The sequence below is a fragment of the Dermacentor variabilis genome, chromosome 1 (genome assembly GCF_050947875.1).
Source record: "Dermacentor variabilis isolate Ectoservices chromosome 1, ASM5094787v1, whole genome shotgun sequence".
Classification (NCBI taxonomy): domain Eukaryota; kingdom Metazoa; phylum Arthropoda; class Arachnida; order Ixodida; family Ixodidae; genus Dermacentor; species Dermacentor variabilis.
Window position 1 is genome coordinate 63,513,725 of NC_134568.1, and position 71,927 is coordinate 63,585,651.

Below are 71,927 nucleotides of genomic sequence, written 5' to 3' on the forward strand. Positions count from 1 at the left end.
AATTTCTTTGCTTATTTGCTAGCGGTGTTCGCCACGGGACGAATCACTAAAACCTGCTAGAGGCCGTCAACAGTTCGAGAGCCAAAATAAGAGATGCCGAGTGGCGAACGTCCGGAAGGAATGCTCTCCTTGAGCGCGTTGGTGACAAGACGAAGAAGCCTGGCCGAACCCGCCAGGAGAGTGGAGCCGAGCCGCCGTCTGGAGGCACTTTCAGGTCGATCGCCGAAAGGCACGGCTTATCTCGTGGGCGCTTGCTTTCACGGCAGCTGTCATCCCCTTTGAGGCCGCATGCCGTCGGCGTCGAGAAAATTGCTGACGTTATACGTCCGTCTGTCTGTCACGTCGTGCGCAGCCATGGAGAAAAAAAAAAGGATACACACAGGAAAAACGCAACACACACACACACACACACACACACACACACACACACACACAGACACACGCACACGCACATACACGCACACACAACACAACATACACACGCACGCACGCACTGCGGCTCTGATAGAGCGTGTCCGAGCGGCAGCCCCCTTTGGCACAGCTCTCGTGTGTCACGGTCGGACGTTGCTCTAATGGGCGACTCTGCCCGCAAGCGAAGGCCCTTTGTTCTACGCCGTAAGCACCCAAGGATCTTCGGCGGGAAGAGCTGCCCCGGTTGGGCCAAGGCCTGCTTCGACGTGCCGCGGGTATGATCGCTGCGACGCGTGCTGCACCCTGCACACTCTCCCGGGCACTGTCCGTTTGCGTCCAGCGGTGCCCCCGGCGATCTGTTCGCGAAAGCGATGACTGTCGGATGCTTCCGTGCCAAAGGCCATCTTTTAGCCGACCCGAAATAGAGATGGAATTGCAGGCCTGCGAGCGCGTTTATCCCGGGAGAACTGCGAGCTGATATGCCTTTGGCAAGCTGCGACGGTTCCTGCGACGGTTCCTTGGTACATAAGTACCAAGCTAGCTTGTGCACTTATGTTGGAATCTGCACGACTATTCCCTTGCTCTCCAGTCAGACGCTCCACTTTATTTCTGTTTACATGTTGTATATTTCGTGCAATACATGTGTCCCATCGAATTTATTAAACACGCTATAATTTACGGTATACCTATACGAGCGGGAGCAATTTCGCATATTTTCCCATACCGCTCACAGTAGGGTTGAAATTTGTTGATACTCTCTCTCTCCCCCTTTATCTCTGTGCGGGTACGTGTGTGTGTGTGTGTGTGTGTGTGTTTGTGTGTGTGTGTGTGTGTGTGTGTGTGTTTGTGTGTGTGTGTGTGTTTGTGTGTGTGTTTGTGTGTGTGTGTGTGTGTGTGTGTGTGTGTGTGTGTGTGTGTGTGTGTGTGTGTGTGTGTGTGTGTGTGTGTGCGTGTGTGCGTGTGTGTGTGTGTGTGTGTGTGTGTGTGTGTGTGTGTGTGTGTGTGTGTGTGTGTGTGTGTGGCGCTGCTTTGCCAAAAGGACTTGCCTAAATGAATACAACAGCAGAAATACTGCCGTTATTTCAAAACAGGCGGAAAAAGAGAAATAGTGGCAGCCTATCTGCCCACACTGTCGCGGCTGGCACGGAGCGGCGCAACTGTCGTAATTCAGACAATCGCCAGGGAACGCTTCCTACAGCCTCTCGATAGTGACTTTACCTGGCGACACTTTGTCCTGGTTTGTCTGTCTATTGAAAGACGGTCTGGGTGCCAGCAGTCTAGCCGGCGTCGGGAGCCGAAGTCTCAGCAGTGCAGTTGGAAAAGTGTTTTGCGCCGACATCGAAGATCCATGTCCTAATTATTTTACGTTAGGCCGATTTTCATTTCACCGCTTAAGAGAGCAAAACAAGAGTGCGTAATATCTCGCTTCTGAGCTCATGTAAAAAGCAAACACCCAATTCCGTTGCAGTTTCGTGCAAGGCACTTGGGCATAGAGTGGCTCATTTTTTCGAGGAAGTTTCAATCTCCCCTCTATTAGTGGCGCGTCGCGTCTGTAGGTTCCACGCATGCACGCAGTGCCTGTGCCTCTAAATCTCGGCCGGTTCGCTACAGTGGCAGTCCTTCGTCCGAAGCGCCCCGCGATGCCAAAACCGTGCTCGCATAACCATACACGGCTGCGCTCATAACAATCCTTTGAAGCAAGCACTCGAGCTCTCAACCACCCCTAGACTTAAGAGATTCGCTGGGCACAACGACGGTTCGTCCTGGGCTAACAGAGTATCCTGTATCTCCGGCACTCGCGAGCACGTCTCTAAAATGCAGGGCAAACTCTTATATCTGGGAAGCGCGCTTAAAGCCACCATTCGCGCGCGCCACCACTCTAGTTGGAGTGGTCCAAGTTCGCACGCGGGCGCCTTTATCGTTCCCCAGAATGTTAATGCGACCGACAGAGCATCTGGATCATTCAAGAAGAGATAAAAAGCTTGCATGGATGCATCGCTGGAGCCGCGAGCAAAGAAAGGGCGCATTCAGGGTGCCGCGCAAGTGCGCCGGAAATGCGCGTTGAAAGCCGGCGCAACGTTGTAAAAGCGCTTTGTCGGCAGAACCAGCGCTTCTACCTGCGTCGCGTTGCCGGCCGGCGTGACCGTTGTTTTCTTTCTCTTGTTTCCGTGATTACCTCTCGCAGTCGCGCGTTAACGTCTCTTGCTCTTGCTCGTGTGTATTCAGTTGCGGCTTTGATCGCTCGCTGCGCCTCCGGTGCAACAAATGGGCCGCTGATGGTGAGGGTCGTGAAGAGCACGCAAAGGCGTGTACGCACATGTCAACAAATGCTCGACTTGTAGCTGACGCACGCACGCACGCGAGAGACGGAAACGTTGTGAAGCGAACTCTTCTGCCTTTATTATGCACGATATTTCTGAGGAAAAGAGGAAAGTAAAAGAGAAAGACAAAAAAAAGAAACAGGCTAAAGCAAGAGAAAAAGAATGCTACGTGTACGCACCGCGCAATTTCGTCTTGGAAATACGAGCACTGATGAAATCACGGTTCACTCGCTGCTGACATGCGGTTCAGTATATACCTTAAAAATTCTCATGTATGACTGTATAAATGGTATATGTACGAAAATATATAGTCACTTGCCTAAGGTATAAAACTGCGTGAGAAGCCAATAAACCATTGTGGTCGCTTTGGTGAAATGATTTTTTCTGCGCGTTCCTTGCCCGCGCAAGCTCTCGCCTGCGTTTTAACTGCGCCTAGGTAAGGCCAAATGAAAACGCGCCAAGCGTCTCAACGCGCGGGTTGGCCCGCGAGGAGTTCGTAACTTGACGGACCGCTCAGCGGCATTCAATTGAACTTGAATGCTTTTTTATTTTATACGCTCGTTTTACACACTCATGACGTGGCGCCCCCTCTTACCCATTGGCTGCGCCTTCACGTGCTCAATGACACACGCCCTAGGCTACGCGTGTAGTCAGCCAAGTGGCTGCGACGCGACAAGCGCATGCAATGATGCTCGCACTATAGGCAGATATTAGCGCTATAGCGTTAAGGGCCCCGTGTCGCAGAAAATCCGGCATTGGCGTCCAGCGTCGGATGTCGCTTCGGTAAAAAGAATTTCGCACTCGATTGCGAACCACGCATACCCAACCACTCTTCTACCACCTATGTTGCTCATACCTTGTCTTTCATTCTTTACAAAGTTATTCCTCGTAATTTTGAGAACAGCAGCCAGCAAACAAATGCACTGAAAAAAAGAAAACCACCGACAGCGAATATCCTTTATTTTACCTCAGACTGAAATATTAAAAATGCGAAACAATAACAGAGATCGAACCACGCATGAGGCGGCGTTTCTACCACAAAGCTCGCCTTCGTGCATAGCGTTTGCCGCCAGCGTTGCCCGGTAAATGTTGCGGTTACATAAGCTGCAATTGCCGAGAAGCATAAAAAGCGGTCAGGGGTCTTTGAATGCTATCGCGTTGCATTCTTAAAGGCGAAGTTTAAGCGTCCTCCAATTTTTTTATTTAACCAGCACCGTGCAGTCACCGTGGCGTGGGAGAAGCGTGCTTATCTCGCATCCCGAAGGCCCTGGTACGATTCCTGCCCAGACCGAAATTTACCTAATAATCTTTTCGTAAGAGTGCGGGGGGGGGGGGGATACACATTTATTATTGAACCAGCACTTTATGATGGCCGGGCCTAAGCCTCCCATGAGGGGACGTCGAGAGCTTGCCTCGCCGCCGCCTCGCGGGCGTGCTGGGTCGCGCAGGTTTGGTCGTCGAGGGCGGAGCTCCGCAGAGCCTCACGCAACCTCGACGAGAGGGTCGTGGTGGTAATGTGTGTGTACTGTGCTGGGCACTCCCAGAGCATATGCGGAAGCATAGCCAGGTGAGTGCCACTGCACCGGCAGTTGGGGGTAGTGTAAACGTCTGGGAATATAAGGTGGGGGCGGGCGGGTCAATGGCACGTGTTTGTTTGTAGCAGACGCAGGTTGGTAGCCTGCGCCCGGCTGAACTTGGGGTGAGGTGGGGGGAAGGTTCGGCGACTGAGGTAATAGGCCTTAACGAGATCATTATAAGTGGTCAGATTGTCCCTTGTGTTCAACTTGTCTCCAGTAACTCCGGCGCGGTTGACTAGGCCTCGCGCGATGGAGTGGGTGATCTCGTTGAGGTTTAGGAGGTGTGGGTGGACAGGGCCCGCATGGACCGGGATCCATGTCAGGGAGGTCATGCTGTATTTAGAGTGTGGTGCCTGGCAGAGTATGCGAAGAGCTTGAGGAGAAATACGGCCTTTGCTGAAGTTAGTGACGGCTGAGCGAGAGTCACAAACGATGGTGTGACAGGTGGGATCTATAGTGGCCAGGGCGATGGCGCCACTTCTTCAGCCGTCTCGGCAGTGGGGGTAGTGACGCTGGATGCGTGGTGTAGGACTCCATCGCGTGTGGCGACGGCCACAAATCGCGTGCCATGGGAATACTGGGCAGCATCAACAAATGTGATGCCAGGTACGTGAGCAAGAATTAATTTACTTTGTTTACAGGAACCTCACTGAGAAATTTGGCGACAAATTGAGTATTTTTATGTGGTTTTACTATTTGCCGTCGGCCATATTTGGGTACCATTATTCGGTCATGCCACCGACTACAAAGCCGAATTTTCGCCTAATGGGGCATGTAATACTTTCGCATTAAAAGTGAAACTGCGGCCAATGGCTAAACAAGCAGGAGGGCGTGCCTGGATGAAGGGCGGCGTGGAATCGTGTAAGACGGTGTCTCAGTGTTGATGATAGGTGCGCGGTGCGCATGCAGTCACGAACATCTGAGAGCTGAAACTCCGCTAGAAAGTGGCACTGAGACTAGAAGCCTGTCCTCGCCCGCGACTGACGTACACCATTGTGGCCCAGCTGCGCCGTAGCTGTACCACCCTAGGTATATATGGCTGGCAAGGCCGCGGGCGGTGCTATTCTCGTCTCCACGTTTGTGTACGTATGTGTGAGAACCGAGCGCGGTCGGTATGCCTATAGACACCGCGTCCTTGCAAGAAAGGAAGGTCGATGCCCACACGTGTGCGCCACTTTATGCCGCCCTGCAGCATGAGTACAACCAGAGGGAGGAATAATGCTGCAAATACCCATTGCAAGTAATTTATATTCTACCTCTGTCGATGAGCCAAGGGCAGTGCGGGCAAAACCAGTATGCAACGCCGGATGACGTCCGATGGCAGCGATAGTGAGTGGTGGCATCGAGCTTCGCGGGCTTAACTGCGTGCGCAGAGACAGAACGGCTTGCAGAGTGCCCCACACAAACACACCGGAGACCTCTACGCGCGGTTTCTCCGCTGTCGCTATCGTCTCGGCAATCGGCTCCAGATCCTGCGCCCGCGAAATGGGACGCCGCACCGAGGGGAGGATCGAGAACGCGTAGTTGTTCTGCGGCGGGCACCGGCGCAGGGGTAGCGATCACACGGTGGCGGTAACAAAAAGGTAGCGGTGGCATTCGACGGCGGTGCCTCTACACGCCGTGCTTTGGGGGTCACGAGCTGTTAGGGCTAATGCGTTCGCGCGCGCGCCATTGACACGGCCGCCTGAGGCTGCGGCAAAGCCGCGACCGCGGCGTGATCGAGTCCGCCGTCGCCTTTCGCGCTATACAGCCTTTCAGAGTGCTTCCTTTCTTTCTTTCGTTGCCCGAGTGGCGCTCGGTTTCCGTGAAAAAAGGAGGAACGAATGAAGCAAATCTGGCTTATATACGAAAAATTCTGGACCTCTGTTCGACGAACTTAAAGGCTTTTCGCGATGACGTCTGCATTAGGTTTTTCCATGTCGATACCGGCCATTGCGCACGTATACGCTCATAGCGCCCAATTCTGTGTCAGAGCTGAGTGAGCGCTCGGTTCCACAATCTGTCGTTTGCCTAGCATTTTTCTTTTTTTTTCTTTATTAAATAGTTCTAGAAGATGTAGGCATTGTGGGTGATGCCAGCTACTCCTCTTCACTTAGCCAAATTATAACAATTATACTGTGGGTTCAACGAACAAGTGAGAATAAATATAAAAACGCAAGTGTCCTTGCAGTTGAGGTTGCGTTCAGTTTGAAAGGCTGTGAGAAACCTGGTGTAGAAATGCTAAGCTAAATCACTGTGCCGTAGCTCCAATGCGAGCTCTTCTCATGTATAGTCCTGAAAGCATCACCTTGGGCGTCCAATTGGATGGGCTGTGGCAAGAAGCCACATTCAGGATGAATGGCAATGCATACTGCATTGCTCCGTTTACATGAGCCGAGAAGAAGCATCATCATTTTTTTAGGAGACAATGTAAAAAAAAAAAAAGACAAGCGGAACACGATCTTTTTTCAGTGGTATTACAAATTTAACTAATTTCGACTGACAAAAAAAAGTTTTTGTCTTGAATAATGATTAATGTTAGCTCTGCAACAAAACACATGCCAAAGAGGCTGAGAGTCAAAAGGCAATTATAGCATTCGCTTACTACTGAAACTTGATAACACGTGTATTCGTACGGAACCTTCGCCCAAGTAGTATACTCTCACAAATAGGACATTCATGTTGTGGCCTAAAGGATTTTCAGAATAAATATGCAATGGGTAAAGAACGTGCATGCCCTGTTAAGTCCGCATGCCACATATGCGACAAGAGTGAAAGCGCAATCACACGAGTCAAATCAGCATTAACCTTCATTCAGTGGGGCTTACCTAACTACATACATGTCAGAACCGTTTTCTTTTGGCGCTTAATATGTGTCACAATTCATGTGTTTCTTACTAAGAAATTCTTTTACGTTATTCAGACCAGGTAGAGCAACGCCAGCATCATTCGCAATTGCAATAGTAAAACGTGCTCTGAACACCTGACTTTTCACCTGGATGTTTATGCATCTCATAAGGTCTCTGTTGTAAGAAAGTTGCGTTGGGCTGAGCTCACTGACATCTATGCAGCGCTAATTATTGTCGCACAAAGCCCGTATCAACAAGTTGCTTTCCGCTGGCTTAATCCGAGCGCAGCTCATCGTGCCTGCTGGCTGGACGAAAGTGCGCAGTAAGCGAGCTTTCTCACGACCCACGAATGCAAAATTATCGCTTCCGGCGCGGAGAGGCGTGTCTGGCCAAAGCCAGCATGTTGCCTAGCGGCACATCTGCGACCGCTATGTAGTACACCTTTTCGGGACGCACCTCGACTGTCAGGACCACTGTTGTCGGTGCGTATAGTGCGCGCGTGTGCGAACGCCGCTGCAATATATCGACGCGCAGCGTTCTCCGCATTCTTCCGCGCAGTGAGGAGGCTCTGCAAGCGGTGCGGCTGGAACGAGGCACCGTGCACACCATCCTTTCGGGCTCTCAGTGTCGAGCTCGCCGTCCGCTCGACGCCCCTTTCCTGTCCTCGGCGGCGTCGCTTTTGCCAGGACCAATTAAAAGTTCCGGTGGTGCGCCCCTTCCCGCTTACCGCCCCGTGCTCGCGCGGGCCTTATATCCGCGCAGCCTGCAGGTGTGCGTTGATTGAATTCAGCGAATGCGAGCCACCGGCCATCGCGCAAGGCGCGGCTGGGCAACTCTCGGGAGCTCTCCCATTCTTTCTGCGGGCCACGCGCGCGAACATATGACCTGCTGCCCGCTTCCATTTGACCAGCGTTCGCTTCTCTCACGGTGAGGCGACCGGTTGCGGGGCTCTCGTGAAAGACTGCGGGCTCGGAAGTGCAGGCCGTAAATGTTGGCGCAAAAGTATAGCACGCTCGGCCTCGGGTCCTGCTCGTATACGCCGGGCGCAGAAGCAGGACCTTGCGGAGAGTTTTGTGCCGTGGTGCGCCTTTGAGGTTTGAGATGGTTCAAATTAGGCGAACTCGAACGACTACTTTCTAGTGCGCCTCATTTGCTCCAGGCCACCGTTCGTCGTCGCCCCCTTCCCACCTATTCGACCGGCGCTTCTTCCCGTTTTCTTCCCCTTGGCACCGGGAAATTTATGACTGTGCAGCCTACTGAAATCTTACACAGGGACTGCGCGAAGTGCCTTAAGCTCCATCGAGTAATGAGAATATTAGAAGAGATGCAAAGTATACTCCAAACAAAACCCAACGCATCTGTGCTTGTTTGAAGCGTATTACCTACATGCATTACTGGCTACAAGAAATGTCTGCCGTTAAGAGGAGATTAAACATGTTAAGATTTGTATTTAGAAATCTTTTTTGCACCGTGTTCTTTGTGCTGCAACGTCTCAAACACATCAGCAATCACACGGGAGGAACTCCCACAGAGATAGCGAGGAGACTTGTTCAAGCAACTATAGTCTCCAGGCTGTTGTACTGCGCAACAAGTAATCGCCTCACCGAACAAAGCTTAAACTATTGCAAATTCTTCATAGCGAGACACTGCATGTGATTACGGGGCTCCGAAGACAAATAATAGTGGATGAGCTCCGTAGAATTGCCAGTCTGCAATCTTTAAAAAACTATCGAGAGATACGATGATGCCTCTACACACAGGTCGGGCGTGGGCGCCTAAAATAAGAGACGGCCGTATAGGGGCACCCGAATAAAATCATCCCCCTTGACGAAACATGACAACAGCTCGTGGTCGCGGCCATGAACTCCCCAGGCGCGCATCAGACCTTGACAGCTTTCACAGAGAAATCACTGGACACGTAACCACCAGACGAAGGATGCCAACACAGGCAACCTTCTTCGCGAACGCAGCACGTCAGGTGGCCAGATCCTACGCTACCTAGCAGGAGTAACGTAGACCCCGCGGAACATACAAACACACACGACGAAACCATAACAAACCCTGCGGCCGCAAGAGTTGTACGCGTTTTTGTAAAGCAACTTGTGGTGTAATGTGTGGAAGAGAGCGACAGGAAGGCGCAGATTCATAGCGACAACCAAGACGTCCAATACATTTCGCTGCACGATGGTCATCCTCTGCACATATTCCACGTGGACTCCGGGCTACTGAACGGGGAACGTGACAAATAAACAGGTCCATGACGTTGCGGACGAATGAAGAATGACCGCCTGAGCGTAGACGGCGGCTTCATTTTCTCTCAGAGTTCAACCTATTCGCAAATGGTAATCAGACACCACCGGAAACTCTCGAAGAACTAACGGAACGCTTGTCGCCTAGGCTCGAGAAGCGATATCTTTGTTCAAAAAAGCACGGTTAAAGCGTGTGTTAAATCATTCCTCGAGCATGTTAAGGATTATTCGCAGAGCCCTGTCCGGCCATTCAGTGACGCAAATATGATCGAGCACCGAATGTCTTGCAAACGACGGTGAGGTGAAGAGACAGCGACCGCGGTCGAAAACACCGAACATCTTGAGAGGCTCACCCATCTTGTTCTGGGTTTAATGAGATAGACGCTGCCATCAACAGACAGCACCTCATTCGGAAGAGGAAGGTACATACAACACTGAGGCACTAGCTGGAATCTGTTGGCGCAGGACAGGGGTATTTGGCGATCGCAGGGAGAGGCCTTAGTCCTGCAGTGTACATAAGCTGCTGCCGCTGCGGCTGGCGCTGCGGCTGCCGCCGCCGCCGACATGCTTTATATAATTTTTTGCCCGCTGTGGTAGCTTAGCGGCTACGGTGTTGCGCAAGCACGGGGTCACGGGATCAAATCCCGGCCACGGAGGCCGCGTTTTCATGGGGGCGAAATGCAAAAAACGCCTGTGTCCCGTGCACTGGGGCACCTTAAGGATCCCCTGGTGGCCAAAATTAATACGGAGTCCCCCACTACGGTGTGCCTCATAAAGAAATGGCACGTAAAACCCCAGAATTCTATTCAAGAGATCTTTTACTTACTTTCTGCAAAAACACCGAATACTCAAGTTTTCACAGAGGCTGAATAAAATATTTATTGGGTAATAAAATAAAATATCATCGAGCTATTTAAATATGTGATACAATTAAATGTTTGCTATCAGGTAAACGAGTATTCTCAGATTGTTCCTTAAAAGCCACAGCAGCGCTGTGTTCGAGACCCTCGGACACCGGCTTTTGCAGAAGCACAACAGTACTTCATGTTCTTAGTTCTGTTCAACTGTGACGTCATTTATCGCACCGCCGCATGCAAAGAAAAGCTGCGCAGCTCCGACTTCACGTAGCACTAAGTTGATGACTTCGTGCTACGTGAAAGAATTTGTACCAAATGGAGAGTTCTGGGAACAGGCTGCGTTCGTTGCTTCGTCCACGACAGGCGTGCAAGCCTTCTCGTGAGGTTATTGCCAGTGTCGTTGACTCAGCGTAGTTCGAAATTGATGTCCTACAGGAACTCGTTCTAAGTGGGCAGTTCTACTAGCAGGTTGCATCCATCGCCCAAGTCATGATTGCACATCTTGTCGTGACCTAGGTACCGTACCGTTGGGGTTGATTTCGCATAGCTAGCAGTTAACGAACCAGAGGAACTCGAACCATGCGGAGAGTTCTGGGACCAGGTTACAGTCAGTCGTCGACCACGTTCGGCACCCACAGCTTAGCATGGCTAAGACTGCACTGGCTCAGGATGCTCCGCAGGTAGAGACCTTTTGGATTGACTTCCCGTAGCTCGTAGCTGATGACACACAGGGACTCGTGCCGTATAGACAATTCCGTGAGCGCAATACAGAAGTAGATGATGTTCGGCGTGCACAGGCTGTCGTGGTTTACCGAACGTTATGTGAGGATGCTCGGCAGTTACGTGGTTGTGCAACGGAATTCACGGATCTCACTGCCGATGAACCACAGGAACTTATACCAAATGGAGAGTCAGCAGGCCGTTACCATGGCCTGCGTTTATCATGGAATTCTTTTCGAGGTTTACCCTGCACTGGCTCAGCATGATCCGCAGGAAGCACACGTTCGAGAACAGCTGGTTTGCCGAGGGAGATGGGCTGAGGCCATTGCCCACCAGGCATGCCAGGTAACGGAACAGGCGTCCATGGAAGCCTCATGGAAGCCTGCGATAGAAGCTCGCGCTAGCAAAAGGTCAATCCTATTTGTTGTGCGAGCCATGTTTTGAGGCAACAACAACAACAGTCTCGATGTAGCACGCCATGACCAGCGAAATCTCTGGAATCGGGCAGTAGCGGATAGGATAGGATAGGACAAGATATCCTTCTACGATGGCGCGTACCCCCTGCAGAGGATTGGCCAAGCTTTAGATGGAATTAGGAGCATTATCTTAATACAAAAATTGGTAGAAGTGTAAGGTGAAAATGGATACAAAATAATATTTGAATAATTTAAGAGAATCGCCTTGAAACAATTATGAATTTCTCCACGGCTGAGCGAACATCCCCGCGGAAGTTTCTAAGGCAGGAGGCTCCTAGAGAAAGAATATTTAGAATGGAAAAACTTAAACCAAGTTGCCTGAACGTTGGTTATAAAATGTTTTTTCTTAAAGAAGAAAAACGGCCGCAGAACAAGAAAAAAATGATCTATGGCCTCATCTTCTGCACAGCCTGGGCACAAAGGGGAGGGTGCTAGACCAACCCGGTGACGATATAATTTTAATACTGGTATCCGACAGCGTAATCGGGCAAAAATTGCTTCAGTTTTTTTGGTGTGAATGGAATTTTGATTCCAAGGGAATAGGAGCTGTCCATATTCTGAAAAATTTGCTATCGCTGTCTTCATAAAGTCTTGAGCAATTGCATATCTCTTGAATCTAGCAGAAGTTATGTAAGCTGATGTAGGAAGTAATGATAGTACAAGGCCACTGAGGGCCGCTCTCGCGAGACTGTCAGCCATTTCGCTCATGTATAATCCCTTATGACCTGGCACCCAAAGTAATCTAATCAAATTTACGTGGGCCGGCACTAGAAAAGGAACTGTACGTAAAAGGTTAGTACCAGTATTTGTTATGAGCAATGTACATAAAGAATCCGTTATTATGACTACCGTGAATATTGATGAATTTAGTTTACGTAAGGCTAACGCTACAGCTAGAAATTCAACCAGAAATATGGATAAGTAGTCCGGAATCTTGATTCAGAATGACCAGTCTAGAGCAGTAGCGAAATTGCCAATCACATATTTTTCTCCACATTGTGAGGCATCTGTTGCAATGAGAGTATTTTATAACTAAACTTTTTTAAATTTAGGGGTTTTACGCGCCAAAACCACTTTCTCATTATGAGGCATGCCGTAGTGGGACTCCGGAATTTTTGACCACCTGGGGTTTTTAACGCGCACCTAAATCTAAGTATACGGGTGTTTTCGCACTTCGCCTCCTTTGAAATGCGGCCGCCATGACCAGGATTCGATCTCGCGGCCTCGTGCTCAGCATCCCAACACAATAGCCACTGAGATACCACGGCGGGTACATAACTAAACTGATTAAATGGTCTTGTAACAGTACATTTAAAATACTATGAGAGAGAAGTTTTGTATTGTTTGGGTAGATGTGATCATAGACGATTTGTAGACGCTCTCGCATATCACAAACAGTGGGCACCTCCCATATACGTACACTTAAGGGATTGATCAATGTTTGTAATTAGACTGTACCTGTGGTGTATGAAACCGGAGCCAGTGTATTCCGAAGAATAATACAGGCTGGGAAATGAATGTTTTCCAATCTTGCAATAGGGGTTTCATACATATTTAGGAATCTTGGCACCGTCAGCAAACGAAATCTGCACAATATTGAGGGCAACCCGACTTCTTGATGTAATACGTCATTAGGAACAAATTTCGGTAATCCGCAGCACAATCGCAGGGCTTCCCGTTCCAATACCTGAACGTATCGCGCCTTGGCGCCAGGCGCCTCGACCGCGCCCAAACAAACTTCCCCAGTGTCCATTTGTATAGATGACACTCGTACCTTTCACTGGTAGCCTGGAGAAGTCCCTTTGAGGCACACATTGCCGAAGTGTCCCTTTAAGCCGCAGTTGAAGCACCTCTGTTCCCTCGCTGGACAGGTTGCCCTTGGGTGCGAGTTGCCTACGCAGAAGATGCACGGTCCCTCGGAACGAGCTGATGTCGGCCGGGTTTCCTTGCTACATTGCGGTTTCCTGCGGTGGCCCACTGTGTCAACGTTGACGTCCTCGCATGGCTTGCATGGTGTGTGTGGTCGCGAACTTCATTGGGGTTTCGAAGCTTTTCTTGCTGCTGCTGAACGGCCTCTTTTAGACAGCCCTCGCCAGAGCTATTGCGAGAGACAGCTTGGGATTCATTTGGAGGGACTCGGAAAGTTTTTCATCCCGCAGGCCCACGACGAACCGGTCCCTGATGAAGCACTGCTACAATTCTCTGAAGTTGCATTTGTCCACCGAGATGTGTAGAGCAGTCATAAGCTGGTCAATTGACTCGCCAGGCATCTCGTGCTGTTTGTGCAAGCAAGCGCTCTCGTAGACGACGTTGCTTTCCTTCTTGTTGACCAGCTCAAATTTCGTCGAATCTTCTGCAGAAAGATTGAATGTAGCGAAGATGTCCCTTGCTTGTTGGCCCATGGTGTAAAGCAGAATGAGTACTTGTGCCTCTTCCGAGCGCTCATTCAGGCTCGACGCATAGCGATAGTCATCGAAGTGCAGTATCCACGCCGGCCACTCCGAGGTATCGTCGAAGTCCAGCGGTGGCGGCTGCTGAAGGCCCGGTGGCGATGCAGTGGCCATTGCAGCCTCCTTTTCTTTTGACGACGTCTCGGTCCTCCTTTTCCAATCGCTTTAAAAGTGGGTGGATCCCATCACTTCTTACACCATGTCGTAGCGGCGCCCGCCGCTATCAGTGCGTGATCGGCGAAAGGCCGGAGGCGTCTGTAGGGGTGTGTAGTCCAACCCGTTGGCAGGTAAAAGAGCCCCATCTTTATTTCCAGAGCAGTTTAAGTAGAACCAGCGTGACGTCAGTGACACGTGGTTCCATACATGCGTCAGGCAGAATGAATGGGCGTGTCATGCGGGAGTGTGCTTTCAGCCGCACGGAAATACTTTCCAGCACAGGTGCTGCTGCTGGCCCTATCTTGAAAGCGATCGTCTTATGTGACGGACAGAGGACCGGATGCACGGACGGACGGGCTGCCTCGTTCAGTTGGGCATAGAAATACTTACCTATTTAAGATAGATAGAATAAACTTTATTGCCTAACGGATAAGGTGATCTACCCACCCCCGACACGCAGGTCAGGGGGCGGGTGCCGCCGCATCAGATTCAGGCTCGGAGGTCGTCGGTAAAAATGCTTTGTCTTCTCTTTCAAGAAAACAGTGCACCCCACAGGAGCATATCCACATCGGTACAGGCGAAGAGAACGAAGAACTCATAAAGGAAACCAACTAACCATCCAACTTTCGGCAACTCGATTACGCGGCAGAAGTCCCTATCACCTTTTCCCTTGACAGACTTATTCTTTAGAATTTGCACTGTTTTATCACTTCATTTTTTTTCTGCCGTCGTGAGCTCTTGAGATAACAACGTTTAAGTGCGATTACCTTTCCTATGAACTCGAGTAGACTGAAAGCTGGTAGTGAATGCTGGAGCGCGGACCTGACATATAGGCCGGCGCCTGCACAGTGCCGCATGCCGCTCATCACAGAGAGAGAGTCTTTTTCTCGCTCCTTATTCAAAACGGCGCAACCCACCCAAGGGGATCGGCCATGAATTGAGCGGTGAAAAAACCGCTATCAATTTTTTGTAGAAAAATAAGGTGAAATGAAATAAGTATCTTGTAAATGCGAATTAAAATGTCTACTGTTACATATAGTAATGATAAAATATTTAACTATTACAGTAAAAATTACGTGACCATAAGTAAACAGAACAATTTTAGCATGCGATTCTTTTTGTCCCTTGCAGATAGATGCAGAGGGCTTCACAAACATTCCTGTGGCTGTAACCCAATACGGTAACTCCAAAGGAAAGAATTACCGGAAGAGCCAAATTCAAGCCAAGGTTTTGTATGGGTTCTTCTAAAAAAAAATTTCCTTTGAATGATGAACCGTCGACATGTCATAAAGAAGGGTTGCAGAGATTCAGTCTCTTTGTATAAAGGACGCAAAGCTGATATAGTCAGACAAGGCCTGTGGAGGTAAAAGTTCAATGAGGGGACTCGGCAGCGCAGTCTCGTAATCGTTACTTGAATTTTTCTAGTAACGATCAGTTCCACCAGTTTTTCTACGAGAACAACTTGAGGGCAATTTGAGCGATACCGTTGATTGCTCTAAATTTATTAAGAAACTTTTCGTGTGCATATGCCTTCCAACCATTCGGATCGACCATCGCGGACAAGATCAGCCTCTTTCCACGTAAGTAAGAGGCGCTAGACAGGAGCTATGGCGCTTCAATGTAACCTGGGGACGGACCAACCGACCGAGCTATCTCTCCAGGTAACATCCAAGGGTTACGAGTTCAAATCCCCTGTTCTCTTCCTTCTTTTCTTTTGTTTTGCTTCTTTTTTTTCTTCCCCCCTTTTTAATATTACTTTTCTTTTAGTTTATCACTGTACGGGGACCCTAAAAAAATCCTCTATTTTGTATGGCCACACATGTGCAGGTCATAAATACCAGGTATCTCCAGTTGACTGCCATCTGTGCGGTTTAACCGCGCGCAGATTGGTCCACCTTGACTGATCAAAGAAGGCACCACTGTAGGTTAAATGAGGCGTACAACTCCTGCGGTGGCGGTAGAGTATCCGCCTCGCGTGCATGAGGACCGTGGTTCGAATCCCGGGGCCGCGCAATATTCCACCGGAAAAAAAACGTCTGTTAAGAAAATTGCATAAACAGACCTGGAGTGTGGCCTGATGCCGGTGACCAGAACCGGTAACACACTCTCTCACCAGAGCAGGATTGGCCACCTGGTGCAGTACTTGGCCACAACCTCCTATATGAATACAACAATCAAACCCCGGCCCTCAGTCCCCAGCAGCCGTGAAGCAACTGACCATGGCGGCGGTCAGATCTGTGACGCAGCAGAGGGTGCCAAGAATCCCTGGCTCCGGACAGGCCGCCATTGGAATCTGAACCTGGCAACGTTTAACGTTAGAACGTTATCTAGTGAGGCGAGTCTAGCAGTGTTATTGGAGGAATTAGAGGGTAGTAAATGGGATATAATAGGGCTCAGTGAGGTTAGGAGCACAAAATAAGCATATACAGTGCTAAAATGGGGGCACGTACTGTGCTACCGGGGCTTAGCGGAGAGACGAGAACTAGGAGTCGGATTGCTGATTAATAAGGAAATAGCTGGTAACATACAGGAATTCTGTAGCATTAGCGAGAGGGTGGCAGGTCTTGTTGTGAAACTTAATAAGACGTACAAATTGAAGGTACTACAGGTCTACGCCCCTACATCCAGTCATGATGACCAGGAAGTCGAAAGCTTTTATGAAGACGTGGAATCGGTGATGGGTAAACTGAAAACAAAATACACTATACTGATGGGCGACTTCAATGCCAAGGTAGGCAAGAAGCATGCTGGAGACAAGTCAGTGGGGGAATATGGCATAGGCTCTAGGAATAGCAGGGGAGAGTTATTATTACAATTTGCAGAACGGAATAACATGCGGATAATGAATACCTTCTTCCGCAAGCGGGTTAGCCGAAAGTGGACGTGGAGGAGCCCAAATGGCGAGACTAGAAATGAAATAGACTTCATGCTCTGCGCTAACCCAGGCATCATACAAGATGTGGACGTGCCCGGCAAGGCACTCTGCAGTGACCATAGGATGGTAAGAACTCGGATTAGTCTAGACTTGAGGAGCGAACGGAAGAAACTGGTACATAAGAAGCCAATCAATGAGTTAGCGGTAAGAGGGAAACTAGAGGAATTCCGGATCAAGCTACAGAACAGGTATTCGGCTTTAACCCAGGAAGAGGACCTTAGTGTTGAAGCAATGAACGACAATCTTATGGGCATCATTAAGGAGTGTGCAATAGAAGTCCGTGGTAACTCCGTTAGACAGGATACCAGAAAGCTATCGCAGGAGACGAAAGATCTGATCAAGAAACGCCAATGTATAAAAGCATCTAACCCTACAGCTAGAATAGAACTGGCAGAACTTTCTAAGTTAATCAACAAGCGTAAGACAGCTGACATAAGGAACTATAATATGGATAGAATTGAACATGCTCTCAGGAACGGAGGAAGCCTAAAAGCAGTGAAGAAGGAATTAGGAATAGGCGAGAATGAGATGTATGCGTTAAGAGACAAAGCCGGCAGTATCGTTATTAATATGGATGCGATAGTTCAAGTGGCTGAGGAGTTCTATAGAGATGTATACAGCACCAGTAGCACCCACGACGATAACGTGAAAGAGAATAGTCTAGAGCAATTTGAAATCCGACAAGTAATGCCGGAAGAAGTAAAGAAAGCCTTGAGAGCTATGCAAAGGGGGAAGGCAGCTGGGGAGGATCAGGTAACAGCAGATTTGTTGAAGAATGGTGGGAACATTGTTCTAGAAAGACTGGCCACCCTATATACACAATGCCTCATTACCTCGAGCCTGCCGGAATCTTGGAAGAACGCTAACATAATCCTAATCCATAAGAAAGGGGACGCCAAAGACTTGAAAAATTATAGACCGATCAGCTTACTGCCCGTTGCCTACAAAGTATTTAGTAAGGTAATCGCAAATAGAATCAGGAACACCTTAGACTTCTGTCAACCAAAGGACCAGGCAGGATTCCGTAAAGGCTACTCAACAATAGACCATATTCATACTATCAATGAGGTGATAGAGAAATGTGCGGAATATAACCAACCCTAATATATAGCTTTCATTGATTACGAAAAAGCATCTGATTCAGTCGAAACCTCAGGAGTCATGGATGCATTACGGAATCAGGGTGTAGATGAGCCATATGTAAAAATACTGAAATATATCTATAGCGGCTGCACGGCCACCGTAGTCCTCCATAATGAAAGCAACAAAATCCCAATAAAGAAAGGCGTCAGACAGGGAGATACGATCTCTCCAATGCTATTCACAGCGTGTTTACAGGAGGTATTCAGAGACCTGAATTGGGAAGAATTGGGGACAAGAGTTAATGAAGAATACCTTAGTAACTTGCGATCCGCTGATGATATTGCCTTGCTTATTAACTCAGGAGACCAATTGCAATGCATGCTCACTGACCTGGAGAGGCAAAGCAGAAGGGTGGGTCTAAAAATTAATCTGCAGAAAACTGAAGTAATGTTTAACAGTCTCGGAAGAGAACAGCAGTTTACGATAGGTAGCGAGGCACTGGAAGTCCTAAGGGAATACATCTACTTAGGGAAGGTAGTGACGACGGATCGGGATCATGAGACTGAAATAACCAGAAGAATAAGAATGGGTTGGGGTGCGTTTGGCAGGCATTCTCAAATCATGAACAGCAGGTTGCCACTATCCCTCAAGAGAAAAGTGTATAACAGCTGTGTCTCACCAGTACTCACGTATGGGGCAGAAACCTGGAGGCTGACGAAAAGGGTTCTGCTTAAATTGAGGACGACGCAACGAGCTATGGAAAGAAGAATGATGGGTGTAACGTTAAGGGATAAGAAAAGAGCAGATTGGGTGAGGCAACAAACGCGGGTTAATGACATCTTAGTTGAAATCAAGAAAAAGGAATGGGGGCCATGGGCAGGACATGTAATGAGGAGGGAAGATAACCGATGGTCATTAAGGATTACGGACTGGATTCCAAGGGAAGGGAAGCGTAGCAGGGGGCGGCAGAAAGTTAGGTGGGCGGATGATATTAAGAAGTTTGCAGGGACAACATGGCCACAATTAGTACATGACCGGGGTAGTTGGAGAAGTATGGGAGAGGCCTTTGCCCTGCAGTGGGCGTAACCAGGCTGCTGCTGCTGCTGATGACGATTATGATTGATTGATTGCTGATAAATGAGGCCGATTCATTAACGAAAACACATTATGAACTCCTTTGTGGAGATGCATATATCTTTAAGAAAGTTTGTACTGTTGGGATATGAAATCGCATGAGAAGAGAAGGCAGGTGTGCTTCTTGATATAAAATATTAGTGACAAAGTTAGGAAGCCCAAGACATAAACGTAGTGCCTCTCGTTCTAATACAACCAGAGGCCGAATTTTGCATGCAGGTTCGCCAGAAAACAAAACGCAGCCGAACTATATTATCGAACCAACATACATGCAATGATCATAATGTAACATACAAGTAATAATAGATCTTTATCAGGACATGAGCGCAATCCTGACCAATTTCTAGTAAGTCTACGCAGCATTCCTACTGTGCGTGCTCTCTTTGAGGTAATGTGCTCTTTATGTGGACTCCAATTTGAGCTTTTCGGTGCTTATGACACACAAGTATTTAGGTGAATTCAGCTACAGGATACGCTCTTCTCGATAAAGAATCCAAATTTGCACAGGAACGCTTTGAGGAAAAACTAGGATTGCGCTTTTTCTGATATTAACAGAGAGATGAATGCCATCAAGCTGGAATTGAAGGCTACTTATATAGGACTGCAGCGTTTTGTACAATGCATGTATGTCTACCGAAGCAGCGAAAACTGCGATGTCACCGGCATATACGTAAACATGCACATCCGATTGAAAAGCTACAGCACTCATTAAGCATTGACAGCAATGGGGATAGGACTGATCCTTGCTCGTGACTGTTTATACGGTAATGGAGACATTCCACATTGACAGTGGTAAAATTCTCTGATGTTTGTAAATTAATAAACCCACGGGACAAAATAATTTGACAGTCCTGCATTCTGGGGCGCGTTTATTCAGCTTACACGTCGAATCACTGTCATACGCTTTATTAATATCCAAAGTGACTAAAGCAGGATTTTGCGAACGTAGCCCACGTCGTCGTCGTTGTTTTTGTTCATTGCTGCTCAGGTCGAGGGCTCGCGGTTACGATTTTGCCAGTGCATTCACCATGGTCATCGCGGGCGTGCGCTCGCGCCTTCGAGCACGGACCGTGCTGCGCCCGTGGCCCGTGCCAGAGCATTCGTCGACGGGGCCGCGAGTACCTGGACCAGCTGCTGCCGTAGCCTCCGTGAAGAAGGCCGAGTGCGTCGTCCAACGGGGCGTAGCGGCCTACTGCACGCGGCTTGCGCCTGCGGCTACAAATCTTCGAGGTAAGCTGCCGAACACTTCTCATGCCAATACGGCTCAGCCCGCGCCTTCTAGCACAAGGGGCGCCAATCAGCAGATCTCGAGAACTTAACGGCCGAAGAGAATGCGTGTCGAATGGCATCCAGTGTAATAAATGCACCGTGCTGTTTCTTTAGCGTGTTTATCGTGTGCGCTAGTTCGCACAGTCCGTCATCTAGGCGTGGGAGTTTTGTAGTTTTTTTTATACTTTTATTTCCATGAGTTAACGAATCTGAAGTCCCGAACGCACCACGCAGAGCCATAGCGTGGATACAGATAAAATATATGTTGCGGGGTCTCCCTGAGTTGCTGTTTTTGAGCGTCCGTAATTCCGCGGTTAAGACAACTGGTTGATGTGTTCATGATCTGCTATGTGTTATCTTCATGCGACGACGAATTTCAACCACGTTACTCTGCTCTAAGCATGTACGTTAATTCCCCGCTCACGTTAACACGTTTGAGTCAGATAAAAGCAATGTTTTAGACCCCCCCCCCAAAAAAAAAAAAAAAAAAACAGGTCAGCTTAGACTAAAAAGTATTGTTTTTTTTGCGCCGATACCCCAGTGCCGATACGTCGGTTTGACATGATAAATTGCGAAACGTTTATTTCGGTCGTTGCAAGCAAGTTGGTCTTTGGCTTTTTTGTGAAATAAATGTAGTCCATATTTAACCAATAAGCAATTAACTAGACCAGAGCACAGTGAAGAAATTCTTGACGTGACAGCGAGCTGGTGCACGACATTCAAAGCAGGGTAGTCACCTGTTATTTTTTTTTCTGGCAGACCAAGGGTCTTCTCATGGTAAGAGTGACCTTTCTGTTGTAGAAGGGCAATTTCTTAATGCAGCTAAAGTATCGATCTCCTTAGCGTCCCGTTTTGGAATGCCAGGTTAACCGGAGCCCGATAAGCCTGCAGCTTCGTTGAAAGCAGAGGAAGTTGGATTGTATTTATTCTAACATACCTGTGCTGACGCGAATAGAACGCAAATTGATAGCATAATGCAGTTCCTGAATAATGCCCTGCCGGTCGTAGCCGAGATGCCACTGTATTATAATGTAAGCTATCTTATCTGAACAAATGAATGGACTAATAAGCGCAAATAACAAGCACCGAACGCGGTCGAAGTTATTTTGAAAGCGAATCACTAGCGCCACAACTATACAGTGGTGCTAGATGCATGGTGGAGGGCAGTTCAAGGTGAAGGTGCGCGCAGCGGAGTGTGGAAGTGTATGTAAATTAATGCTTGTCAATCTGTGCAGTGAAACTTTATTTTTCCAATGGTCGCGCGTGTTCGTGCGGCCCGCATCGCTTGCAGTAGACCCCACCCCGCAAGCAAAGCTTTCTTATTGAGCTTTGTCTAGTAGCAAAGGGCCCGGTTACACGGTACAAACGCTTTCTGAATGATGGCAGTAGCGGAATCTCTGTAGAGAAGACATATATAGTACAGTATGCAAAGCTAGTTAAAGGGAAATTAGTGTTTTTTTTTCTTATGAATTAAAGATATGTTGGCAGTCTGGCAGTCTTCCAGATCTCTTGACACATTTGCCGTCATGAGGTGCTGCAGCATTAGGGGGCGCCAGCTTATCGAGCCATCATTCGTCTGATTGACTAATCTACTGCCGCCTTGTCCCTGGACATATTTTGAAAAGGCAAAAGCTTCTGTTATTTCCAGTCGATGCCACAGTTCTGAATTGCCTGTTCTTCAGCCACCCCTTTTCCGCACTCTCACAGTTAAGTTGTCCGTCACCATAGTTGAGTTAAAATTTTTCTCATTGCGAATTGGACTTCTTTAGTGCTTCGTTCTCGCCACTGCATGTTGGTGTACCTACGCGTACTAACTTTATTTTATACCCCTCGTTTAGCTTTATGCTGATGACATCATCATCATAATCATGAGTCTATTCTATGTCCACTGCAGGACGAAGGCCTCTCCCTGCGATCTCCAATTACCCCTGTCCTGCGCCAACCGATTCCAACTAGCGCTCGCACATTTCCTAATTTCATCGCCCCACCTAGTCTTCTGCCATCCTCGACTGCGCTTCCCTTCTCTGGCACCCATCCTATAACCCTAATGATTCACCGGTTATCTAACCTACGCATTACATGACCTGCCCAGCTCCATTTTTTTCACTTAATGTCAATTAGAATATCGGCTATACCCGTTTTCTCTCTGATCCAAACCCCTCTCTTTCTGTCTCCTAGCGTGATACCTAGCATTCTTCGTTCCATCGCTCCTTGCGCGGTCCTTAACTTGTTCTCAGGCTTCTTTGTCAGTCTCCAAGTTTCTGCCCGGTATTCCAGCACCTGTAAAATGCCCCGATTGTACACCTTCCTTTTCATTGATAATGGTAAGCTCCCAGTCAGGAGCTGACAATGTATGCCGTATGCGATCCAACCCATTTTCATTCTTCTGTGAATTTTGTTCTCATGATCAGGGTTCTATGTGAGTATTTACCTAGGTAAACGTACTCCTTCCTAGACTGTAGAGGCTGACTGGCGTTCCTGAACTCTTGTTTTATTGCCAGGCTATTCTTCATTATCTTTGTCTTCAGTATATTAGCATATCATATTGACTGCAATTAAGACGGGGACAGAGGGAGAGAACACATAAACAGCACGGGCGGTAACTTTCAGTCCGTGCTGTTTGTGTTCTCTCCCTCTGTCCCCGTCTTATTTGCGGTCAATATGATATGCAGTAAATACCAACTAGGCCAAAGTGAAGTTCTTCTGAATCAGTATATTAGAATTAATCGATTCCTAGGTATAGAACTTAGCCAGCAGTGAGAGTTCACCGGTGTTTTCCACTATGTCCTTAAGTATTACATATCCTTTCCCTATTCTCTCTTATCAGCAGCACCACTGTAGCAGATTATGTTCTGAAGTCAAGAGTTAAAATTGTCTGGTCGGGATTAATCGTAGTCAAAGGTAAATTGAAGGCCGAGAACTAACGACAAAAATACAACATTTTAGGCACTGATATATGGGAACCTTGCTCACAATAGCCAAACGTCTTGTATTGGTGTATTTTGGGGTCCGTGTCTTACCTTGGATTATACGCGCTCATTAGCCGGCAATGTATATGCCTCGCCAGCTGCATTAACCTCGCTAAGCCCTGTGACATCCCAGGTAACGCCAGATAATTCCCCAGAGCCCTACTGAGCTAGCTTCACTCGATAGGATGCGCGTGTTGAAAGTTTCCACGTTTAGTTATTGTGACGGCTTGTTCGGATCCATAAGCCCTTAGTAGTCTCTGCTGCGCAACATTTTGAATGCACCGGAGCCGCTGGGGACTGAGTCTAAAAGGTGAATTGCAAGATTCGTGAGAAACGCAGGAATTAACTATACTGCGCCAGGGCGGTAGATTCTCGTTATGACGACGGTATGTATTTTATTGTCGAAAGGCCTTTTTAATGAAGTTCTACGTTAATATAACCCTACAAGCTTCCTGCAGATTTTTTTACCAGATTCCAGGTGCCGCTTCAACTGAAAAAATTCAGTGCTTCGCACTGATCGCCATCAGTACTGAAACCCAACTTTCTGCCTCTGCTCCGTGTAACACCAATACGGACGAACGAATATCTTGAAACTGTGCCATTTTCGTGATTCGAGGAAATTATCAGAAGTCATACGCCGGTTTCACAGAGCTGCTGAATCATCAAATAATCATCAAATTACTGATATGTGGAGACATTTTGTCATCCGCATCAAAATTTGTATATACGAATCTGGCAGTATTCGCGATTGCGTTGCAACTTGAGAAAATGGTAATTTTGCTGTGTGAACAAAAAAAAATATCAGATGTACACATTGCGTCCGAATGACGAATTCTTCTTTTTTTTATTGTGACTCTCAACTGAAATGAAAATTTTTTGCAGACGACTTTCAGTGAGGACATAGACAACTGACAGCTTCGGAATGATCTAGCACTATATGGATAGCAGATAGTTTAGCAATGCCCTTGCAAAATGCGCTCACATTATGAATCGTTTCAACACATACGTACAGAAGTTTCTTTCTGGCCCTTTCATAACATTTGTGAAGTCGTTTCTTTTGACAATTCAAACATTTGATTCTAGTTTTGCTTTAATATTTTCTTGACAGATAGCGGCCGCACGTCCGGACAGAAGCAATGTCGAACACTAACGTCTCCCGCCCACCTTCCCAAGTAAGCGTGACGGGATCCGGCAGCTCGAACTCACGCATAGAAGTGAGCACGGTGCAAGTAAACGAGGACGAGCAGGGCGGTAACTTGACCATCTACGGTGGAGGTCAGTACAACATCCGGACCACCATCTCGAAAGAAGGCACTAACTACCATATCGCGGACCCGACAGGCCAGGTGAGTGTCGGCGGATGTAGACTAGTTCCTTATTGCCATGAACCAACAGGAATCAAGATATAGTCGGTTTGGTCGAAAAGTGATTGTTTCAGATCAGCCGCTCAACCCTTGATTTTTCAACTTTGCTCATAAAAACGCTTACTTCGTGTCGAGGGCGGTATGAACGGAGGCGTTACGTGAAAAATAGCGAGAGAAAGCGTGCGCGCAATGCAAGACAACGATTACGGCGCAGCTTGTGGGTCTGGATCATATTGTTACGAATGAAGATTGAGTTTATTTACAATGAAAATGGTAGAGAAGACATGGGACGGTCCGAAACAGCCGATCACCCAAAAACCTCGCGGCGCTTCTTCTTTCTCTTCCACGCTCCTCCGATGCGGCATTGCATTTTCCTCCGGGCCAGACGAAGCTCACCGAGCGAGTCAGAGAGCGCGTTGATGGTACGGTTTCAATCGTGCGATGTGCACAACTTGCGTTTTGCGTGAACGGCGGTTATCAGCCGTCACTTTAGCGATGACATAGGTCACGTCACTCAAGCATTTGAGAATGACGAACGAGCCCGAATACTTGGAGAGCAGCTTTTGGCAAAGTCCCCTTTTCCGAATCGGTGTCCGCAGCCACACGAAGTCACCGGTGGTGAATCTGACGGGCAGCTGTTGTGCGTCGTAGAGAGCCTTAGCATGAACATGCGACGATAGGGTTCTGAGCCGGGCAAGTCGACGTGCTTCTGCGGCACGACACAATATCTGTATGACAGAAGCATCGTCGTTAAGTGAAAAAGGAAGTACGGTGTCGAGAAAACTTAGAGTATGGCGAGCGTAGAGAAAGAAAGGTGCGTATCCTGTGACTTCACGCTTGGCTGTGTTGAAGGCATACGTAATGAACGGTAATACGGCATCCCAGTTCTTATGATCCTCTGAGACGTACATTGAAAGCATGTTGACCGGGGTGCGATTGGTGCACTTGGTTAGACCATTGGTTTGCGGATGGTAAGGCGTGGAATGACGATATTGAGTTCCACAAAGGCGTAGCAACTCTTCCATGACGTCAGCGGTGAACTGCCGGCCGCAATTGCTTAGCACCAGACGAGGAGCTCCGTGGCGGAGGATAATCGAATGCAGAAGAAACGCTGAAACATCGGATGCTGTAGCTGAGACAATTGCCATTGTTTCAGTATAGCGTGTTAAATAATCCACGTACAAGATTATCCAGCGACAGCCAGTGGATGACTTGGGGAAGGAATAGAGCAAAACTGCACGCCCTTTCTCAAAGAGTGAAGTCGGTGGTTTAATCGGTCGCAGAGTTCTTGCAGGAGCTGTACTCGGTTGTTTGTGGCGTTGGCAGACATCACAGCTGGCGTCATGCTGCTTGGTTGTCTTTCGCGATTGAGGCCAATAGAAACGTTGTCGGAGGTGGTGGAGCGTTCGAGTGAATCCAAGGTCACCGGATGTAAGGTCGTCCTGCATGGCCCGAAGTACAGCCAGGCGCAGGCATTTTGGGACGACGAGCAGCAGTGGAGCGTCGTTGTTTGAATAATTCTTGTGGTAAAGCAGACCGTCCCGAATCACAAATGACATTGCCTGTTCAGATCTGTGGGTCGCATAAATAACCGGCTTTAGTGAAGGGTCGCGCTGTTCGTTCTTGAAGACGGCAAAGTCAGGCAAGTCCGATGAGATTGTAGTTAAGTAGTCGTCGATATCATCATCATCATCAGTGCCCTCGCTCTGGGAGGGGAGACAAGATAAGCAGTCGGCATCTGTGTGGCATCGACCGCTCTTATAAGCAACAGAAAAGTCGTATTCTTGAAGACGCAAGACCAACGAGCCAGCCAACGACCCGGCTGGGTCACGCAGTCCAACAAGCCAGCAGAGAGAATGATGGTGGGTGACAATCTTGAAATGCGGCCATACAAATAAAATCTGAACTTGTGGATGGCGGAAACAGCAAGACATTCCAGTTCCGTGACTGTATAATTGCTCTCTGTCTTCGTCAAAGTACGACTTGCGTACGCAACGACGTGTTGGCGTCCGTCATGAAACTGGACGAGCACAGCACCAATGCCCACACAACTTGTATCAGTATGCAGTTCGGTGAACGCCTCCGGATCGAAATGGCGGAGAAGTGGCCCAGAAGTGAGCAAAAAAACTTCAGCTGCTGGAAAGCAGTCTCACACTGAGCGGACCATATGTAGGGAGTGTCCTTGTGGAGCAGGTCAGTCAGTGGATAAGCAAGCTGGGTGAAGTCTTTAATAAGCTTGCGAAAATAAGAAGAAAGGCCCAGGAATCTTCTGAGATATTTCACTGTCTTCGGTTGCTTAAAGTTGCGGACAGCAGAAATATTTTGGGGATCTGGCCCGTATACCGTCCTTGTCGATGAGCTATCCCAGCACGAGGGATTGAATTAAGCTCACCCAAACGACACTGCTTAGAGTTTAAAATGACGCCAGGATGTCGGATGTAGTCCAAAACAGCGCCGAGCCGCAGGTTGTGCTGGTGGAAAGTTCAGCCGAAAAGAATCACGTCATCTAAATAACACATGCAAATCTCCCATTTGAGACCACGGAGGATGGAATCCATAAATAGCTCGAAGATTGCTGGGCATTTCATAAGTCAAATGGATGAAGTTAAACTCATAGAGCCCGTCAGGCGTAACAAAAGCGGTCTTTTCTCCGTCATATTGGTGCATCGGTATCTACAAGTATACTCGGACCGGAGGTCAATCAACGAAAAGTACGATGCGGAGTGAAGGCAGTCAACGGCATCGTCAATCCGTGGTAAGGGATACACGTCTTTCTTTGTGACGGCATTCGGGGGGCCTAAGTCGACACAAAATCTCCACGAGTTGTCTTTCTTTTTCACTAGTATAACAGGAGCTGTCCAAGGACTGCAAGACTCAATAACGCTTTTCTGCAGCATGTCATCGACCTGTTCAGCGATCACATTTTTTTCCGTGGGAGATACGCTATAGGGTTTCTCACCTATCGGAGTCGCTTGCCCGGTGTTTATGCAGTGGCGCATGCGGGATTGCGACAACATCGAATAACGCTTGTGTTGAGTAAAATCAAATACTGACGTGTAGCAGGCGAGAACTTGTTGGAGTACGTCCTGCTCGGAAGACGACAACGACTTATTTATCATACGTAGCAAGTGATCCGAATAGTTGGAAAATGGTCGACTGATGTCTGAAGACGCTGCAGCTGCTCGTACATCAATGGCGGCTTGCACTTCAAATGTTACCAATTTAAGTCCGACTGGCACGGTAACAGACTCCGTAGAAGCGTTCACGGCCCACAAGAAAGCGCGCCCGTCGACGGCTTGAACAATAGATCGAGGGACCAACACATTCTTTTTAATCGCGTTCTTAAGATCTGGCTCGACAAAAGCACTGCATGATCCCATCCGTACACGCGAAGAACTCACGGGAACAAACATGGCTGTCCGACCAGGCAGTAACACATCTTGAGACAGCGAAAACACGCCGGCGTTATTGGTCTGCAAAACATCAAGTATGGCGATTGGCCCCCCAACGTGCTCCTTCGTAAAATCTCTCCAGTCCCACAGTTAAGTGTAGCGCTGCATTCACGTAGGAAATCTATGCCAAAAATAACATCACGAGTTGCGTGGACGAATACAGTGAACTCGGCTCTAAAGCCTCTGTCCTCCGATCGCAACCAAAACCGAACAAACACTAACAGGGCGCAACATTTCACCACCAACTCCACAAAATATTTCTTTGGGATCCCAAGCGAACATAACTCTGTCCTAAGCGATCTTTGCAGCGAAGGCTCAGAACAGAAATAGTGGCACCCGCATCGACAATACCAGTAGTATTTACACCGTCTATACACCGTCTATACACATTCACACACACCTTCTTCTTCAGCATAACAACAGACGGAGGAATTGACGAGTCTGACCGTCCCGCGACCACAGCTCCATCGGCCGCACCAGCTATAGTTTTCCAGCTGCGGCGGGGAAGGCGACCGACGACGACACGGGGATGGCGAACGGCGCAGTCGGATCGGCGGCGGTGTAAGGCTGCGCTCGGAGAAAGGCGACTCATCGCGCGATTGAAACAACTCCTGTTGCCGCAGAAGATGGACTCCACATGGCGCGGGCGCGTTTTCGTGCACACGAGCTGTGCACGCCGAAGAACATAGCGCTCGCTTCGGGCAGCGGCGACAAAAGCGCGCAGTATGTCCTCGGGAACCGCAGGCGTAGCAAACGGGTAGGTCGCGGGTGAAACTAAATGGAGCAGGTACGCGTGGCGCCGGGTATGATTCCGCGAGAGCATGTCGTGGCATCGGATATTCCGCAGAAAAACGTCGAGGTGTTGGGTGGTGCTCCGTAGTGTCACGACGAACTCGTGAGGACTGGTGGTGACTGAGATTCGCCGGGAGAGACCGAAAGCTCGTGTTATTTAACTGTGGTTCTTCAGGAGGCGGTCGGCGCTCGATGCGATGTTCTCGCGACCAGAATGGTGGTTCGGGAATGCACGCGTCAAACGCGCACTGGTAACCAGCGTCTACTCCCTGAAATCGTGCTAGCTCTTCTTGAACCACTAGACGCAAGATCGAGGCGAAACACTGCAAACGAAATACAAGCAGTGCTGCTTACATATGACTGTCCTATGTTCTCTTTTTGTGCTGTTTATTAAGAAGATGCAAACATGTTCAGTGCGAGATCAGTCGCCAATGTGCAAACGCGCCAATCCAGAGAATTTTCCTGTTAGAATGAGATATGCCGGAATGGCGACCCGCAGGTCGCGCACGCTATATATAGTGTAAACTCGAGTGTCGAGTCGCTGATAGGTCAGCAGTCATGCGCGGTTGTTCGATCTGCGTCATCAAACCATCGATCTGCAAACACAGCTTCACGGTGTTAAGGGTAAAGGTTGATGCAACAAATTACATCTAATCCCGCGGGAGTTAGCAGCTGCACGGCGTGCTACCTTGGCAGGTGTGTTCAGTGTAGCCTACTCCATCTAACCGTCCCGGCTCTCTTCCAGCGACAATAGCGCATGTAGCATCTTTCACACCACTCCTCCTTTACACTGAATCTTTCTTTGCTTATCTTTCCTGGGTTTGGCGTACCTGGCGAACTGGGTTGAGAGAATACCTACCTTACCACTCCTTCCCTCGCGCAAGCTAGCGCTTTGAAACGCTTGGCGGATGTGTCCCGTCACATAGGAATAGTTTAGTGATAGAAGTAAGAGCGCACCAGTTTTCCCAATTCTTCCCTGTGGTAGCTAGTGCTTTGGGACATCGCACTATTTTTGAGATCGGCCCAGTTTACCCAGTGCACAACCATCTGGATCTGCCAAAGTCGTAGGCAGGAAGAACGCGCCCGGTGTTGTGCGTTGTGTAACATTACGTGATAAATGCGAGACACGCGTTTGAGGCGAACTTCACGCATAGCTGCGCGTCTCCCTGTCATGCCTGCGCTGTACTGCGGGGTACAGCCTTGGTAACAGTCGCACAAAACGACGACTCATAAACCAGACTAAAACGAAACAACACATAGGAAAGTGGAGTACGATAAAAAGCAGTATAAGCTTCGTTTACATTGACAATCATCATCGGTTTCTACAACATTCTTTTCTGAACATTTGTTGCGCGATCACAAATCTCGCAGCCATTCTTTTCTTCGGCGTGTTGTGTGTATTTTTTATAATATCATTCAATTTAGTAACAAACTAATCATCCTTTAAGCTACATATAAGTATTGCTTCCTCGTCTACTGGCATTGATCGCACATTTTCAAGCACCAGAAGCGAAACAGCTGCTTGCGGGCGACTGCCGGCGCTGATAAAGTCATCGCTGATGCGGCAGTGTTAAGGTGTATACCTGAAGATAAAATGACCGAGGGTAGGTAGGCTCTATCTGCTGCAGGCTGCAAACAGGTGTATCTAATTAACCTGCTTCGGTTCCAGCTCATCCCGACCCCACCAGCTTATGCGCGGACCCGAGAGCGCATTTCCGACTTGACAAGCAAACGCAGCAAATAGCAGTCATGCAAGCGTGGAACATGAGTACGTGATGGCAGATGCTTGAGTGTGAGTCGCGGCTGCACACTGAGTGCTGCAAGGAATGACTAAGGACTGCAGACGACATACCAGGCTGCTTTCGATATGTTTGCATCTCCTGCCAACTTTTTACTTCTTTCAGTCACCACCACTGACGCGCACTTGAATCGTCTCGCTAACACTGAAATCAGTGATTTCGTGAGTGCGCTGTTGAGTTGAACCACTTTTTCTTCTCCAGGTGAAGACCATCAACTTACCGAATACACGCTCACCGTCAGGCTTGCAAGGCAAGTACGAGAAGCGAGTGATAATCGATAATGGCGTTGAGACCATCGAGGAGTACCAGAACGACCGGCTTGTGAGCCGCACCGTCAACGGAGTTGCACAGCCAGTCCCCTGAAGAACGGGAAGTGATGCAACTCGCAGCCCACAACTTCACTCTCGAACGCTCTTTGCAAATAAATTAGGCCGTCATGACGGTGAATCATTAAAGACGCAGTGCCCGAATCACCCTTGTCACTAATGTGCGTCATATTACTTGAGTAATCCGCCCCGAGTACGAGCGGCATTCATGCACGTCTGCCGAGAAACTTCCCTCCTCGATCATGCCATCCTCTATATACATCACCTGCGTACCTATCAAAATGTTAATATTAAAATCAATAGCAATATCTATTTATGAAACACCTAGTCAAAAGGTAATACTAAAAATAAAGCAGCACGTCTATTTTTTTTATATAAATGATTTGAAGCGACGTAACGACTGCCGAGAGATTATCTTGTTTTTTTTTTTTTTTTTAGTACACAGGGCAGCGGCGCTTGAAACTAGCCAAAAAAAGGCCTGCATCAAGTCTGGAGCATGGAGTGAGACGAATTCGCGGCACTGTATCGTAAGCTGCCGTTTACACTGCATTAAGCTGGGTCAACTTCTTGCTCGTCTGGCAATCATCATTGTGCTATTACGTGAGCGGACCGAAGCTGTATAGCATGCGCTCGCGCGGATGCTATAGCGCCACTGTCGAACGTCGGTTTCCCGGATGTACCGGTTGTGGAGGACAGTTGGGTATGTAATTGATGGCCAGATGAGGATAAGAGAGAGAGAAGGACACACAGAAAGGCAGGGAGGTTAACCAGAGGTAGTTCCGGTTGGCTACCCTGTACGGGAAGAAGGTGTGGGGGGATAAAAAGAAAATGAGTGGAAGGGGGAGATAGAGAGACAGAGAAAGAGAGACGAGCACAAACAAACCGCGTAGACTAAAGAGCGGTAGGGGGCGGCGTTCTTAAAGTGCCGATATTAAGGGTTTCGGGAATGGTGCCGAAATGATCCTATACAGGTGCCACATACAGGATCTAGATGGCTATACCGACAGCAACGGGAAGTCATTGCTAGATCTTTATGAGCAACATAACCTCATTATCGTGAATACAGGGCCTAATTAAGTGTGACGGGCAGACCACGTGGGAAGTGGGAAACCGGCTATCGACCATTGATTACTGTCTGATAACAGAAGGAATTCGTGATAAGTTGAGAGAAATGGTCATTGACGAGAAAGGGTATAGCAGCATAGGGAATGACCATAAACGCATCATTTCCAAAATGCGATATGTAGTTGAGAAAGAGAGCAAGGAGCACTAAATGGCCAGTCCAAACTTGAACGCTTAGCAAATAAGCAATATAGTCACAACAGTCGAGGAACAACTTGGCAAATGGCCGAGCGACGAGCAGGAATATACTGAGCTTCAAAGTGGAATAACAACAGAAATACGGAAAGAGGACCAACATGCTCGTTGGAAAGGAAAAAAAGAAATCGAAAAGCTGGTGCAACAAGAAGATATGAGAAGCGATTGCCGAACGACAGAAAGCATCCTGAGAGCACAGGCAGACAAAAAAAGAGCAGTTGTTGCAAGATGAAGTAGCCAGAAAATGGGAAATATACTGAGAGAAAAAATCTATGGTTCAAATACTGGTTCAAGCAAAGACAAAAGGGGAAAGTGAACGTTGGTTGTTCATTGGTTGTTAGAAATACGTGAGAAAAAGAAGGCCGAACCAAGAATATTTTATCGGTAATTCTGTAATTGTCGCCAAGCTTTTTTAATGTTCTTTTCTTTTTTTAACAGCTGTTAATGCCTCGATCCACACCAAAGCTGCATAGACAAATCACACCCCCTACAAAAAGATTACTTAAAAAGACGGTTAACACTCACTCAAAGCGCACGCGGTGAACTGCAATGTGATCATGGACTTTATCGTAACGCTTCTCCTTGACCTACGATAAAGGCTTTTGTTACGTAATGTATCGTTAACAAGACAAAGGTCTTAACCAAGCCGTGCAGAATTTACTCCGTTGATGTAACCGGGTTAATAGTGTGTTTTATTTTCAACTTTCTTGCATCTTAGTTTTATGAGTGAGCCTTCTATGTTTACCTGTTTTCATTTTTATGCATATCTTTCTTTTTTTCTTATTTTCTTTCCTTCATTTCATCTTTACCCTGTTCTTATGGGATATAACGGTATAAGGCATTTCGTTAGCCAAAGTTCTCCAGCTCTGCGCAAAATATTTCTCTTTCTCTCGCGCCCACAACAAGATAACCGCAACAAGGAACGGTCGCCATCGTGTCGTCATGACGGGGATGAAGAAGCACATTTGGGAAAAGTTATTAAAAGCCTGTCTCCGCACCAAAGCTGGTTTCTGCCGCGCTTGGTCGGGAACGAGAAAGGATCACCACATCTTCTCATGGCGCCGTTGAGTGTCCTTTAGAAGGAAGACGGAGAGAAGGTACCTCAACTGATATCGAACATGTGAGTTTAGTCCTCGGAAATTGACGCTCTAGCCAATTGCGCCCCGTCAAAATCAACTTAGTACAGAGCTTTGCAGCTGGAAAACTTACTGTGCGAACGTTACGTTGCATCCGGGGGACATTAAACGCGTACCTTGAAGGCCTGTCAGTATAGAATATATGAGAGGCATTTTACTTATGCGCAACCGAAAGCCAGAGAAAAGGTTTAACGAAAGCTGAAGATGTGAGCTCTGCATCGTGAGGGATTTGTCTCTTGAAGTTAGGTAAAAGCAGGAAAAAAAACGAAATTTGATACAACTTTGATAGGGAGAATTCAGTCTAGATATAGAGGGATAATATAACTAGGACAAGTTTATTGAACATTTGAGGGAAGAAGTGGAACAAAAAATAGTTGTCGGGCTTCCCGCCATGGAGGATTAGGACAAAAATGCGATCACAATATAAAGAGAACACATATTGGTTACGGTTAAATAAAGCTAATACAGTGGAACCTCCTTATAGTGAACTGACATACAGTGAACCAACCGTTGTAGTGAACCGAAACGCCAGTCCATATTACACTCCCATAGGGTTCCGTGTATTTTTATTTTTTACTTATATAATCAAGACGGCAATAGTGAAGAGATGGATATGCAGTCTTCAAAGTTAAGAATAATTTCAATAAAAACAAAACGCGTTGCTGCGTACGCGAAATCTGCTACCACAGGACACAATTATCGTGAACAATTCGTCAAAAGCATAAATGACAAGAACTCCTTAATTAACTTTGTTGTTATCCCGATTATGGTAAGTGCTTATATTTGAAACTTAAAGAAAATCGTACATGAAGAACACTTCACTTTGATTCTACTGGAGTGCCTCTGTTCCGTGACATTCAGCATAAAAGTGGGCACTCAGTCATGTAATTTTGCACCGTCAAGCCGTGAGGTAAACTCAACGTTATAGGGAAAGGAAAAAAGTCAGTCTTTGCTTGTTTTCGTTTGTTTTATTAAAAATTAGTGCTGGCAAATTAACTTTAAAATAAATTACGGGATTTTACGTTCCAAAACCATGATCTGAATATGAACATGCCGTAGTAAGGGACTCCAGAATAATTCGGGTCACCTGGGATCTTTTGACGTGCAACTAAATCTAAGCACACGTGTGTTTTCGCATTTCGCCCCCATTTAACTGCGGCCGCCGTGGCCGGGACTTGATCCCACGACCTCGTGCTTAGCAGCCCAACACCACTACGCAACAACTAACATTGAAGACCCTGCATTAAGAAGAAACTTGCCTTCTGTTATAACCGGGACAACGTGAATAGCTGTGCGATCAAAATAAAACTAAAGTAATAATAAAAAACGAACGAACAATTATGACTTTCACACGATGACGTCGTAAAGATTGATCGCAATCACCATGATTTCAGCAGACCGTTTCAGCAACTGCGACAATTCATCCGTGCAGAGGCTGCCTTGAATTCTTATCGGGGTGATCACCATGCTTTCTCATCAGTAGTGGCATCCATATGTGTAATGATAGCGTTTCAATTTTTGAAGTTTGTGTTTCAATAAAGATAAACTTTCCGCTCCGTTGAAGGAGAATCAACCGACTGCTATTAGGAAAATTTTATTGTATTTACGGAAGAGTAAATAGTAAAGGCCGTAGTAGAAAGATTGATATGGTGAACATTTTTTTTCCTGTCCCGACGACTTCACTATAACAAGGTTCTGCTGCGATTGAATAAAGAAAAAAAACACAAAACATATTTGAGACGTTGTTTCAGTTGCGCGTGCTAATGTAGGGTAAAACGTAGTGGAATGCCGTGGAAACGAATTCAGGCCGTCGTCAATGTTCCAGGGGCTTCTCAGAGCAGTCATTCTTTGTACCCACCTTAATGACGATTTGCAGTGGCCGAAAAAGAGCAAACAGAACTGCCTGTTAAGTTCTGTCGCGAGGAATCTCACCAGCCAGTGTTGTATCGCACACCGAGAAAATTACTCAGTTCCCCTGTTCGATACTATAAAGCGCCATCGTTTACAACATTAATAAACAACCACACGTAAATTTGCTGACAATACCTTTCATAAAAGTTACTATTATTCTGCCCCAGGTTGACGTTCCTATGCTGCCTCCCTCCCCCCAACGCCTTATCGGTATTAAATATGTATCATATTATTTAAGAATAGCACAAAACAAAAGACAACAATTCTTATCGTTTTCTACAGAAGGGTGTACCACATAGAAGCATGTCCACATCAATACAAGCGGACAGAGCGAACAACTCCCGGCAGCTCCTCCGGCTGAAAGACAGATTGAGGGAGATGTATTTGTAACATAAATGATGAGGCGCAAAGTATACATTACGCTTTCTCTCGCCAGACTCATTCTTTCATAGAATTTCCACTCTCGCGTCGCTTCATTTTCTTGCGCAGTAGTAGACTTTTTAGAGGACTATATTTAATTTTTATTATCGTTACTATAACCGCATGCATTACTTCAGGATGTTACTGAACGCCGGCACGCGGACTTGACATATTGGCCGACACATTCACAATGTCGTATGCCGTTCATTAGAGAGTATAGTGACGGCTAAGGCCGAAGGCTCGCGGTTGCAATTTTGGCAGTGCATTCACCATGGTCATCGCGGGCGTGCGCTCGTGCCTTGGAGCACGGACCGTGCTGCGCCCGTGGCCCGTGCCAGAGCATTCGTCGACGGGGCTGCGGGTGCCTGGACCAGCTGCTGCCGTAGCCTGCGTGAAGAAGGCCGAGTGCGTCGTCCAACGGGGCGTAGCGGCCTACTGCACGCGGCTTGCGCCTGCGGCTACAAATCTTCGAGGTAAGCTGCCGAACACTTCTCATGCCAATACGGCTCAGCCCGCGCCTTCTAGCACAAGGGGCGTCAATCAGCAGATGTCGAGAACTTAACGGCCGAAGAGAATGCGTGTCGAATGGCATTCAGTGTAATAAATGCACCGTGCTGTTTCTTCAGCGTGTTTATCGTGTGCGCTAGTTCGCACTGTCCGTCATCTAGGCGTGGGAGTCTTGTAGTTCTTTTTATACTTTTATTTCCATTAGTTAGCGAATCTAAAGTCCCGCCCGCATCACGCTGGCTTAAGGCATGGAAGAAAAATTACAAATATATATTGTAGAACTTCTTGAGTTCCTAAACTCCACTTGACCGGCGTGAGCGGACCAGTTGACATTCAATTGTAGCACCGCTCACTTTTCCAATATGAGCCGCCTTCTAACTGGTCAAATGGCTGCAAGTGTTCGCCGAAATATAGTCATGTACTGCTCTGGTGGTGCAAACTGTCGTTTAAGACTACTGGGCGACCAGGGAGCCTCTGCTTGTCCATGCTGTGCTGCCTCCATGGCACGCTATATCGTCCAGTGCCAACGGCGGGCCTACGCGCATCTCGATTTTCCCCTCAGCCAAGTACAGCGAAGCGCACGTGAATTCCAGGTTAAGAGCAGCAGCGCTTCAAGCTTGCAGCTTCATTCGAGGCCCAAGAAATTGTTCGGATCGCAGTCATGACAACGTAACGTGCTGGCGCGAATATGACCGCAGTTGGTAGTGCAGTGTCTAAATACCATGCGTTGCGCCGCAAACGTAATTATACCAGGTGTATATTTCTTTTTTTTTTACATCATAGACTTTTTATTTTAAAAAATGCTTGTTGCAGATGGAGTAATTGTAGTCCCTGGTTTGGATTACTCAAAGCGGCGAACATACTCGCACGAGAAACCGAAATGCATACTGGAATAATGAACAACAACTCGCTAAATAACATGTTTATTAAGTAATTTGCGACACATATCGGAATTTACGAATTGTAGCCGGTGAGGTTGCAAGATATTTGCCGTGAAACTTGCGGTAGAAATGCACTGTTGTTCTACTTACTACTTTAACGAACTGCCGTTTTATGAACTGAAGCACAAAAGTAACTGGAACGCTCATGTATTTCGCACCACACTTTGGGAAACTTGTGTCATCCTGGAGATTCATTTCAAGTGGATACGTCTTGCAAACTCACCGGCTACAATTCGTCAATTGCAATATGCGCAGTAAAGTAAATACTAACGAAGTAGTAAATTTTAAATCATTATCGATAATGGATTTTGATTTCTCGTTAAGCAATGTTTGTCTCTTTGAGTAATACAGCTCTATGACTAGAATTATGCTATCTGCCACAAGCTATTTCTAAAAAATTATATATGATATAAAATCAAAAGACACCCATACCACGCAAGCTTTGTTATATGTACACAGGGATCAGCCATTAAAGGGCAACTGCGGCGATTTTTCGATGTCAACAGATGTCAATTAAATTCGCTGGGTACGTTCCTCTGAACACTTCCGTCATGTCCTCAACAAAAGCACGTTTGGGAGTTGCCCAGAAATTTACGAATGAATTTAATTAATTGCCTCGAACACCCTACCTTCCCTCCTCCTCAGTTACAGGCCACATTGTGTATGGCGTCAGGAGTGTTCCATGCAGAGCATGCCAGGATCATGCCAACGACAGCGACGAGAGCGTCGAGGAGTCGACGATCGTGAGCTGGTTGGTGCATGCATGGCGTGAGATCTTGCTTTCGCGAGAAGTTGATTTCCCTGTAGACGTGCAAGAGATGGGAGGCAAGTGGTGTCGCGTTGGCTGTACGAATTTCAGTCCTCGCCATCCGCACACGCAGTTTGAGCCGATGCCGATCGCGTTCAGCCGAGGTTAAGCCTATATGTCACAACCGTGTAGTTCATGCATCTGCTGCTGGCGGACCTGAGCGACTGACCTGAAGCCAATTAAGCCACCAGGATGAAGAAAACTCCTTCTGAAGTTCAGTTTTAACCATGCGGATTTGAAGCAAACCATTACTCATTTCGTACAGTGCACATAACAAAAAGCGAGAAGCGACGACACGCAGCACTATCGACATCGGTACGTGGCAGTTTTCGACGGCAAGCTGCCCGCCTCACTAACCGGCACTTCCCTAAAATAAATGCGACTACGAACGTGGGTATATTTTACGTATAGTCCTGCAAACTCATTATTAAGCTTCCGAGGGGCACTGCTTGCCTCGTATCTCAAATTAGCAACAAGCGTAGGCCCCTCGATACAGCAGCGTTAACAACCGCCTCGTTCAGCTGCCAACGGTGTCTATACTGGCATCGGCATTTCCGCGAGAAAACTATGCGTTCTCTAAATTTACGATCACACGCGCAAAGCCCTCATCTATGTCCATTTTACGGGACATATTGTGCGCATGAAGAGAATACGAAGAATGATAAGTAGGCAGCATAACGACCCTGTACTACTCCCGTCTCCCGCTCGCTGTTTTCGAAGGTGCGCGGTCTCTCATATCAGCACGATTCAGAGTGATGGAACGGTGCTTACATGCAGAAAATCTGCCTGTTTTGATATGTTCTGACATTAATTGATGTTACCGATGAGCGGCTATAGCGTTATATCTCAAGCGAACGAGGAATGGTCGCTGTACCGGCCGATGTAAGCAAATGCACCGTTCGGTGCTTTGGACTGCCAGCGGCGTTCTTGCAGGATACAGAGGCGGAAAGTCGTGCTCCACATCTTACAGTGAGCATGCGAAGCGCTTCCCTGAGAAGGGGTAAAACACATAAAATAGCAAGCAGTACTTATAAAATCAGTGGCTATGGGTACCCTTGGTCTTCATGTTGCAGCACGATATGTAGCGCATGGGCGCTAGCTCTCGTGGTGGCGGGTCGAATTCGTACGGCGATTCATGGCTATCGAATTCGTCAGAATGATGTGAGTCAAAATTTGACAGATCCGAATACCTGGTGCAGCTGAGATTGTCATGCGATGATCCGGCGCGGTCACGATTCAGCCGAGCGCCTGCTCTTCGCTGCCAGCGGGCGAGACCGGCATGCCTTGCGCGCCTTCCCCTGTGGGGACACTTGTGACGTCGCACGAAGAGGTTCGCTCGGCCGCTTGGTCAGGTTTCGGTTTCGTTCATGCGGTTTTTTGCTTGTTTAAAATATATTTTCGAATTTGCGTAGCAATTCTGCTATCAGACGCGTGACAAGGGTGTCTCGGGAACCTAAATATTCCATTACCTTTACATGTTCAAAACATCACCGGAGTTGCACTTTAAGGGCCAATATCTGCTATTCCTCTAGGGTCCCTTCTAGTACACCCACACTTCTGCAGCGTAAATTCTGTAACTGGGTGAAACGGTGACAGTGGTAAAGCATACAGGGCCCGGCATTTCGACAGAGCGGTATAGTACAAAGGCATTTTTCTAGTATACGCCTTTCTTATTTAACGCTTGATGTTGAAGCTGATGTTTAGAGAAGTCTTGTCGCCGCATTTTCCAATTAATGCTGTCTTGCTTGACCCGTGACCACTCTTTCTTGGAAAGTTCCTAATACCATCAAGTGCGGGAAGAATAATGGGAACCACGGGGCAAATTTTTTCTGTCTTTATAACCACATGAAGCCAAAAGAGAATCGAGCCAAAGAAAGCGTCAGGGTAGTTAAATTTTCTCTCTCATTCAAATGCAGAAATAATGAGGAAAAAGAAAGCGGGCGAAAGGACAGCTTGCCGCAGGTGGCAGCCGTGCATGCGATGCTCTACCACGAGACATACCACGGCGGTGCCCATTTTCACGTGTATTCGTGTATGTGTATGCAACTACATAGTAAAGTGTATATAACTAGATACGATATACCCTGAGAGTGTTATCCAGGGCCACTCGTGGCTATGACGACCAAATAGGGAACGTTCTTTCAACCACAGGCATCATAGCAAGCGAACTTAGGAGCAGCCTAGTAGCATACAGACAGTAAACCTATGTTATCCCGCGGCATCTAGGCAGCCAAAGGCTATCACGCATCAGGTAACGCAGATTCTTGCCCTCTGGCATCGCAAGGTCCGCCCCTTTCAAATGAGTGCAACGTCTTGTGCGTACATTATGACAAGTCTTATTCGACAGTAGAACGCGCGACCATGGAGAGCACGTTCTGCTCATTTTTGGCGTTCAGCGCTTGTATAAATTTCCAGAAGCCGTCGTCGGTATACGCGGCGGGACATAAAAAAAGTCGTGTCTATTTCCAAACTATAGATGCAAGCATCATACACCAGGCTGAAGTAGGTGTCGCGTAGTTTTGCAGCGTCGTCCCAGGGAATGAACGCAGCGACATCTTCAAACGGAATCAATCACGGCGCTACATATTAAAATAAATTTCCACGGAATGCATTCGGTGTGTATATAATCATCTTTGCTAATGCCTCCCCCCCCGTTGTCAGTCTAAACACCACACGCAATAGCCGCGTCACATCAGGGAGGAGCTTTGCGCCGATTCTCACTCTCTTGCCTGTGTAATGATGCGAACAACAATTAAAGTTTGGAGTCTGATATATCGGAGCACAGACACGCTAGAAGAATTATTCCAACTGATAGTGTGTAGAAACACGACTGCCTCTAACTTTTCAATACAAAGATATCCACTTACTGCAGTCAACAAAAGTTTATTATCCAGTTTTATTTAACTGGGCTGCTGACAGCGATAATTATCATCTAACTTTGTTTCCCCCTGGCCACATAACTTATTTGCAGAGGTGCACGGTCTTCGCGCGCCTCCCAGTGCCTAACTTTAAGAAAACCATAAAGCTTAATTTTGAACACCCTGTATAGTGTGTGTGTGTGTGTGTGTGTGTGTGTGTGTGTGTGTGTGTGTGTGTGTGTGTGCGTGCGTGCGTGCGTGCGTGCGTGCGTGCGTGCGTGCGTGCGTGTGTGTGTGTGTGTGTGTGTGTGTGTGTGTGTGTGTGTGTGTGTGTGTGTGTGTGTGTGTGTGTGTGTGTGTGTGTGTGTGTGTGTGTGTGTGTGTGTGTGTGTGTGTGTGTGTGTGTGTGTGTGTGTGTGTGTGTGTGTGTGTGTGTGTGTGTGTGTGTGTGTGTGTGTGTGTGTGTGTGTGTGTGTGTGTGTGTGTGTGTGTGTGTCACCTAGGTCAATCGCGTGAGACGAAACCGAACGCCGGCTTTTCGAAAGTGTACAAGATAGCAGCCCTTTAACTTAGACACATAAGACTTTCAGTTGGCTTCTTTCTGGCCCTTTCATATATACATTTATGAAGTTTTTCTTAACATGATAATTTCTTAATATGATATTTTCTTAACAGAGAGCGGCCGCACATACGGACAAGAAGCAATGTCGAACACTAACCTCTCCCGCCAACCATCCCAAGTAAGCGTGACGGGATCCGGCAGCTCGAACTCGCGGATAGAAGTGAGCACGGTGCAAGTGAACGAGAACGAGCAGGGCGGAAACCTGACCATCTACGGTGGAGCCCCATGCAACATCCGGACCACCATCTCGTCAGAAGGCACGAACTACCAGATCGCGGACCAGGCTGGCCAGGTGCGTGTCGGTGGATGTAGGCAAGGGCCCATATTCGCAAACAAACGCTTGCGCTGAAACTGATAAGAGCAAGGATCAACCAATCGAGATTCGGGACATATAATTAGGGAAGTTGGCCGACCAATGGGAAAGATCACATACGATCGAATAGATTTGTCAGTTCGGCTCCAGTTCTTTATCACCATTTCTTCACACGAGTCGTTAATCTTCGTGTCGGCCAACAGGCGGCGAGATAACTTGCACCGGATTAACAAGCATTCTACCGGCTAGTCGCGCACCCACACTGTCAAAAAACAACGGTCGCGAAGGGTCGCTTTGGCTCGAAAGCGGTGGTATCGAATCAGTCGCTCACACGGTACACACGGAGGCGTATACTGTCAAAGCCAGCAAAAAAAACAAAGAAACAAAAAAAGAAGAGCGCGCGGTAGAAGAGGACGACCAATGCCCAACTTGTGGGCGTGGATCTTACTTTTTTTTCCTACTTGAAATTTAACGAGATGCCAGCGTTGTTTCTGCGATGTCGTGACGACCGGATTCTGGTCCAACAAGTAAACGCAGCCAGATGCTAATGTTCATGTAAACGGGACGTATACGACCACCTCCTGATGACTGTCTGTCGGGCATGAATAGTAGCTACAGAGTAAGGGCTGTAAGGGAAGAGTGAGGACTGAAGGTGACAAGCCATGCTGTTTGCGATATGGTAGCGTCTTCCGCCAACTTCTCTAGTCATCACTACTGGCACATACTTAAGTCGACTTGTTTTTTCTGAAAATGCTCGTCAGGCGTGTTTCTATAAACATGGCTCTCAAAGCGGTCATCTGCGTCTACTGTCGATTCGCAATGGTTTTTCTTCTCCAGGTAAGGAACATCAATTTGCCGAATACACGCCCACCGTCAGGCTTTCAAGGCAAGTACGAGAAGCGAGTGATCATCGAGAACGGCGTTGAGACCGTCGAGGAGTACCAGAACGACCGGCTTGTGAGCCGTACCGTCAACGGAGTTCCACAGCAAGTCTCCTGAACAACGGGAAGTGATGCAACTCGCAGCCCCTCGACCGCGGACGCACACAACTCCGCTCTCGAACGCTCCTTGCAAATAAATTAGGCCATCAAGATGGCGACTATAACGACGCAGTTCCATCAGCCTTTATGACTAATGTGCATCAATACTTCACTAATCCGTCCCCGACTACGGGCAGCATTACTTATGCTGTAAAACTTCCTTCCGCGTGATACGTCATCCATGAACCTGGAAAGAATATATTAGAATTTCAGTACTTATAAAATATTCGAGGACAGATAATGACTGTCGAAAGGTTTTCTCCTCTAGTTCAAGAAGCAGGGAGAAGAGGCCAGAAAACTGGAGCTGGAGCACAGAACGAGATTCTACTTCGCATACTGCACGAAAAACCGCTGTTTTCACCTTGCCTGCATGAAGTGGATCAACTTAACCCCCCTCTAGTTAACATAACTAGAGGGGGGTTAAGTTTCACCTTGCCGCATTGCGTGTCCATTGGTATTCGTCTTTACGCTGATGATTGCGTCCTCTATCATAGTATTAACACACCAATGGATCATGATTTACTTAATGACTCCTTTGCAAAATTTTGTAGGTGGTGCAAGGAATGGCAAATGAACATTAATTTCTCTAAAACTGTTTCCATGTCCTTCTCCAGACGCCCATCTCCATCACTTTTCACGTACACTTTCCATGGTCAAGATTTAAAGAGAGTAACCGAATATAAATACCTTGGTCTTCATTTCTCCCATGACATGTCATGGTCGAAGCACATTGACATTATATGTAACAAAGCTTTTAGACGTCTCGGTTACCTCCATCGTTCATTGCGTAAAGCTCCAAAGGATACCAAACTGATGACGTATAAAACACCTATCCGCCCCATTCTTGATTATGGCTACATCATATGGAATCCTCATAAGAAATCCGATATTAAAAAGTTAGAATCAATCCAAAAGAAATCAGTGCGCTTCATTTTTCGCAACTATAGCCGAGATTTTTCCCCTTCTTCCCATTATACAGCTACAGGTCTTACTGTTCTTTCATCTCGCCGCCGCTTAGAATGCATGAAATTTTTACACACGCTGATTCATTCTGAGCGCCTTGACACACTACATAATTATTTGAACTTTAGTCCACCTTCTATCACTAGGAGTTCTCATAATCTCAACCTTATCCCTTTCTTTTGCCGAACGGAGATGTTCAAGCACAGCTTCTTTCCACTGGCCATTGAACTCTGGAATTCACTGCCTGGAAGCATCCGCTCTTTACCTATGCAAGAATTTTTGAAAGCAATTACATATACTTGATATTCATATTTTTTTGTGCCTGTATCTCGTTTTCTTGCTTTCCTTTTTTTCGCTACCCACTCCTGCAATAGTCTCACCGAGGCTGCAGTATGTATAAATAAATAAAATAATCGTGCTACTATTACATGCGCTGCGCGCTTTATAAGCAACCGTAGCTCTTTCGAGAGGATGCTAGGGCCGCTCAGCTGGTTGTCAGTCGAACAACGGCACCCAGCTCGACCTGTTATGCAGTGCAGTGCAGTTTGGTTTGTTACCCCATGGCCAGCTGAGCTTCAGGTTTGCATTCCGAGTGGACCATTTTAGTGGAGAATTCTGCCCCCTTGACCGGTGACCGGGCGTTGTTCAACTAGATACAATGCGTGTCCGCAGCCATTGCAAGTAGGCGAAATATATTAGTCTCGTGAGAAGTTGCGAAAGGTGGACTGCAGTTTGGTTATAACACTGCCTATAACTACTACATCTATGAAAACTAGTGGCACCAAAACAAATTTAAGTCTGCGCTTTTACGTGCCAAAATTAAGAATCGGGGCCCGTACTCATAAAACGTTCTTGCGTTAGAAGTGTTCTTGCCAGCCAATGGTGATGTAAGAAATATTATTAGCGAAGGCGATCAGCCTCTGAAAAATAGCATTTCCGAACGAAAAGCTTTGGGAATTCTGCCCCTGATTATGAGGGCCACGTAGTGCAGGACTCCGGATTGATTCTCACCACATAGGGTCTCTTTAAGATGCTCCCATCGCACCGTGCACGAGCCTTTTTTCGCATTCCGCTCCCACCGAAATGCGGCTGCCGCGGCCGGGACTCGAACCCGCAGACCTCGTGCTCAACAGCGCAACGTCATAGCCGTCTCAACCACCGCAGTGGCCCGTCGAACTTGCGGCGCATTTCGACGCGCAGAGCGCACGCAGAATGAAATGGTTTGGCGTGAGCACGGCTTACTGCTGGGCACGCCACAATAGATCGTCTTAGAACTGGGTACTGCACACTTTCGTGTTCAGTTGTCGAAGATTTCAGTTTTCTTTAATGCGATTAACATTCAAGGGTCGCGGCTACAGTCCATGGTCGAATGGGTAGCGAGTCGGGCTGCTGTCGTAAGGGAACAGGTTTCTAAACCAACCGTCGGACCAACTTAGATCACTGAGCTTGTGGCAATGAGTGCCAGTGTGTCGCTCTTCAACGAACCTAATTGACACCGACATGGATCACTCAGGATGCGGCACTAGATATGTGGCACTAGGTATGTTCCGCTCTTCAATCAAAAAAAGAAAAAGAAAGAATTATTCTTTATATTTCTACGATTCTCAGCGGGATTGAATCCTCCCACGCGCGGCCGTTACGGCTGCGCCGCTAGATGACGCAGCGTGTACAGTGGGAAGCGCGAGAAAGGAGCCAGACTGCATACAAGTTATGGCGTTGGCAATAGGGTGTGTCGCTACGTTTCTTCAATACTAATCGCATTAATGCCGACATTTATCGCGAGCTGGGTCCTGCCGGAATTTTGTTGCGCCTAAAGAAAGAAACAGCAGAGGGATAAGAAAGAGCTGGGATTAAAGGTGCTTGTACAATTTCATCAAAGGATTGCAAGAAGCGTGTTTTTTAATCGGTCGAAGGCTCATATGATATGGGGCGGAAGAGAAACGAAAATCAAGTGCATTGTTCGTTGTTTTACCACCCGGCCGACATTTTACATTTCAATCACATTACCACTCGATTCGTGGCCTATCCCCCAAAGTGGGTTTGCGCCCTTAATTAAAGCTTCATCATCACCATCATCATTACCACCCGGTTCATGGCCTATCCCGCGGGTATATGCCAGTATACAAAGAATCATCATCATCATCATAGTCAATCCTTCTCTGAAGCCAGAGCAAGACAATGTTATACCACGAGACGAACCATCGCCAGAGCATCATTTGCTCCCCACAGTTGGTTCACCCCCCAGAGCCGTTTTCTTTTTTTCTGCGTGAGTACTGACATATTCTCGGCGCAATTTTGACTTTCGCTATTGTTTTCGTGCATTCTCCTGTAGTTTCTTTTTAACTGTATCCTGTTGACTATTCGTTGCTACACCCATTTTTGCACACGGACGTCATCCCGCATCGAGAATGACTGAAATATATCGCACAGGCAAGCAGCAGCGGAAAGAAAAACTATGGTAACACCAACCCACTTGTTGGAATCGAGTTAAAGCGAAGCTTTCTTATAGTTATAAAGAGTGCATGACGCGGTGGACGCGGAGTGACACGAAAGGCTTGGAAATTTCGTTCAGCGGAGGGAAGTGCTGGGGCCGATCAGAGTAGCTGGAACCGTTGCCATGAGACATAAGTGAAATTTTACACGAGCCACACCAATAGCGACCCATGAAGTTGTCCAGTGTTTCTCCAGGAAACGCTTCTCGTAGTAGGTAGGCAATTTTGACACTCGAAGACCCCACTTAAATCGGAACACAACCCCAACCTACCGCACACGTTTGCATTCACTACCAAACTAGGCCTGCATTCGCAAAAAGCACTCATGCCAAAATTTTTCACGAGAGGAAATTCTAGTCAATCCTGATACTGGACATATTAACACAGATGATCAGCCAATGCCCAAAACCACTTGCGAACGAAAAGCTTGATAATACCCGCTCCTGGTTCTCGATGATGTGCTTCGCGAGGCAGCAGCCGCTAGATACGTACGACTGCGGGTGCGCTGCTCTTTCCCGGTTCCGACACTGGAACCAGCCCCTGACCAGGTAGTTACTCTTCCAAATGCGCTATTGCGAAGTTAGAAAGACGGCGGCGCGCAACCTCTTGCTCTTTCGCACTGAACAGCTAAGGTTTCAGTCATTAGTGGCTCGATAAACGCTAGGCCGTGCTTCAATATTATTTCTCCGGCATTCACAGCGAAAGGTAACCTCACTCCGCACATTCCGGTGTGGTAATTAGTAACTGTACTAACCTCTTGTGGGTAGCAAAGTTCTTCATTTGAACAACAAGTGCACGAGATATAAGAAATATTGTTTGGTGTGCTGGGAGCAAGTAACTTAAGAAAAGCTCCGGTATTAGGTCACAGAAGCCATTGTAATGGTTCTAGTCTGATTTGGCTCAGTCTGCTTTGTATTTTGCAACATCTGCTATCCTTTCGATCGTTAGTTCTAGTAGAATGGATTATGCTTTGCTTACTAATACGGCACTTATAATCGTACGTGAACATCGGCTCTAGTAAGGGCACATTCATTTTTAATCGAACTGCGTTTGGGAACGCGTCTTGGTTTCTAAGGGTGTTCCAAGATGCTTTATATTCGAAGAGAAAATAATATTCGTCAATTTTGACCAATGAACTCTCGAATCTAACACAAATCCAACAGACAAGAATACTTTATTTGTATACGAAATTTAGAATACTTCCACGCATTCAGAAGTCACCGCCGGTTCACTTATAGTTTATCAGAAGCTATAGGTGCTCCATCGGTCATTTTGTTGTTTTTTTGTTATATTTTATATATTTCAAGGGCCATCACATATACGTAACGGTGACACACAATAAGGGGAAAGCAAATGGGGCAGAAATTACCAAAGATGATCGTAATTGTCAGCGATAACCTTCTTTCGCAAGCTTCCGCATATCCCATGCCAATCACGAAACCTCATGGCCACATCAGCAAACACTCGAAGTCGCAATTTCACTACCAACCACAATAATGAAGAATAGCACGACATGGCATATCTTGTAATCACAGCACCCCAGTTGAAACTCCGCAGAAACCTGTAACCACCAGAAACATTCAAACGCGGAGTAGGAGGACAAGCCAAATGAAGCTATCACATTAATAATAAGTGTGTTCCCATGTACGATCATAAAGCTGCCATTACTTGCAGGAGATTTGGTAGCAGGCTACACAATTTTACACCTGCTCACCAAGTGCTTCTTCGAGCACCAGACCGCATATTCAAGAAACACAAGTGGTACGATTACTGCTACTTCTTTTCTTGTGCGCCGTCGTCGCTGTAGCACTCCGTTTACGATGAGTATAAATATCGCAACGTTTGCCCGTTCATTATTGTGCTCTGCTTATACTGAATGTCACAGAGAACATCGTGGCACCATGTCTTCGGACAGCAGCGCAAGCCGTTCATCATCGCAAGTGAACCTGAGCACCGAGATGGGAGGTCGGCGCATCGAAGTCAATGCTGTCAGGACCGGCTCACAGCAGCAGCAGCAGGCTGGCTCGAGCCAGAGCGCGGGCATCAAGACGACCATCTCGCACGCAAACATCGACTACAGCATAGGCGCACCGACGCCAAGGGCCAACTTGTTTGTGCCAAACAGCCCTTACGCCCTGTACGACCCTTACAACCCTTATAGCCCATACAACCCGTACAACCCTTACATCGTCTACGCGCCAAGGGCTCCTTGCCCCAAACATGGTCATCAGGTGAGCGTACGGCTACGAACGCTGTACATTTGTTGTGAGCAGGTACGAATAGTATATTTCGCTCGCCTATACTTTAATTATACATGTCTCATTTACTGGATCGTGATAATCGAGCTGCAAGAAAGATAAAATAATACAAGGCACACTATATTCAACAAGTCCAATATTTCAAACTGGGGCTAGATCGATTTCACCAAATGACACGTAACATCCCGAAGCTTTTTGAGCTGTATCAGAAAGAAGTGTGTGTGTCTTAGAAATGTGTTGTTCGAATACTAATCACAAACTCGTGCTTTTGTTTTTTTGCCTGTCGAAATTCACGGCTGAATCAATGTCGCTACGCGCGCTGTTGACAATCACGATGATTCCCGGTATAAATAAAGTGTAGCACAACCAAAACACCGACGCGCCAAAGTTTGTCGTGAGGGCTTAGTGGAAGGTTTTTTTTCTCTCTCACCTTATTAACTGTTTACTTTCTTGTCTATCGACTCATAGCCGTTTGTCGGCCACCTTAGCTAAAATATTTGCAGTATCGTGATTGGCTGGAATTTTCTCTTACGAACAACTATGGCGTAAGGACGTTTTGCGAATACTCGCCCCAGTTCTTGGTTCTATGAACATATTGCTAGGAGATGTGCTTGCCACTTAGCAGCATTTCATGCATTTCTTGATAATATTTCATTAAAATGTAACCTTGCGTACCGGCATACCGTACGTACTGCTCATCGTTGAGTGTTATTTTCCGTGAATAAAATCGTAGAGCTTCCAGCTTTGCATGATACGTTAGCTCAGCTATACATTGAAAAGGGCGCATACCACTGACCGATCATGAATGGCTTGCTGACGTTGCATTTTGAAGCTGTGGATCATCGAGTTGAAAGTGGTCTCAGGTTCGGTCCCGTCCATGTGACCAAACCGTTGCTATATATTGTGCCTAGCCAAAGCATAAGCCGCGCGCTATGTTGCTACTGCCGGAAGGTTAAATAGTTACTAAGGAGAAATAGTTAATCGGCTTACACTAATAGGATATTTGGTCGACACTCTACTCTGGAATTTCTTGCGATCCCATCTTGAATTTCTTGCGCTCAAGATCCAGCTCCGGGGACTCCCCCCTACGCCAAACTTACATCCCGAATTTCAAGGTCCCGAATTCGAAAAGCTTTTCGTTCGTAAATGCTATTTGCCGCTGGCTGGCCGCCTTCGCTACTAATGTGCCTGACATCACGATTGGCTCGCATTTGGTTTTACGAGCAGTTCTAGCGTAAGAACTTGCCTTTTGAGTACGGGCCCATACATTTTGTCGTATTAGGGCTGTCTATATTGCTTGGAAATCTAAGAGTTGTTGGGTTGAACCCCTGGTTAAATTACAATGTAAATTAGCCATTCTTTATTGGTAAAAAATTAGATAGCGCCGAGTAGAATGGTGCCAAATATATTATGCCAGGCGGCGTCACCGCCCTCTTTTTTTCTCTTTTCATTTCTTTTATGCTTTGGCGTCCTCTTTGGCTTTCCAAGCATCTCCAAGCTTTGCGTCCTCTTTGGCAGTATTGGCTCGCGCCAATACAGACCTATTTGGCTATTCCAGAAATGTTCCCCGTCCATCAATTTAATCCTTTCTTGTCATTGGCCGTTTAACTACAATCGATGCTAGTTGAGACGGCAGAACTTTTACTTATACAGCTGCGCCAGACAGGATTACGAACTCATAACCTTACTGCAACGCCGGTTAGTGGCCTATGCGTTAACGATCGAGTATTGCGTGTACTGTCGCTTTGGCACTGTTGATTCTCCCATGTTTATGCCGTGACGCGTTTGTGAATTTGCCTACATTTGGTAAGTTAGATATTTATTCGAATAATTTTTCTGACTAATATTTTGTTTCTGATTTTAATTTAGCTATGCCCGTCCTTCAGCTTCCCTAAGCAAATATGTGGCGAATTAGCACGAAGTGTTTTTCGATTTAAAAGCCTTTCATTCGAAATCCATTTTCGTCGAGGCAAACTGTGAAGCTCCCACTAGAAACACTTCGCCCCCGCCACTATACTAGTACATCAGGACGAAGGCATATAGGCCACGGTCGCAAAATAATACGGGGTACTAGCGCCTTTCATGAGCCCAAGTACTGTTGCCGTACACGAAACCCAACTAAATTGAGCTTATATTTCTCCATCTAGGCGCCTACACCGGCCGCGTCTCCACAGCCAAGTGGGGCTTCCGTGCCCGCGGAACCTGCATCCGGAGGAACCTCACTCGCGGGACCCGCAGCCCCACCACTGCCGCTGAAATTCGAAATGAATGGGAGGCAAGTTATCGTTAAAGACGGCTTCGAAATTGAGGAGGAGTACATTAACGATCGTCTCGTCAGCCGCACTGTCAACGGCGTCCGTGAACCTGTGCCCAAAAAGAAGTAAAGGAGTTCATGTCGTCTGCTTTTCGCCTCCAGGTGAGTCCCTTCCTTAAGTCGCTCATATTGAGCACTTTCTCAGTACAAGCATTCTTCGAACTTCTAGCGCACATGAAAAAAATATCTAGCTATGCTAATTACGAAGGAAATTACAGACGTTTTAAGGTTTCTTCGCCAGAGCACCGGAAAAGAACATGTGCGTTTAGTGCTCTTTGGAGATTTGCATTGTTTTTTGTGGTTAAGTGTTCACGCACCACTCGTGTATTCACTGTTACTACGTGTTACTACCTGTTACTACCTGTTACTACTGTTACTACCTGCCACGAGGGAATAGTGTCCGCAACTTATGTATTTAAGGGAGTTCTGTAATGTCTGAGAAAAAAGTCCTAACGCTATTTGTACACCCTCTCAGTACTCCTCAATGCAGGCGCTAGCATTCTAAGATGCATAAATGGAAGCACAATAACAGTGACTTGTTCGCACTTTTATTCTGCCAAAGCATTGTAGATAGTAATTCCTGAAGTAATGCAAAGAAGTTAAAGTTCTGCGTATTCTTTTAAGCGTTGTTACAGTATTCTGTACAAGGCAAGAAGCAAGTAGTACAGGTAGGAAAACTGCGATATGAAAGATTTTCTTTGCTCTCTTGGGCTTTTACAACGAAATAAGAACGTTACATTGTGTAACAACTACCACTTCTGCATTCAGGAATACATGAAGATACCATTGGCATTGCGCATCTCGATAGTGTCAACGCAAACCTTCGCTCGGTTCAGAAATGCTTCGGGCGTTATTGCGAGCTACTCCTCCTCCCTCCCCCGCATCCCCCACTTGCGCGCGCTAGCTCGTTTTTATTTATTTTTTCCCCCATGGGAGCCTGTTACTTCTTCTTTTAGGAAAATCGATAAGAAGAAATTTTGCCTTACCAGGACCGCCGAGACACTTGCCGGGTTTTACTTTTTCCGTTCACATTCTTCCATTTTCCCTGTGGTTATTAGCAGACGCAAAGAAGTATCAGTAAGTTTGTTTACGGAAAACGAGATAGAGCTGTTCAACTCTACATATCTGTGACATCTTGGGTCCTATAACGTAAAACTATTCCAATATGTTTTTATTCCAGTCTCCTGACGTCAAATTTACGTAAACGCCGACGCAAGCATCGGGCGGGTGACCCGCAGCGTTGCCTGAACAGCCCAAACGCTCTTCTCGTTTATAGGAGGTCACTTCTGTTTGCTTCCAAAACGAATAACATTGCCTACATTGAATGGTTTTTCTTATCTAACTGGCTGATAAGAGGCGAGGAACACGAGCAAGTGGAGAGGGTTTCGATGGGGCCGAGCCAGCCCACTGAAAACAGATAACCGGATGAAGAGGCAGGTGCCGGCTTCTGCGATTGGTACGCTTTTTCTTACTTAGCTTGCGGTGGCTTGTCTAAAATCGCGGCGGCATGCAACGGACAGTGAAAAATGCCGCTAAAGCGGTTCCTCACCGAGGAGGAGTTGGCAGAGCGATGTCGTATACGGGCCGAAAGTGCTCGATAACGTTATATTGTCGCGCTTAAAGGTTTATTATACGAAAACAAACGCATGTTCTCCAGCAGGTGCGAGTATAGCCAGTGCCTGAGCGATCGGCGGCAGCCATATTCCATTCCTTTCGGAACGGGGCAGCCTCCGGCTATTCAGAAAAATCCTTTTTTTTTCGGCATATTAATGCCTCTTTCACGCGTACACGTCACTTTGACGCAATGAGTTTTCGCGGTTTTGTGACGTCGAGTGACAGGCAGGTGAGGTGGGTGCAGCCTGAGACCTTTTGAACAATAGCAGAGGGTTAATGGCCAAACAGCGTCGAATCAGAAATAATTATTTTTCTTTTGTTCGGTCGAATGATGCATAATCAGTGTGTACACGTCATGTCAGATTGGAAGCTAGCTCGGTTTTTGTCACGTCACATGATCGACAGGTGAACTGGGAGTGGTCCAAAAATGTTTTTGTCCAATCGTGGAGGGCTGGTTGCAGAATGAGAATAGAAAACTTTTGAATAGATTTACGTTATAGCGCCCCTTATCAGCGCCAATTGTGACATCGTATTTGCGTCAATATAAGAGCCTTCTCCGAGTTTATGAGGGTCCTCACGCCAATTCCCGCAGGCTTGGATGGCCTCCGCGAGGACTTCGGCATCAGCTAAAGATTGCGTTTGCAAATACTTGGGTGGAACCTTTGGAGTTCGCCTTAGGCTAACGCTTGAGCTTGCAGTACGTGCTCGAAAGAAGAAAATAAGCATGGCTATGTGTTAGCTAGCACGCACCAAGAAGTTCTTAACATTCACCATCAAGCAACATGTAGTTAAAGATAAAAAAACGATTACCTTTATGTTTATGTTTTTTCTCTCTCTCTCTCTTTTCATCTCTCTTAGAACGGGCGGTATACACATCGGCATTGAAAGATACAATTTACAAGCTTTACTTTCTTCGAATTATGAAGCCTGTAAAGTCCAGTCCAAGTATGGCGAAGCCAGCGCGTCTGAAGATATTCTTCATGAAGTGGAAGTTGGGGCTTTATTTACTCATTCGCCCAAGATGCTTCGATAAAATTTCAGTGAAGCGCCCGAAGTGCTGGTTTCTTTTTGCCCATTCACATATATGCTCCAGAAAGAAGGGCATGATGCTGAATGCTACAGCTGGATCCACGTGTCCCACTGCATTCCGCGGAGAAGCATGAAATACACTCAGTGCCGCCGAATAACACTGCACACCAGAACGCCGCAGACAATATGCTGCTGTCCGCTTGTATCGATGTCCTGCAGCTCTGTCCCGTCATGCTCGTCTGCGGGCTGGATCTGCGATCTGGGATGATATTTCGGGCACTATCGAATTCCGCCATGTTGGCATTTTCAGCGAATCAGACAGGCCATAGCAACCTTGTAATCCAATTAGAGCTGGCCAAATGGCGAATTCGAAAGTATGGCTGAATTTGACAACGCTCTGAGGCGCTATAACGTAAAGCTATTCCAATATGTTCTTGCTTCAGGGACGCTATAACGTAAAACTATTCCAAACTTTTCTATTCCAATTCTGCAATCAGCCCTCCCCGATTTGTCGAAACTTTTTAGGACCACCCCCTTTTTCACCTGTCTGTCACCCGACGTCACGACCGCGATAGCTCCCCATCTGATATGACGTGTACACAGGGGTTATGCATCATTTGACCGAGCAAAAGAAAGATAGTTGTTTCTGATTCGACGCCTTTTCGCCATTAACCCTCGGCTATTGGTCAAAAGTTTTCGGGCTGCGCGCACCTCCCCTGTCTGTCACTGGACGTCACAAAACCGCAAAAGCTCACCACGTCAAAGTGACGTGGGCGCGTTAAATATGCATTAATATGCCGAACAAAACTGAATTTTCTCCTGAATAGCCGCAGGCTGCCCCGTTCCGAAAGGAATAAAAGATGGCTGCCACCGATCGCTCAGGCACTGGCTTATCGTACCTGGTGGAGAGCATGGGTTTACTTGCTTCTAATAAAACCTTTTGCGCGGCCGTGTAACGTTTTCGAGCACTTTCGGCACGTTTACGACCTCATTCTGCCAACTCTTCTTGGCTGAGGATCCGTTCTAGCGTCATTCTTGAGCTTCCGTTGCATGCCGCCGCGATTTTCGACCAGCCACCGCAAGCTTAAGTAAGGGAAAGCGGACCAATCGCAGACGCCGGCACCAACTTCTTCATCTGGTTATCGATTTTGCGTGCAGTGGCTCGGCCTCATCGAACCCCTCTCCACTTGAGCGTGCTCCTTGCCTCTTCTCAGCGAATTATATAAGACAAACCGCTCAGTCTAGGCAATTTTATTCGTTTTTCAAGCAAACAAAAGTGACCTCCTATGAATGAGGAGAGCGTTTGATTGGTCTGTTCAGATAACCCCGCGGGTGGCCGCCCGATGCTTGCGTCGGTGGTCACGGAAATGTGACGTCACGAGATTGGAATAAAAACATATTACAATAGTTTTACGTTATAGGGCCGCAGTTCTACCACTAGCCCTCTACGATTGGTCAAAATTTTTTCGGGTTGCGTTCACTTCGCCTCTCTGTCACGCGACACCACAACATCGCGAAAACACACTCGTCAAAGTGATGTGTAGGCACTAAATATGCATTAATATGCCCAACAAAACTGAATGCTTCCTGAATAGCCGGAGACTGCCCCGTTCCGAAAGCAATAAAAGATGGCTGCCCCCCGATCGCTCTGGCACTGACCAATCGGAGTGATCGGGGAGAATGAGTTCTCCGCGTATAATAAAATAATTTGCGTGGCAGTATAACGTTGTTGAGACCTTTCGGCTCGTATACGAGGTCGCTCTGTCAGCTCTCCTTCACTGATAATCTGTTTTAGCGGCATTTTTAACCTTCCTTTGCACGGCGCCATGATTTTCGACCGGCCACCGCAAGCTAAGCAAGGGGAAGCAGACGAATCGCACATGCCGGCACCGCCCTCCTCATCCGGTTATCGACTTTCACTGAGCTAGTGCGGACCTCGAACCTAGCGAAACCCGCTCCACTTGACTGCACTCCGCGTGTTGGCAGGCAATTAGATAGGAAAAACCTATGAAGGTAGGAAATGCCATTTGCTTTCAAAAAGAACTAAGGTGACTTTCGATCAACGAGAAGGGCGTTTGATTCGGCTGTTCAAACAACGGTGCGGATCACCGTCCGATGTTTCGTCAGCCATTGCGTAAATTTGACGTCGGGAGATTGGAATTAAATAATAATTGAATAGTTTTATGTTATACAGCCCCAGATAGCACCCCTTGTCCATCATGTGAATAACGGTGGGGTATTCTGGGTCGTTCACTTTCTGTGACACAATCACTCTCGCAACTTTACGCGTGATTATAGCACCGGACGTGCTGGTGGTCTACGGACGACAGCCTTGACGACAGCGCCCTAAGACAGCGTGCTTGGCACGGCACCTAGAACGCTGTCACCCCTGTAGGCGACGAAGCGTCCATTGCTAGTCATGCGAAACCTCGCGAGAGTGATTGTGTCCCCGAAAGTGCACAATCGAGAATACCTCCAGAGCGGTAACACAGGAAAGGCAGTAACGAGAAATGACATCGAGTGCGTACGCCTTCTGTCCTGCTATATTTTGTTCTTTCGAAACTATACTTAGAATGCGTGTTTACGAATATTAATATTACCCTTTGCGGTGACGTGGTTGCTATACCGTTCTGCTGCTGAAGTCACAGATTCAAACTGCGACCGCAACGGCTGCATTTCGATGGGGGTGGAATGCAAAAAACTCTTATATTTAGGTACACGTTACAGAAACCTAAGTGGTCGAAATGAATTCGAAGCTTCCCACTAATACGGCGTGCCACTGAGCTCATGTGCGGCTTGGGGACGTTAAACCCCATAATTCGGTTTGATTTTGAAATATTAATGGAATGCACGAAATGTTCTCGAGGAATTGGCGGGCTAGTTGATTGGACATTCTTTATTGAACGGCACTGCAATTAATCAGACATAGACGAACATTAAAATACGCAGACACACGGGCGCTGAACTACAACTGAAGACTAATGCGCGAATTTTTGGCAAACGATAACATCTGATCACAGTTTCGATTTGAGATTAAATTAAAGAAAAACCGACATTAAAATATTTCCACAGTATCTATTGTTCTCAAACTGGTATAGACAAAACAAAATATCTGAAACCACCGTTCTATGTCTCGAAGCGAAGAGACCACGATCTAAAACTTTATGTACTTCTTTTTAAGGGTGACGTGGTCTGCTATTCATCTTTTGTGAGAACAGTTCGTGAATGGAATGTTTTGTCGCCGCATGTTGTTAATATTGTTTAAAATGAGGCATTTTTTTACGCGTTAATGCATGATATCTTGTAATTCCGAATGTGAAAGTGCCCCCCCCCTCCCTTCTGTAATGCCTATCGGCGATGCAGGTATCATAAATAAATATGTGGCTGGAAATTAAGGACGAGGGGTTTTGAGGGTGCATCAAACGGATGAGATCTTGTCTAAAATTTCTTGAGTTAGCTCGGCTCTTTTCATGTATACCACATCAACAACATTTAGTTGTTGATGTTGTTGTTTTTTGAGTTCGTGTACACGGCCGCAGTCTCTACAATGCAACGCCGCATGACCGGAATCCTTTTTCCGTAAAGTGATATCTGTGCTCCGTCATGATTGCGTTCAGGCTTCTTTCCTCTTTCGTCTATATATAAACTTTGTGGCAGGTTAACGGGATACTGAAAACAAGTCGCTTTGCGCATTCGACGTTAGGGTTTGTGTGCTTGATTGCACACGCGTCCATACGAGGCTTGCCCGTACTAACTTGCCCTGCAGAGCGCAGACCACCGCATTGGCGATGAAAAGACTGCGCCCCCACCGTCCATTCGGCCTATTTTGACATATTATAAACGATTGAAATTCAAAGGCCACGCTTCTGGTGCCACCATTCGGTGGCTTTTTCAGAGAATGAGAGGATTCTTACGCATCTAATCGCCCGAAACTTAAGGATTGTACGTGTGTCAATGGTTTCATGCTAAAATTTGTTTTTATTTGGTTTGTCGTATTGTCTGTTGTGAGTGAACCTGTCGGCAAGCAAGACTTCATCCTTTTGGTGCACCCTCAGAACCCCTCCCATTTCTTTCCAGCCACGCATGTGTGATTTACCAACGATAAAGGCATCTCGCACAGCGATAAACCTTCTTGTTATAGTGCAGTGCCCGCGTGTCCGTGTGTTTTAATGTTCCTCTATGTCTCATAATGTGCGGTGCAGTTCGATCAAGAATTCTTGATAGGGTCTCTCACACCTTTCGCCCAGTCGACACAGTAGATTTGACGGACGCCTTGAGGACGCAGGAAACGTGCATTAAAATAAGTCAAACTAAACCCACAAGGGATTCGGCAACACGTGGCAAAGTTAACATTACCCAGACACGGATAATAATCGCGAGGCTGTGATGTGAAAATTGCTGTATAAAAGTCTTTCGAGCCTTTTCTTTTTCTTTCTTTCATTCTTTCTTTTGCGTGCGCGCGCGTGCTTGTGTGTGTGTGTGTGTGTGCGCGTGTGTGTGTGTGTGTGTGTGTGTGTGTGTGTGTGTGTGTGTGTGTGTGTGTGTGTGTGTGTGTGCGTGTGTGTGTGTGTGTGTGTGTGTGTGTGTGTGTGTGTGGGCGCGCGTGCGTGTGCGTGTACGTGTGTGTGTGTGCGTGTACGTGTGCGTGTGTGTGCGCGTGTGTGCGTGCGTGTGCATGCGTGTGCGTGTGCGTGCGTGTGCGTGCGTGCGCTTGTTTGCGCGTGTGTGCGTGTGCGGGCGTGTGTGCTTGCATGTGCGCGCGTGTGCGTGCGCGTGCGTGTGTGTGTTTGTGTGCGTGGCTATAAGACTTCTCATGGTACCATCGTCATCATCATATTTAGGGGACCTACTGAGAAAAAAGCGAGCCTCCCCAAGAGGTCTCCAGTCGCTTTTGTCCTGTGGCGCAACTGAACTCTCCATATGACCGCACGTTCGCTTCATCACTGCGTCTAATATTCTGCAACTATTGAAGGAATTTTTCTTCCCTTGAGCAATGCGCTTCCTTCGTCAGGTGGTTAGGCATTTTTACCGACATCAGTTACCTTCACATGCACTCGTTACGCTGCACACAACCTTTTCAGGAAACTGTTTAAAGGGACAGAGTGCCACGCACTGCTTTCTCGTTGTGCAACTATTTGTTGAGCTTATTATCTAATAAATAAAAGCGAGGCACATTATGACAAGCTCCTTAGGAAGAGTGTGCACGGACAAGCAGCACTGAAACTTTTCGTTGCAATAGCAGCGTCGTAATACACAGCCTATAGCGGGCGGTTTCGCGTCAGCAAATTCACTGCTCGTATTCAGACACGTGCCTCCAGATGTTGGCTTGACCGCGGTCACAGACGTGCTATATAAACGGTGTGGGCGCATGCGCTCCTCACAACGCGCACCTGAATTTTGTCGAGCCAAGCTCTGTCCATGAAGAGAGCTTGGCTAGACGAATCGGGCTAAAGCAAGCGCTGATACGGATAGGCGCCTGTTATCGTTCAAAAGATCGCGTATGCGAATGGTGGTGTCCCCACAGGACGGTGCCAGCATATTTTAGTTGCACGCTCGAACTGCCGTAGCGCCTCCTGGCCAGCGCTGGTTTCCATTGCAGCGAGTTTTTGGTGTCCGTGCAAGTGGTCTGGGGTTGCTAGCCGCCGAAGGGCAAATGCGTCTCTTTTTCATAGCGTCAACACCCTTCAAGTTTACATTAGAGGTTCTAAAAAAAATTGCGTCCGAAAGCCTCGATCGAGAGCGTATTGCGAAGTTGCCTAAACCAGAATTCGATATATCTTGATCTAAGTCTTGATATTCATATCTGAATTTCTTGATAACAAGAGTCACATATGTGTTTCCTGCAGCAGCGACAATTATTGGTACACATAACTTCTCACCGCGTTCTGAGAAAACATGCACTCTAGTCAGCAAGCAAACAACAACATCTAAAGTAGGCGCCTAATGTGGGAGGCCGAAATAAAGGAATTCTGCGTGCGGCATGGAAAAAGTCATCACCGTTCATGCTAAACCCAGCATGATGAAGCAGTACCCTTGCTTTTATGTCCCTGCCGAGTGACGTTGTCGCTTCACCTAACTAACCCGCCATTTCGCCGATGCTGCTCGCCTCCGGGACCGACCCATGGTAAGAATTAAGGCAAATCCACATATTCTTTCTTTGGTCTATATAAACTATGAAAATTAAGTCGTGCCCTTTGTTATTTTTTGCCCTTTTACGCATTTCCAGCAGCGCACAGAGCAAAACTGAACGCCCACATACGTATATGCCCCCTTGGGAGGGTAAGGGAGGGGGAGAGGAATAACTTTCACTGCTTGCAACATGATTGCGTGCTAACGCGAGTATGTTTTTCTATTTCATTCCATCACTTTTGGCGTTCACTGAAGAAACTCGGAGTCGCGCATTTCAGGACCTCTATGTTCCTACGGGCGGCAGCCGACGCAACCCACGGCCGTCACCTCTGCAGCAGCAGCGCGCCGCCCGCTCTGCATTGTCGCAAAACGCGAGTGCGACGAATGGCACTGCCATATCGAGCTGGCGCGGCGCAGCGGCGCTGCAGCGACCGTCGGTCCGGCTCGGCTGAAACTGAACGCCGCGCTTTAAGGCCGCCCCCCGTAGCTGCCGCGGCGGCGTTTCTCAACCACTGCCACAATATGGTATGCATGAACGCGAACGCTGTATCGCGCCTTGCCTTTGTCGCCTTTCTTTCACCCAGTGGAACGGCAGCGCATGCGTGGGAAATCCTCGACTCTGCAGTTATGGTTCCGCGGCTGTTCGGCGGCGGTGCTTTCACTCGGCTCAGTCCTATCGCTCGGAGAAGTCGTTCTGTCCCTTTATTTATTGAAGTGGCCGTTCATTTGAGACGTTATCTCGGGCCGTAAGGAGTCGGAGCAACAACAATAGCCAACGCGACATATAGCAATAACAACAGCAACAGGAGAGAAGTTCGAAGGCGGAGTTTTAACAGCTGAGCGCTTCGCGTATTCATATAGAGACGTCGTTACCGAGCGCGCCGTAGCCGTTATTTCGATACGGCCCTCGCTGCCCGCGCAAAGCGAACTTGCAGCTCCCGATATGCAAATCTCCCCGAGGCGGACGCTTAACAGGGGCCTTCCCGATGTTTGCCCAGGGCGTTAAAAAAATATCGGCCGTTCGAACTGGCGAGTACAGTTTATCGCGGCTATTTCCTCCCATCGCGCGTGTATATAGACGAGCGGGCGGGACACTTTTACGCCCTCTTGGCAAGGCCATACACAACACTTGCAAACAAGAGTCCCATGTTTTTGGAGTTAGTACACGCCGACGTGAGTTAAGGCTTGTGTCAATTGTCAGATGCAACGCGTCGTTCGATACTTTTTATTTCTGTTCTTTGTTTTTTGTTTAGCGAGCGCAGTTTTATCGGCGCGGTATACACAACGAAGCATTTGAACGACAGAAAGCTGAGCTAGTTGGTAAGGATTCATTATGCAAAAAAGAGGTGAGGCGTGCAGACAGGACACAAGAGTAGAGAAATGGACAACACGAACGCCGACGTTCGTGTTGTCCACTTCTTTACTCTTGTGTTCTGTCTGCACGCCTCACCTCTCAATTTGCATAACGAAGCATTTATCTGACACCATATGTTGGGAAGAGAGAGAGAAAGCTGGATGGACAAAAAAAATGGGGGGGGGAGGGGGAGAGAGGAGATGAACAAAGTGACAAAAGGTCTACATCAAACTGTTCTGTTGCTAACTAAAGGCGTCATCGGTGCTGTGTAGTATGATGTTTTTACATCACCTGCTAAGTAGGCAGCCTGGCAAAGTTGAAACTGAGAAGTAAACACCACAAAAATTAATCGGGAGCTTTTCTTCATTACTGGCTATTGAGCACTATATAGTGCGATGAGCTAGACAGTGCAGTTTTCGGTTACGCGCTACAGTCTCTGTAGGCTCGAATGCTTTGGTATGGACTCCTGTTTTATACTCTGTTCTTGGCGTCCGTATACTAGAATCGAAGCTGTCCTGCCCTGCACGTGTCACTTTCAGTGCAAATTTCACTTCATGCCAAAAAGAACAGAGTTACACTCAAACCTTGTTATAACGGGACAGGATATAACGCAATAATGGATATAAATGAAGTAAGCGAAATTTTCCTTGAAATTCCCTAGAGATTCATGTATTTAAGAACCTCGTTTTAACAATGTAGAATTATTCTGCTGGTGCATATAAGAAATAGATTTGTCTCCGAAACCAAAAACGCCCAACCCTTGCAGATCCAATATATCGCTTTCCGCGGGGCTCGCCACAGATTCGGTGAAGTTCAAAACAGACGCTACGTACGCGTCGCCGTGCGAAAGACCAATGCTATCCCCATTTCTCTCTCACTGCGGCGCGCCGCGCAGGCTGGTGCAGCTAAGCGTGGCTTCCGAGATCGCATATGTGCCGGCGCAATCTCGGAGGCCACGAGTTTGCCCAGCCTAGTCGGTGCAGCAAGGTGCGTTGGCCACTTCATTTACTAGACAGCTTCTTTCTCGTGTTTGCCCGAGCGTCCTGCGCATAGGTGGGTTGCAAAAGAGACTTCTCGGTACTTTCGTTCTCAGAATCTGGCGTTCCCTAGGTACTACCGTACCATACAGAAGGACACGTTTTGTTCCGTTTCTCCACAGGCGAGCTGCACTAAGCAAGAGGGGCTAATAGTCCGGAATATTCATACTTAGCGTATTGCATATGCATTCATAGTATGCGTATTGCAGATTCCGCAGGACGGTAGCAAAGGGAAAAGAACTGATGCCGTATTGACGAACGCCGTCATGTTCCTTGCTCGGTGTATCAGCTTCTGGGTCAACTGAATAGTTCTCGAACATTTTTGGTTTAGACAAGCGCGAGCACAAAACCGGGAATAATAATTTAGGTTTCTAATAAGTAGTGCTCGTCCGCTATTCTTTTAGATACTCAATTAATTGTACCTATTACTGAAGGCGTTCTCAGTAGATCCAACGCTTTCGATAAAATCGGGTTATATATGCACTATACAGTCCATACTCAGCCAGTACCTCTCATGGCTATGCAGAAACAGATAATCGTTGCTACCATTTCACTTCTTCTATAAGGGTTTTTTTTTTTCGCCCGCGCTCTTCAGTCTTATTCATCTGCCGCCAAGACCCAGACATATACAGCCTTTTCGGAGATGTGCAGCTTATTCGCCCAACTAGTTTCTTACATGCCGTACTGGTCAATCTTTCTCTTGATTAAGCACTGATGCGGGTTGAGAAATTGAGTTTTATTTTTAGATATTGGGTGCAAAATTGCGCTCCAACATTCTTTTCTCACCTGTAAAAGAAAGTCAAGGCGATTCTCCAACAAATATGGAAAGATGATCCTAATCTAAGCATATGAAAGGCAAATGAATTTAGGCAAATGAAGCAGCTATGGTGGCTTCATTTTTCCATTCATACTCCGACTGCTGAGGCTCACAGTAACAAGTTTTGCCTAGATGGTGAGCTTTTTAGGTGTAAGTACAGGCAAGCAGTAGGCCTGGCTGACCCGGCACCAGTCCATTCTCCAATTTTCACCCGTACCCAGACGAAGGCAATGCTTCTTAGGTACATACGTTAGGTTGACAAGTGAAAAGCTGTTGTCTTGCTGTGTTCAGGGCAAGACCCAAACTGTGGCTCTGCCTTTCAACAGCAAAGGCTTGGTTGTTGTGCCCAAAGAACAAAATTGGCTTCCGGCACTGTTGTGGAGGTATAACCATTTCTGTAGCCATGCTATAGTTCAACAAGGGCCACAAATGCTTTGAGGAGAAGTTCTACAGGAGTTGAGGGGCCCATCCAACTCGAGAGTTGATCACGTTGAATAACCGGATGGACTGGAGAATCAAAAGAATATCTGGAAGATAGACAGCTAAAGCTAAATCTCGCTAAATAGCTAAATAGTGTAGCAAAAAAAAAAGAAGCCCATTTGTAGGAGAGAGCGCTCAAGATTTTCATGGTACCACCCACGCAGCAGGAGATTTTCAAGTTTTTTCGTGGTACCCCCTGAGCAGCAGGAGATTTTTCAAGTTTTACACTTCTTCTGGAAAGACTTGTTCTGCATTCTGGCCAAATTCCATGCAAATTTATAATCAGCAGTACTACTATATAACTGTGTTTAGGAACTTTCAATTTATTTCTTCCTCTTTCTCAATATTTGGCTTTACTCACTGCTTGTGCCTGAAAAATTCATGCACTTAATGAGGCTTAATCCAATGTAAGTTTCGCATGTACATGCACATGGGCACAACGATGTGCAGAATGCACATATCTAAGTTTTATCGTAATTTGTGGCAGTATGGATCACGTGCATTTTAGGAAACCACTGATAAATGTTCTCGATAATGATAGTCGAGAATTATTATTTTTTAAATAAAGGTAACATAAACAAATATTTGAGATTATTTGCAACGAGTTTTCTATAATGAGCAACATAGGCTATCTTACAACACTATCCTCCGGCAAGAAGTTCATAGTTTGCGCAAGAGATTATACTTTTCTTACTTCCAGGGGGCACAGAAAAATAACCAAAATAAAACATTCAGAAAGCTAAACGCTTACGCAAAAATAGGAAATCAAACTGCATTTTCTCCGCATACTTCATTCAAACAAGCGTTATTATTATTGAAGTAGAGATTCCAGGTGCTGATATTACGAAAATCGAAGCAGTTTTTACTTAGCTTTAAAACGAATAGCATTCTTCAGCTCATTCGCCCGTTTTCGCGGTGGGCGCTAACAGGAGCTTCAGCCCATATGGACAATGGAGCCGATGCAAAGTGCGCGTTGCTCACCTAACGCCCAAAGCTCTTCGAGGTAGTTTCGGGGCGTCTGAAGGTTTAAATGCGCCAGCGCTCGGGAAGGACAGCACTTCTCTTCACACCACCGCCCGCTCGCCCTGTGACGGCGCCGGGAAAGGAGGATGACAATCGCCTTCCACGCCGGCGCTCGCGCCGCTGTAGACAACACACTCAAGACGAAGCGCTTGTAAATATCCATGTGGCCGCCTGCATTGTACCGCCGCAGACTTGCTGGTTAACTGCTCGGAATAAACTCTTAACCTGTTTTTATATATTACACTTCTTACATTAAATAACTGCTTAAATATACACGGAATTACGCAATGAAATAGCAAACGCTTTATACCTAAATATCCTCGCTGCAGCCAATATACGCATCCTTCAAGCAGATCATTACTTTAATAAAGCGAATAGCTTTCTGTAGAAGCGTTCGGCTATCCGTTGTAAGAGTTGGGGTCGGGCATGTCAAAAGGGGCAGCTGGCCCATGCCGTCGTCCGAATCATCCACGCTAAGGACGTTGTTGAAGGGAGGAACATGTTCTCATCGAGAACGAGGAGTACTGGGTTTATTAACAATATATACATGAAGAGTGGAGAACGTTACGTCTCATCAATCTAGTAGAACTGAATTGAAGCCCACTGAGGAGCCAGAAAAGTCTGCTTAAACCCCCTCTGTCCTCCCTAGACCCCTAGGCCAGGGAAATCTGCCGCCCCACCTTTGTCCAGTCGGAGCGTCCAAAGTCGTCGAAGTAACCGCGTTGAGGGCGAGAGTTCACACAGTCACTCCCGCACCTTTGTTCACTGAACACACAGAAATGAGGGGAGCTTCGTAGAGAGGGATTGTCACGCTTGACGTAAGTTGGCGCGTCTTCGTTCCCGGGATGACTGAGCAGTTAGCTGGAGCGTCTGTCAAACGACCATGGTGCTTATCGGTGTCCGCGAGGAAACGCCGTAGAACACCCTTATCCAGGAGTTTCTTGCTCCCATCGTCCGTGACGGCGACAGAGAACCAACAAACAACAATCGATCCGCCAAACGTGTCTCGCCTTGCTGTCGCCGCAACTCTGTCCGAAGGGTCCGCATTGTTAGCGTCACGAAGCGATTCGTCGCAGTGGTGCAGGAGATGCTAGAAGGTCACTAGTCCCGCTGGCCGATCGTAACACGGCTTACATTGACAATTATCGTCGGTGGTTCCCGCACAATACGAGCACCTCTACAACGAAACGACCTCTATAACGAAGCACTTCTGTGCGCTCTAGCCACTGTATAGATGTAGGCTTGTGCGTGTATAATCGGCTCCAACGGCACTGAATCATGTGGGCATAATTGTTCTATAGATGTGTCACACAAAATAAACGAGACTAAGTGTGTAGCTTGAAACAAGAGTAGAGTTGGCAACAACTGCTTTGCTTACGTCATCCCACACAACTCCTCTATTCATGCGGCCAGTTTCGACGGAACCGATCACGCCAGTTGGGAGTGCTGCGTCATTGAGTGAACACGTCCAACTGCATTCTGCCGGGAAAATGTCTGATGTAAAAACCGAACAGCGAATCAACATCAAGTTTCTTGTGAAACTTGAGAAATCAGCCACGGAAACATTTCAAATATTAACCGAGGCTTATGGAGATGAAACTTTGTCTCGTGCACGTGTGTTTGAATGGCGTAAGCGGCTTTCAGGGGGAAGAGACAGTGTGGAAGATGATGAACGTGCTGGGCGCCCAAGGTGAGCGATTACAGACCAAAACATTGCAAAAGTTCGTGATGTGATCGGTGGTGACCGAAGATTAAGTATTCGTGCAGTGGCGGAGTTGGTTAACTTGGATAGGGAAGCTCTTCGACGCATTTTAACGGACGAATTACACATGAGGAAGATTTGTGCGAAGGTCGTTCCAAAAGTTCTGTCCGATGGCCAAAAACAGTGCCGTGAAGACGTGTGTGTGGACATGTTAGAACGCATTGCAAACGAGCCAAATATGTGGGAATCTGTTGTAACATGTGATGAGACATGGATTTTCACCTATGACTCAGAAAGTAAGCGCCAGTCAATGCAGTGGAAGTCTCCAGGATCCACAAGAACCAAAAAAGCATGCATGTCAAAATCAAAATTCAAGGAAAATATTGTCTTCTTCGACATTAATGGAATTGTAATGATTGAGTGGCTTCCCAGTGGTCAGACTGTTAATCAACACTACTACATTGAAGTACTAAAGAGATGTTGGGACAAAAATTAGGAAAAAAAGGTCACATTTGTGGAGTGATGGCTGGCTGTTGCACCAGGACAATGCGCCCGCTCACACGGCCCTATCTGTCAAGCAGTTTCTGACGAGCAAAAACATTACTGTAATGGGGCATCCTCCTTATTCACCTGATTTGGCTTCATGCGAGCTCTTTTTTATTTCCTAAAGTTATCTCTTGCTTCAAGGGAACCCATTTTACCTCAGTTGAAGAGGTTCAGACGAAAACGTAGACTCTCCTGAAGGGCCTTCCAAAAACCTCGTTCCAGAACTGTTACCAGCAATGGCAGCACCGAATGCAGAAGTGTGTGAATGCTGAAGGGGACTACTTTGAAGGTGATAATGTCACAGAGAACTGACTCTGTAAGTGCAATAATTTATTGGAGCAGTCTAGTTTTTTTTTTTTGTCACACCTTGTATTTTTACATCAAAATTTTCGCCCTGCAAGTTAACGTGTTTGCCTTCCCAAAAATGAAACCGCGCTATGGCGTCGCACAGTGCAGGAAACAATAAACCAGCATGAAAAACGAGGGAAAGAAAGGTAGAGAAAGAGAGAGAGAGAGAGACGCCTTTGTACGATGGCGGAAGTCGTTTAACGTTGCTATACGCAAGGTCTCGCGGTTCCTTCATATGAAAACATCCATTTTGACTTTCTAACGTTAGTGGTGAGGCTTGGGTTATCGAAACGTAAAATGCTTTTTTTCTTTAATATGCGATTTGAATGTTCTACATTTGACTATTGCACGCGCCTACACGTAATAGCTATAACATTACACATTTGCATTGAATCACAATGGAGAATACATTCGCTGTGCCTCTAGATGCCTAAACCAAAGTGACATGTAAGAACTCCAGGACAGTCTTCGTCGCGTGTGTTGTGTTCGCAGAAAAGAAGTTTGCAGAGTTGTATTCCGCTTCTTTCGACGTATACGAATATATCCACTATTTTGTTTTTTCTTGCTCATCTTTTCTCGGCCAAGATGCCTGCGAGGATATTGGTCCTAGATTCTTATGCTCCACTTCGTATCAACCTCAATCTCGTGGCAGTGCTAGTTCATTTTGAAGAAGCCTGAAAGCATCGCAAATAGCGCTGGCATTCGGAGATACTGCACGAAAAGCGAACCAGAAATGGTGGAAAGAAAGAAGGGGGGGAAGAAAGACAGCTTGCTTGGAATTTGGTACGGAAAAATTTATTCTGTCTTCCTTTTTCAGGACTGTGAGAGGGCGGACAGTGAGCGCTTGGACTTCCACTGCGAGAGAGTTCCTGCAGCTGTACAGGGGGGAAAATAATAAAGAAGAAAAAAAACGGCAATAGAAATCAACTGGGCACATTTCACTAGGTGTCGTTTGGCTTTGTATTTTTAGAAGAAAAAAAAATTAAGCCGTCTTAAAAAAAAAGCAATGCAAAGGACGACCACCCTGATTTAACATTTCAATATTTCTCCCTTCCTCTCTTTCTCTGTTTTAGTTCTTTGCATTTACATAAACTGTAAACTAGCATTCGAAGAAAATAGGCAACCGTGCCTTACCAAGCCTTCTCCAGTGAAAAGAACATCTACAGACAAAGACATAGACGATGCTAACGGCGACAAGAAAACGAGCACGGGGAACATTCGGGTAGTGCGAAAAAACGAAGAGAAAAAGAAAGGCGGGGGAGGGCTCCACTAAAGTGGACGCGTCGTTTCCGGACGATGTTTGTCTACGGCGCTTGGCGGGCCTTCAGGTTGTAAGTGGACTGGGCTTCGAGATCGAAAAAATGGGGCGGCTCGCGTAGCGGCCGTGCAGCTCTCTCGGTCGGCTCCGATTGTGCGCCGCGATATTGCGCATTCTCCCGGGATCTGCCACTGTCTCGTCTCCACGCGCTCGAGAGCGGCGGCCTTGAGAGGAGTCGAACCGTAAGAAGGTGCCATAGAACGAAATTCGCAAAACAGAGAGAGTAAGGAAGACGAAGAGAGCGAGAGCTCGAAATACTGCAGGCAGAAATTGTGCGGCGCCGCGCTGGATGCCAGCGAGCGAAAGCCAAACCGAAATGCGTGTGCGTGTGTGTGTACGTGTGTACGTGTGTGTGTGTGTGTGTGTGTGTACGTGTGTGCGTGTGCGTGTGCGTGTGTGTGTGTGTGTGTGTGTGTGTGTGTGTGTGTGTGTGTGTGTGTGTGTGTGTGTGTGTGTGTGTGTGTGTGTGTGTGTGTGTGTGTGTGTGTGTGTGTGTGTGTGTGTGTGCAAACGGACGGGTGAACACATAAGCACGCATGCACACAAACACGCGAGAGCGCGCAGCACAGCCAGGCACGGCAACCGTCGCTGGAATGGTTTCGACTTTTCTCGCGAGAGTTTAGCTCTTTTGTTCTTCTCACGTGTCGGCCGTTATGTAGGTACGTATGTGCTTTGAGGCCGCGTTTACTGCTGGGGGTTATTTCCACAGGGGGGGGGGGAGGGGGGGAGGCTCCGTTTTTGGAAATTGCGCTCTTCGGAGCGAGCGACGTGGACAGCGTGTTGGTGAACCCCGTCCGCTGCTCCGTTGGAAAAGGTGTCGTTAGGGGCCCGTGCGCTAAGAGGGGAGAGCCGTCGATTCCGGCTCTGCGGCGGCGCGGTTGAGTAGCGCAGCCGCGTGGACGGCTTTACGGCCGCGCGAAAACAGGCAGTGCTTTCGTTGTCCGCCGTGCTGCGGAAGCGGAGATAGGGAAGCCGGTCTGCACTGCTCGGGCAACTCCTTGTTCCCGGTGTTGGCGGCATGGAGAGGTGTACTTATGTTAACCACCTACATACATAAGGCGGCGCTTTATTGCTGTGGGATAGAGAAATAAAGATTAAGATAGAGATAGAGAAATAAATATTAAGAAATAAAGAACGTCCAGCTGCTGAAGTCGCCTGTCCTGTCGCCTGTCTAAAGCGTTAATCGAAACAGCTCCTCAAGTTGTAAATCGGCTATAAATACAAATTAAATTTGCGTATGTCTCAGTGTGTGCGCGCGTGCGTGCGTGTGCGTTTGCTTGTCTTTCCGACACGCAGTTTTCCATCCCACCGACTCCGCCTTTTATTCTTCCGAGACCACCGCAGTCTCCGCATATTGTGCGGTGAATCCCAGCGGCAACATGCGCGAAACATTCGATGACGACGTATTTTTTTTATCCTAAGCTTTCTTTATATTTATCTCTCTCTCTCTCTCTTACGCGAAATCTAAAGCTCTGCGTAAATCATGCTGAAGTGTCGGCCGAAGAGCATCCTCCAGAAGCATTCCTATACAAAGAGCCTTTCGAGAAAAGGTTTTGACTTTTTCAGCATGATATATTTTTCGTCGTCGCGGTCGTCGTCGTTGTTGTTGGTGCCACTGCTTGTCTCACGTTGCTTAAGGGCTCAAAATGGCTGTTGAAATCGTGCTCTTCCTCTTATTAGATATACTTATTTAATGTAGAAAAATGGAAAGGTACGCCTCTGTAAGGCCGGCTATCCCAAAATCTCGTTTAGACTATACTCCGAAAAGAATAAAGAAGAAAACGCAAGCGAACAACAATATCACCTAAACATGCATTACACACACAAACACAAGTCACAAGCACACAAATGATGTCACTATACCGGACCCAGCACTGACAGTGCCATGCAGTACTTGGGGCAGTCACTTGCCGCACAATTAAGTATCATTAGTGCATACCTATTTCCAGCATCAATATTTTCACAGAAAGATGACCGCTGCAAGGACACCACTGCAACGAGGAGGAGTGCATAGCAGACAAATTGGACAGTATCACTTATCGTACAGCATTGATGCTTTGCTTCTTTAGTGCAAGCGGTTGAGCGCCTCCTGCGCATTCTCGTGGTATTTTGGTCTTGACTGTGGCATTAAGTCGAGCCGCAGAGTAATCTATGTTACTCTTTGCCCAATTCAACCGTCGCCGTGAAATTGCCTCCTGACAAGATTAGGTCACGGCAACATGCCAATGCCGCCTGCATTTTATTTTCTGACTGTTTCTGCGCAGCAGAACGAAAGAGCTCATTAGAAAGTGATCCGCCGTCCATATAGTTCCGAAAGGGCATGCTGCCTTTCTTTCCTTCTTTCTTTCTTTCTTTTTTTCTTTGTCTGTCCGTCGGTCCGTCTGATTGTTTCCGATGCCCCGATGCCAAGGGAAGTCGAAAACAACTGCTTACAAAGTGCCTAAATTAAATTTCGTCAAGACGCATTTCCGTAGTATAGCTTATCATATTTATTAAAATTTCTGATAGTTTAGCGTTGCACGCCCTGTATTGTTGTATTTGGCCCTGTATTGTTGTATATGGTATTGCGAGAAAACTCCGTCTATGTTCCAGTAATCGACTGCCTCGCAGCGAGGGAGTCGCTTCTTTTTCTTCTCCTTCTTCTTCTTCTCGTCGCTTCTTGACCAATCCGCCGTTGTGGGAATGTGCCAGGCTTTAAAGTCATCGCCATGACCATCAATTTCTCGCTACACATATTCACAATGTCCCGCAGGAAAGAAAAAAAAAAGAAGAGGCGCGTGTCGCACGGGGGGGGCCCGGCGCGTTCCAAAAAGAGCGAGACATCCGCGAGCGAGCTCGTGACCATTCGAAATTTCGGGCCGGCGCTGATCAGACGCCACGGTTCGAGAGCAGCGTTCTTCGCCCCGGTCCCGTCCCAGGTGTCAGCTCGGCCCCCGTCCGGTGGAGGCTCGCAGGGACACCGCGGCGAGACTACGCCAGCGGGCATCGTTCGTCGATCGGCCGACGGTAAGCGAGGCTGGGCGGCCCGAGCTGGGGCGGCCGTGCCGCTCGGCGCGGCCTCCCTGCAAGCTTGGAGGTCGGCTGTGCACATCTTGCTCCGCGTAGGTTACGCTAAGTAAACGGAGTAGATATTTCCAGAAGGCAAAGAAATGCTCCACTAAGTGGAATCTTACGTGCAACGAATGTCCTTCAGCATCGGCTTTTCGTTCGGTAGAGCTCGCCACTCATACCATAAATGGGGACACAAAGGGCGCCGACGCAGAGAATCGTGTTTTTGCATACGTGTTATTTAGCCCATGTGTACGCATCTATCTTTTAAAAGTCAGTATTCTGCCGAATGGTGAAGCCCTAAGTTAAACGTTTCAGAACCCTTAGTGTGCAATGCATTATGTCACTGCATCGTACTTAAACTGACCACGACCTTATGTCCACTTCATTGTGAGCAAAGAACACGTATAAGTT

The 71,927-nt window shown here is 47.2% G+C and overlaps 3 protein-coding genes across 3 annotated transcripts in view; all 3 read left to right on the forward strand.

Moving 5' to 3' along the window:
- Positions 1–20,247: 20,247 nt before the first annotated feature.
- On the forward strand, positions 20,248–31,309 carry LOC142571372 (uncharacterized). The gene is made up of 3 exons (XM_075679664.1): positions 20,248–20,427; positions 24,544–24,781; positions 31,044–31,309. Exons 2-3 carry the CDS (start codon positions 24,572–24,574, stop codon positions 31,203–31,205), a joined length of 372 nt encoding a protein of 123 aa, XP_075535779.1. The 5' UTR covers positions 20,248–20,427; positions 24,544–24,571; the 3' UTR covers positions 31,206–31,309.
- Positions 31,310–36,223: 4,914 nt separating this feature from the next.
- Positions 36,224–43,105, forward strand: LOC142575720 (uncharacterized). Its single transcript, XM_075685343.1, has 3 exons — positions 36,224–36,425; positions 41,742–41,980; positions 42,839–43,105. Exons 1-3 carry the CDS (start codon positions 36,224–36,226, stop codon positions 42,998–43,000), a joined length of 603 nt encoding a protein of 200 aa, XP_075541458.1. The 3' UTR covers positions 43,001–43,105.
- Positions 43,106–71,285: 28,180 nt separating this feature from the next.
- LOC142571379 (uncharacterized) overlaps positions 71,286–71,927 on the forward strand; it is an 8,115-nt gene continuing 7,473 nt past the window's right edge. The window contains exon 1 of the mRNA XM_075679675.1: positions 71,286–71,471. The gene's annotated coding sequence lies outside the window, so the exon portion shown is untranslated. The remainder of the gene's footprint in view (positions 71,472–71,927) is intronic.

Excerpts from the sequence above, each read along its gene's own strand:
- LOC142571372 (XM_075679664.1), top strand. The coding sequence starts at position 24,572 with ATGTCGAACACTAACGTCTCCCGCCCACCTTCCCAAGTAAGCGTGACG. Across the intron at positions 24,782-31,043 it reads TCGCGGACCCGACAGGCCAG|GTGAAGACCATCAACTTACC; the intron begins GTGAGTGTCGGC and ends TTTCTTCTCCAG.
- LOC142575720 (XM_075685343.1), top strand. The coding sequence starts at position 36,224 with ATGGTCATCGCGGGCGTGCGCTCGTGCCTTGGAGCACGGACCGTGCTG. Across the intron at positions 36,426-41,741 it reads TGCGGCTACAAATCTTCGAG|AGAGCGGCCGCACATACGGA; the intron begins GTAAGCTGCCGA and ends TTTTCTTAACAG. Across the intron at positions 41,981-42,838 it reads TCGCGGACCAGGCTGGCCAG|GTAAGGAACATCAATTTGCC; the intron begins GTGCGTGTCGGT and ends TTTCTTCTCCAG.